At 37.4% G+C, this 72,089-nt stretch overlaps 4 protein-coding genes and 1 long non-coding RNA gene across 5 annotated transcripts; 3 read left to right on the top strand and 2 right to left on the bottom strand.

Moving 5' to 3' along the window:
• The first annotated feature begins 30,741 nt into the window (after positions 1 to 30,741).
• Positions 30,742 to 35,814, top strand: LOC104094674 (protein ecdysoneless homolog). Its single transcript, XM_070175356.1, has 5 exons — positions 30,742 to 31,961; positions 32,853 to 33,173; positions 33,703 to 33,836; positions 34,536 to 34,702; positions 35,025 to 35,814. The coding sequence occupies exons 1-5, from the start codon at positions 30,817 to 30,819 to the stop codon at positions 35,202 to 35,204; spliced, it is 1,947 nt and encodes a 648-aa protein (XP_070031457.1). The 5' UTR covers positions 30,742 to 30,816; the 3' UTR covers positions 35,205 to 35,814.
• Positions 35,815 to 38,098: 2,284 nt separating this feature from the next.
• On the top strand, positions 38,099 to 41,097 carry LOC104085675 (nicotinamidase 1). The gene is made up of 5 exons (XM_009589766.4): positions 38,099 to 38,547; positions 39,610 to 39,793; positions 39,874 to 40,007; positions 40,131 to 40,313; positions 40,707 to 41,097. Exons 1-5 carry the CDS (start codon positions 38,392 to 38,394, stop codon positions 40,800 to 40,802), a joined length of 753 nt encoding a protein of 250 aa, XP_009588061.1. The 5' UTR covers positions 38,099 to 38,391; the 3' UTR covers positions 40,803 to 41,097.
• A 56-nt stretch (positions 41,098 to 41,153) lies between these two features.
• Positions 41,154 to 45,901, bottom strand: LOC104085676 (kinase-interacting protein 1-like). The gene is made up of 2 exons (XM_009589767.4): positions 45,667 to 45,901; positions 41,154 to 44,084 (listed from the first exon to the last, which is right to left on the bottom strand). Exons 1-2 carry the CDS (start codon positions 45,758 to 45,760, stop codon positions 41,404 to 41,406), a joined length of 2,775 nt encoding a protein of 924 aa, XP_009588062.1. The 5' UTR covers positions 45,761 to 45,901; the 3' UTR covers positions 41,154 to 41,403.
• An 18,879-nt stretch (positions 45,902 to 64,780) lies between these two features.
• Positions 64,781 to 67,632, bottom strand: LOC104102194 (uncharacterized). The gene is made up of 2 exons (XM_009609844.4): positions 66,348 to 67,632; positions 64,781 to 65,289 (listed from the first exon to the last, which is right to left on the bottom strand). Exons 1-2 carry the CDS (start codon positions 66,829 to 66,831, stop codon positions 65,240 to 65,242), a joined length of 534 nt encoding a protein of 177 aa, XP_009608139.1. The 5' UTR covers positions 66,832 to 67,632; the 3' UTR covers positions 64,781 to 65,239.
• Positions 67,314 to 67,768, top strand: LOC138891666 (uncharacterized). Its single transcript, XR_011408026.1, has 2 exons — positions 67,314 to 67,425; positions 67,631 to 67,768. It is a non-coding gene; the product is annotated as an uncharacterized lncRNA (long non-coding RNA).
• The last annotated feature ends 4,321 nt before the right edge of the window (positions 67,769 to 72,089 follow it).

Genomic DNA, 72,089 nt, shown 5'->3' with positions numbered 1-72,089 from the left:
AAGTCAAAATGATCGGTTGGGTCATTACAGCAACAGACTTATTTAAAGTTTATATTGAGGGAACGGGTTGCACGCCGCAATGGAAACAAGTTGAGGGATTGTGACTATTGAATTGATTTCAGTTATTAATATTATTTACTGGTTTTACTACTATTCTCATTATTATTATTATTATTATTATTGATTATTGCTATTATTGCGTATAGGTTAATGTAAGCGACCTTCCTTAGCCTTGTCACTACTTCGTCGAGGTTAGGCTCAGCACTTACCAGTACATGGGGTCGGTTGTACTAATACTACACTCTGCACTTCTTGTGCAGATTTCGGAGTTGGTCCCAGCGGCGTACCATAGATTTGCTCGGATTTCAGCTACTTAGAGGAGACTGGAGGTATAACTGCACAGCGTCCGCAGTTCTACCCCCATCTACTTTACTTTAGCTGTGTGTTTGCTTTCAGACAGCTTTATTTTATTCAGACCCTTATTTGTATCATTCTAAAAGCTCATGCACTTGTGACTCCATTTCTAGGATGGTATTTAGACATCGCCATTATTATGGATTATTCACTACATTTCAGACTTTACTACCGTATTTGATTCTTTGTTATTAATTAATTTACAATTGTTTTAAAATGGCTAATATTATCCTAACGTTGGCTTGCCTAGCAAGTGAAATGTCAGGCGCCATCACGGTCCCGAAGGTGGGAATTTCGGGTCGTGACAGTTGGTATCAGAGCACTAGGTTACATAGGTCTCACGAGTCACGAACAAGTTTAGTAGAATCTGAAGGATCGAAACGGAGATGTCTGTACTTATCTCTCAAAGGCTATGAAGTTTAGGAACAATATCACTTCTTTCATTCCTTATCGTGCGACATTAATTTAGCTTGAAACATATATCTCGTATTCCTTTGTATCCACTCGTATATGACATTGCGCACTCGGTATCATTTGTGCGTCGTCGGATCGTGATGCCGCAGATGGACTACGAGGGAGCCAGATATGCTCAAACATTAACTCAATAGGTGGTTCCGACTGAAGATATGGATGCATTGAGAGACCACCCAGTGAATCGTGTGGGGGTGCAACGGACCTTGGCATCTGGTTGATTTATACGAGCTATGAAGGTTAATATTATGGATCATCGGACGTGGTGAACTATGACTTCGCGTCGAATGGGGGGGAGTCCACTATCAATGGATGGATTGCGGGGTCATGTGTTATATCAGTTTTGGCCTGAAATGTATATATGTGGTACTGAAAGGTTCCCCAAAAAAATATTTACACATGTTTAAGGCTTGAGATTTTGTAGAGGATAAGGTTGCGATTTGTGGTATGTCCGCCTATTTAATAATCCTATACTTCAGTACCAAAGGAGTTAGAGAAACAACTTTAAATTTACAATAGGTCTACTCAGCGTGGACGTCATGGTTGCGGATTTTGGGGTACTTCGGAGGAAGTACAGTGGTTAACGAGATTCTGGACTATGTGGTTCGTTCTAAGAATTGTCTGTATGGAGCTCTACTTTTGTGATCGTTGTATATAAATAGGGGTAAAGGTTACCCCAAAGAAGAATCGAAGAGTATATTAAGAAATGGGTCAGCTCAGCAGTGTTGAGTCAGCATAACAAAAAAAGAAACTGGCCTTGGGAGAGATAATTCTCCACCGGTGTTCGTGGCAAGCCTATGGAGAGGGCAGACCAGCCAATGCAACACCGCCCACTTAGCTCAGTTCTCAAAAACACTTTTGAAAGAGTATGTTTCTCAAACTCTCCGTAATGCGTGGCGCATAGGGTTTGAACGGTTGCGTCAGGTCACCATGACGGTGTCATAATATGTCATCAGGTTCAATAAGTAAGCCTGTCATATTCCTACTTGGCTTCCTACAGCCAGAGAGCGAGTCTACAGACTCATTAAAGGACTCAATTATGATCGTAAAATTTTGTACGACTCGAGAGGTACATACTGATACTTCATTTCCAATAGTGGTAGAAATTGCCAAGATATTAGAACGTGTTCGGGGTGAGGAAAAAGGAAACTAAGGAGACCAAGATGTCTCGAGGTTCTGGGGGATTCAGTGGATTCTACTCTGCGAGTATAAATCATTATGGCGGGGGCTCGGGCAGTCGGCCAGCCCAGTCCGCACATCGGATTACTCGGGGTGCTCCAGTAAGTTCTTTTAATACACTACTAACATGAGTTTCCTACAATGGTTATTTCAGTTATCTGGCACGGACTCAGCATGAGCAGCCAAACCCACAAAGGGGTTGTTATGAATGCGGTGATACTAGGAACATCATGAGAAAATTGTCCCAGACTTGGGAGAGGCATATTTTATCAAAGCACTCAGGCTACGTGCCCCATTGCAGTTACTACACCACCCACATGACCAGTTAGGTGTGGAGGTCAGACCGGTAGAAGGCGTCCTAGAGGTGGAGGCCCAGCCGTTGATATATTTGTTTTATGGTATGGCAGAGGTCGCTACATCAGATGGTGTCGTTATAGGTACGACCTCGATTTAATATAAAGGAAAAATTTCCTTAACTTGATCCGACTTTGAGTATCGAGAAGAGTCCTCCTATTGTGCTCCACTTATGAGTGAGCTTCGTAATTCTATAATCTACTTATGTGTTTACTCCTGTTGGGAGGTTCTATGGAGATAACTATGCCTATCATTCCATGTTGGACTCTAATAAGAGCTGTGAGGCTAAATGTGGCTTTCTGTTACTCATTTCGGTAAGTTTTGATGTAATTTCCGGATAATTGATTACAAATTGTAAATTATATGCCCTACCGGTGTGGGGTTCATTATGTGTTGTGATTTTGTTTAACGGAAATTATTTAAAAGGAGAAAAATGAAAAGTTTCAATTGGCACGATGTGCATATTACTTGTGATTCAGAACTGAGGACGAGATCCTTGCATTTTAATATAAATTGATATGTTTAAATCGGGCTACGAGCTGTGGTGGAAGTTATATAAAGACGATATCCTTATGATAAAAATTCTTGTGTTTAAGTTCTCCCTTGTGGAATTAAATTTGTACTATAGTACTAATAGGGAGTCATACATGTTAGACTTATTTGGAAATTCTTGTATGAAATTCTTTGTGCATAGCCAAATTCGTGTTTTAATCATTGAGTTTTAAACTACAAGGTGGGTGCCCGCCCAGGTGGCGTTAAATGTGACTCGGTAATTCGGATAAATAATTATGAGGTCTGGTTACCATCAGTTGAAGATTAGGACATCTAATGTCCTTAAGACAGCATTTCGGACTCAGTATGGCATTACGAATTCCTAGTGATGTCATTTGGGTTGACAAATGCCCCAGCAGCATTTATGGATTTGATTAATCGAGTGTTCAAGCCCTATTTGGATTCTTTTATGGTTGTATTCATTGATGATATCTTGATTTACTCCAGCAGCCGAGAGGAGCATGAGCAACATCTTCGAAGTGTGCTTCAGACTTTGAAGAATAATTAGTTATATGCTAAATTTTCAAAATGCGAGTTTTGGTTCAACTCAGTTGCCTTTTTAGGGCATGTTGTATCGGCAGAAGGCATAAAGGTAGATCCTAAGAAGATTGAGGTTGTTCAGAATTGGCCTAGACCTACTTCAGTTACAGAGATCCAGAGTTTTCTGGGTTTGGCAGGTTATTATCGTCGGTTCGTGGAAGGGTTTTCATCTATAACAAGCCCATTGACCAGACTGACCCAGAAAGGTGTCCCATTCAGATGGTCAGACGAGTGTGAGTTAAGCTTTCAGAAGCTCAAGACTTCTTTGACTACGGCGCAAGTGTTGGTGTTACCCATACGTTCAGGATCTTATACGGTATATTGTGATGCATCTCACTTTAGTCTTGGTGTAGTATTAATGCAAGATGGCAGGATGATTGCATACGCGTCGCGACAATTGAAATTTCACGAGAATAATTATCATGTTCATGACTTAGAATTGGCAGCCATTGTTCATGCGCTGAAGATTTGGAGGCATTACCTCTACGGTGTCTCGTGTGAGGTATTTACTGATCATCGTAGCCTTCAGTATCTGTTCAAACAAAAAGATCTTAATTTGAGGCAGAGAAGATGGTTGGAGTTATTGAAAGACTATGATATCACCATTTTGTATCACCCCAGAAAGGCTAATGTGGTGGCAGAAGCTTTGAGTAGAAAGGCTGTAAGTATGGGCAGCCTTGCTTATATTACGGTTGGTGAGAGACCGTTAGCTGCAGATGTACAAACTTTGGCTAATCAGTTCGTGAGGTTAGATGTTTCAGATCCCAGTCGGGTTCTAGCTTGCACAGTCACTCGGTCTTCTTTATATGAGTGCATCAGAGAGCGGCAATATGATGATCCTCATTTACTTGTCCTTAAGGACACGGTGCGACACGGTGATGCCAAACAAGTTGTTGTGGGGGAAGATGGAGTTCTGCGAATGGAGGGTCGTATTTGTATTCCTAATGTGGATGGGCTTCGTGAATTAATTCTGGAAGAGGCCCACAGTTCCAGGTATTCTATTCATCTAGGTGCCGCCAAAATATATCAAGATTTGCGGCAACATTATTGGTGGAGGAGAATGAAGTGCATATGTAGCTCGGTGTCTAAATTGTCAACAAGTCAAGTACGAGCATCAGAGACCTGGTGGTTTGCTTCAGAAGTTAGAGATTCCTAAGTGGAAGTGGGAACGTATCACTATGGATTTTGTTGTTGGGCTCCCACGGACTTAGAGAAAATTTGACGCAGTTTGGGTCATTGTGGACAGGTTGACCAAGTCAGCACGTTTCATTCTGGTGGCAGTTACCTATTCTTCAGAGCGGTTAGCTGAAATTTACATTCGTGAGATTGTCCTCCTACACTGTGGGCCCGTGTCTATTATTTCAGATCGAGGTACGTAGTTTACCTCACACTTCTGTAGGGCTGTACAGCATGAGTTAGGCACGTGGGTTTAGTTGAGTATAATATTTCATCCACAGACTGACGGACAGTCAGAGCGCACTATTCAGATATTAGAAGATATGCTACGCGCCTGTGTTATAGACTTTGGAGGTTCTTGGGATCAATTCTTGACACTTGCAGAGTTTGCTTATAATAATAGCTACCAGTGGAGCATTCAGATGGCTCCATATGAGGCATTATATGGAAGGCGATGCCGATCGCCAGTTAGCTAGTTTGAACCGGGAGAGGCTCGGTTGTTGGGTACCGATTTGGTACAGGATGCCTTGGATAAGGTCAAGGTTATTCAAGATCGACTTCGCACAGTTCAGTCTAGGCAAAAGAGTTATGCCGATCGTAAAGTTCGTGATATTGCATTCATGGTTGGAGAAAGAATATTACTCCGGGTTTCACCTATGAAAGGTGTAATGAGGTTCGGAAAGAAGGGCAAGTTGAGCCCTAGGTATATTAGACCCTTTGAAATTCTTGAAAGGGTGGGTGAAGTAGCCTACAGGCTTGCATTACCACCTAGTTTATCAGCGGTCCATCCGGTGTTCCATGTGTCTATGCTCTGGAAATATCATGGTGATCCGTCCCATGTGTTAGATTTCAGCTTAGTCCAATTGGAAAAGGATTTGACTTATGAGGAGGAGCCAGTAGCTATTCTAGCCCGGGAGGTCCGACAGTTGAGGTCTAAGAGTTATCCTTCAGTTCGGGTGCAATGGAGAGGTCAACCGATAGAGGAATCTACCTGGGAGTCAGAGTCGGACATGCGGAGTAAATATCATCACCTTTTCACCAGCTCGGGTACTTTTTCTAACTCCGTTCGAGGACGAACGTTTGTTTTAGAGGTGGAGAATGTGATGACCCAAAATGTCATGTTTAAATTTAATAATTATTTCTGTGTTCTAAGACCTAGGAAAACACTATTTATTATTAGTCCGTATAATTTTTCGGAAACTTTTTATGTGAAAAATTGATTAAAATGTGAAATAGAGCTTTAAAATTCAACTGAGTTGACTTTGGTCAATATTTTGAGAAAACGGGCTCGGATCAGTATTTTGACAGTTCCGGTAGGCCCATATCATGATTTGGGACTTGGGCGTATGCTCGAAATTTAATTTGGAGGTCTCTAACTTGAATTATCGTCAGTTGGTGAAAACTAGAAGCCTAAAGGCATAAAGATTTCAAAGTTTGACCACAAATTGACTTTTATTGATATCAGGGTCGGATTCAAGTTCTAAAAATTTTCATAGGTCTGTTATATCATTTATGACTTGTTTGTGAATTTGGTGAGAAACGGAGCTGATTTGACATGATTCGGACGTTCGGTTGTGAAAATAGAAGTTTTAAAGTTTTCTTAAAAAATTCATTTGATTTGGTGCCTGATTCATAATTCTAGGTGTTAAATTGGTGTTTTGATCGCGTGAGCGAGTTTGTATGAGGTTGTTGGACTTGTGTGCATATTTGGTTTGGAGTCCCAAGAGCCCGTGTGAAATTCGGATGGTTAACGGATCAAAAATGTGGACTTGAACAACTGCTGGAATTTTCTGATATCTAATTTTGTTTTCCTTCTACGCAATCGCGTCAATGTGTCTGCGATAGTGTGATATCTGATGCTGCTGAGTTTTGTTCTATGCGATCGCGTAGCTCTGGGAGTTCGCGAACGCGTGGTGAGGGCTGCGATCTCGTAGAGTTGGAATCGTGTGCTTCACGATCGCGTAGGATAGTCCGCGATCGCGTAGGTCTGTGAAGTTGTGCATCGCGATCGCGTGAATGTGTCTGCAATCGCGTAGAGTTAATTTGGGCAATGGAAAAAAGAATTCTTCGCGATCGCGTGTGAATGTTCGCGATCGCGACGAGTAAAAATCTAGGCAAACATAACTTAAGTTCTGGAAATGGGATTTCGGCCCATTTTCCACCATTTTCGATTTTGAGTTCGGGTAAGACGATTTTTGGGCGATTTTTACGGGAAAATATTGGGGTAAGTGTTCCTTATCCTATATTGATTATATTTCATGATTCCATACTCATTTACATCATGAATCCGTGAATTTATGGAAGAAAAATCGGATTTTTATAAAATCTTTCAAAAATGTAAAATGAAGATTTGAAAGCCAATCCGATGTCGGAATTCGATCATTTTTGTATGGTTGAACTCGTATCGGAACGGGTGTTCGGATTTCGTGAGTTTTTTCAGGATTCGAGACATGGTTCCCACTGTTGATTTTTAAAATGAATTTCGGATTTTTATCCGAAAAATTTGTAAATTCATATGGAATTAATTCCTACGATTCGTATTGAGTATATTGAATTGTTTATGACTAGATTTGAGGATTTCGGACATGAATTCACGAGTCAGAGGTTTATTGGATTCTTAAAATTTGGTTGCAAAGCGAGGTAAGTATCGTGGTTAACCTTGACTTGAGGGAATAGAACTCTTAAATTATTTGTTATGTGAGATGCATGTGAATGACGTATAGGCAAGGTGACGAGTGTCTATACGTCGCCAAATTAATTGTTTGCATTATTACTTGAAAAATCATAAATCATTTTAAATCATGAATTAATTATTATATTAATTGTTTCACTTATATTCCTTGTCAAATATTAATTCTTGAATTCCTGCAATAATTGTTACATGCTTATTTGACTTATGTGTCTTAATTGCTATTTGATATTTAGCATATTAAATATTAAACTATCTATTTTCTCTCCGGTTTCCACAATTAATTGCTACTTGTCATTGTTTGTTTCATAAATAAATTATAATTATTGTATGCCTTGATGCTTAATAGTTTCTTATTGAACGTGGTATTTATTGGAGTATTTCTATTATATTTAATAGTTGTATGTATATATATATATATATATATGGGGGATCGGGTTGCACGTCGCAACAGATTTATTTAAAGTTTATATGGGGGAACGGGTTGCACATCGCAACAGACTTATTTAAAGTTTATATTGGGGGAACGGGTTGCACGCCGCAATGGAAACAAGTTGAGGGATTGTGACTTCTGAATTGATTTCAATTATTAAAATTATTTACTGGTTTTACTACTATTCCCGTTATTATTGTTGTTGTTATTACTATTATTGCGTACAGGTTAATGTACTTAGTAATTATTGGCATATAAAACTTCCTCACTTTGATCATCATAAGAATCGTCTTGATTGTAGCCACTACCACTCTGCTCAAATTTCTCTTGATTGCTTTACACTTGTTGACCATGTTGTCTTCTCTTGTTGACCATTACGTTCACTCCTTCCATGGCGTTTACTTGCTTTGGCCCCTGAACCTGCTGAAGTTAAGCCTTTGCTAATTGGTTCATAGTAGTTGTCAATTCTGCTATGGCTTGTCCGTAATCATGAAGTTCCTTGTGAAGTTGGATGACATTAGGGTCACCCTGTGGAACGTTTGACCGACTTTGCCAAGCTGAGGAGGTGTCCTCCATCTCATCTAGAATTTCACATGCTTCTGAATATGGCGTGTTCATAAAGTTACCCCATGCCTGCTGATTCACCACACACTGGTTGGTTGTGTTGATACCCCTATAAAACGGTTGCTGGATCATTGCTTCAGTCATATCATTGTTGGGGCATTCTTTTACCATTGTCCGGTACCGCTCCCAGATTTCATGTAAGGGTTCATTTGGCTCTTGTTTAAAGGCTAAGATCTCATCCCTCAATGTTGCCATATGACCCGGAGAGAAACTTTTCTATGAACTTCTCATCCAACTCATCCCACGTGGTGATGGAATGGTTGGGAAGCCTCTCAAGCCAATCCAAAGCCTTCCCTCTAAGTGAAAATGGGAAAATCCTCAATCTCAAAGCGTCCTCAGATACATTCATCTTCTTGCTCCCCCAGCATGTGTCTACAAAACCTTTGAGATGCTTATATGCATTCTGATGTGGAGCTTCGACGAAAAAACCCCTTTGATCCAATAGAGTCAGCATGACATTGGTTATTTGAAAATTTCCCGCCTGAATCTGGGGCGGGACAATTGCACTTGCGTAGCTTTCATTGGGTAGCACCCGGTGTGCTGCCCTTGGAGGAGGTGGGGAAGGGTTTGGCACATTGTCATGAGGCGGGCGGCCTCTTCTTTGTACTTGAGGTTCTAGGTTGACCTCATCTACATCATTTTGATCTACCTCCTCCCCCTGAGGAATATGTCCGAGAACTTCATTATAAGCCATTTGGTACCTAAAGCAATTGACACACAAAAATTAGAAAACGGAAGGAAAGAAAAACAAAACACACAAATAGTTAGATAGATAGCTAAAACCGTCTAACTCCCTGGCAACGGTGCCAAAAATTGATCGGTGCCAAACTTACACCACTATTGAGTAGCGAGGATGGTCGATGCAGTTTTACCCAACAAGGTCGGGATCGATTTCCACAGGGAGTTAATTGATTTGGAATTAGGTATTTATCTAAATCTAGATGTGTGTGTTGTTCCTAATTGTACTTCTAAACATGTTGGTATTGATTCAACTTCTATTTCTATTTCTATTGTATGCTAAGATTAAAGCTAATTACAATATTTTTTATGACGCTTTCAAGTGTTTAAAAGGACTAGGGTAGTGACTTCCGCCTAGGTGGATATCTAATGGGTATCAAGAATCTAGGGCGAGTTTGATTTGATTAGAGTCGTGCTATAGCTATCACACCCCCAAGTACTTACTCTATACCTCTCAGTAGTTTGAGTGATTTTGCCCAATTTGGCTTTCTCAAGTCCAAATGGGTATTCATGCAATACAAGTGATATTAGCTCAAGTCGGGTATTACTATCTCTAGGTTTAACTCTTTTATTGGGGCTATCAATTTCTTGAGTTCACCCCAATTCCTTGTTAGCCTAGTTTTCCTAGACTTAGCCCCTCTTTCTCAAAAAGAGCCTGTCACAAAAGCATGAATCAGTGTTTGCAACCACTAATTCTACAATTCTAGCATGAACTAGGCTAAATATCACTAACCCATAAACAATCAAGCCCTAAAATTCAAGACCCATTAAATACCCACACTAGGGTAGGTTCATAACCCTAGATATGGGTCTAGCTACTCATAATAATAGCAGAAATCAAAGATAAAGAGAAGATATAATCCATAATACTAAATTAAAAGATGAAAATCTAATGTTATAAGGTAAATCTTGTACAAAATTGCCCAAAAGGGAAAACCTAGCTGTCTCACGTACTCAGCAAAAACATCACATATCCTAAAATTGACAAAAAACTCTATTTATACTAAGCTAAAATTTTCGAACAAAAAATACCCCTGCGGAAGTTTCGCGACTGTGTAATTCAGACCGCGGCCGCGTAATTCTGATCGTGGTCCACGTTTCTTCATATTTGGACCTGGGTTGAACCTTGTTTCGCGGACCACATAATTTCCACCGCATCCTCGTGAGAGACTTCCGCGGACGCGTAACTTTGACGCGGACCGCCTTTCTCATTTTTTCTTGAATTATGCACTCTCTGAACCTTAGCAACTGCGGTCGTGCTGGTACTTTCGCGGCCTCATCTTCTTATCGCGGTCCGCGTTCATGTTTGTACCCAAAAATTCATCTCTCTGATTCTTTATATCACGGACCTCAAAATAATGGCCGCATCCACGTTGATATTTTCGCGGCCGCAATTTTTTGTCGCGGTCTGCGTTCCACACCTCTTGGCCCAGTCTTGGTTTTTGTTCCAGTTTTGACTCTTTTATGAGTTGATTATGGCTCATTTTGAACAATCCCTGCAAGCAAGCATATTAAGTTAGTTTTCGGAAATACCTTTACGTATTTTTGGCCCAAAATACAAGTAAAAGAGAGCAATTAATAGGCTAAAATCCCTACTTATCAGGCCCGCACCACAGAACCCGACAAATATCACAAAACCCGAACACCCATTCCGATATGAGTTCAACCATACTAAAATCATCAAATTCTGATACCATTTCGTCCCTCAAATCATGATTTTTCATTTTGAAACTTTTCTTCAAAAACCACCATTTTTCTCAACTCAAAACACAAATTAAATGATAAAAATAAATATAAAATCATAGAATATATTAAATTCTAGGTGAAGACCACTTACCCAATCGATTTGCTTGAAAAACCCTCAAAGAAGCTCCCAAAACCGAGGTCTAAAACTCAAAATATGGTGAAAATGGCCAAACCCTCGATTATAAACCTTCTGCCTAGGCATGACCGCACCTACAACATAATTAGCCGCCTCTGCGCAACCGCATGTGCGCACGTCCAAACTGCACCTACGCTTCCTCTCGCTTATGTGCCCCAAAATCCGTTGTTGCAGAGCGCCTGATGCGCACAAATTCTCTGCATTTGTGGAGGCTGCCAAGTCCAGTTCTTCTCGCACCTGTGCCAAAGTTCCGCAGGTGCGATTACACCACAACTCAGACCTCTTCACAACCACGAAAACCATTCGAAACTCGTCTGAAACACACCTCGGGCCCCCCGAGACCCCATCCAAGCATACAACCAAGTTCCATAACCTAACACGGACTCGCTTGAGGTCTCAAATCACATCAAAAAACGACGAAATTATGAATCGTACCAAGAATCGAACTTATGAACTTTTAAATCTTCCAACTTCTAAAATCCGCGCCAAAACCTATCGAATCAACCCGGAATGATGTCAAATTTACAAGCAAGTCATAATCAATATTACGGATCTACCCCAACTTACATAATTGGAATCCGACCCCAATATCAAAAAATCCACTTCCGGTCAAAATCTTCAAATATTCGACTTTCGCCATTTCAAGCCCAAATCAGTTACAGACTTCAAATTCATAGCCCGGACATGCTCCTAAATCTAAAATCACCCAAAGAAGCTAACGGAAATGATAGAACTCCATTCCAGAACCGTCTTAACATAGTTCCGACTATGGTCAAAACCCTAAGACTAAAGCTTCTATTTTAGGGACTAAGTGTCCCAAATCACTCAGAATCGTCCGGTAATTGAATTCAACCACGCATGCAAGCCAATGCATATAATATGAAACTACTCAGGACCTTATGTCACCGAACGGGACTTAAATTCTTAAAACGATGGCGGGATCGTTACATTAATCCACTAGTTGCCACTCTCTTTTATGGTAAGTTACTAAACCCGTTTTTACACTAGACAGTTGTTAATATTTTTATCATATCTCCTTGTGTTAAATTTTGTTTTAAGTGAGCGAAGCTTTTCTGGAAAGCTATTTCATAGCTCTATAACTTTTGTTCAGGTTCCAAACCCTTATTTTGCATGTATTTATTCGAAAAGGGGTGATAAAATACAAGTCAGGTACTGCCCAGATTTTCTATTTTACAAACCCTCCATGTACTATTATTAGTATTTTGAGCATAATGTTTTGTACGAAACTGATATAGGGGTGATTCAAATTTTCTGAAACCCTAAGACATATATCTACAACTTTCATGAAGATCACACAGTCTAGTTTTTCTGTTTACATCTTGAGAACTAAGTCACAACACAAGATAATGGTGATGTCCAGAATTTCTAATTTGAAAACTTAAGGTGATTTTTACCGATATCATATTTAATTCGACATGTTAAATGTTGGGAATAAATTTCCAACAGAAATAATATTCACGGTATAAAAACAGAATAATAACGCAGCACCGAGAGACGGTAATCAACAAGAACACAGATTTTTATGCGGAAAACCCTTTTGAATAAGGGAAAAAATACGATCCCGAGAGGAGCAACTGATATCACTATAGCAAGAAATTTTACAGGTTGTAGGTCTGAGTAAAATACTCCAAAGACCACTACAACACTAAAAGAAATAATCCTCTTTTGATATTCCCATCTCACTACAATATCGCTCACTCTCTATTTTTCTCACAGACTATTTTCTTATACCCTATCTGTGAAATCTTATTCTTTCTTTCTCTTTGTTGGTGTATATAAATGAGAGCCGAAGCTCTCCTTTTATAGTGTTGAGTGCCTACCATATTTGACAATTTGCAAATCAAATAAGTCATAATGAATCTAACACTTTTCCTTCCTTTTCTTCTTTTTATTTATGAGAACGGACCCCACAAATCTTTTTCTTTCTTTCATTTATAGGGTTGGACCCCACAAATCTCCCCCTCTAGACCCATTCACCTGAAGGAGGTAATACCAAACTTCTAGCTTGAGTGCATGCCGACAAGTTCTTTGCACAATTTGAACTTGTCTCTTGGTACCACCTTGGTCAGCATATCTGTGGGATTCTCACTTGTAAAAATCTTCAAGACATTTAGAGATTCATTCTCTACCATTTCTCGAATCCAGTGATATCGCACGTCGATGTGTTTGGTCCTTGCAAGGTACATGGAGTTCTTGCTAAGGTCTATTGCACTTTGACAGTCACAATAGATGACATACTCATTCTGATTCAATCCAAGCTCTTGAAGGAACAGTTCCAACCATATCATCTCCTTGCCAGCTTCAGTAGCGGAAATATACTCCGCTTCAGTTGTAGAGAGTGCGACACACTTCTGTAACCTTGACTGCCTGATATAGCTCCCCCAGAAAATGTAAACAAATATCCAGTAGTGTATTTTCTGTTATCAATGTCACCTGCCATATCAGCATCTGTATAGCCCTTCAAGATTGGATTAGATCCTCCAAAGCACAAACAATCTCCCGCGGTACCTCTCGGGTACCTGAGTATCCACTTGACTGCTTCCCAATGTTCTCTTCTAGGATTTTTAAGAAACCTACTGACAACACCAACTGCGTGAGCAATATCAGGTCTAGTGCATACCATTGAATACATCAAACTTCCGACGGCAGAGGAATAAGGAACTTTGGTCATGCTTTCATTTTCCTCCATTGTTGCGGGACACATATTCTTGCTTAACTTCAGATGACTAGCAAGAGGTGTGCTGACTGGATTAACATTCTTCATGTTGAAGCGTTCCAGTACACGTTCAATGTACTTCTCCTGAGACAGCCACAACTTTCTGCTTGTTCTCTCTCGAACTATTTTCATCCCCATAATTTATTGTGTTGGGACCAAGTCCTTCATATCAAATGACTTGGACAAATCACTCTTCAACTTTGCAATCAGCTCATTGTCTTGTCCTACAATTAACATGTCATCCACGTACAATAGTAATATAATAAAGTTGTTATCAGAAAATCTTTTGAAGTATACACATGGATCAGAGTAGGTCTTTATGTACATTTGACTTTTCATGAATGAGTCAAACTTCATGTACCACTGCCTTGGTGCGTGCTTCTCTTATTCAATTTGTACATCATGTGTTTCTTTCCAGCTATTTCAAATCCTTCTAGCTGCTTAATATAAATCTCCTCTTCCAAATCTCCATAAAGAAATGCAATTTTCACATTCAACTACTCCGCTTCAAGATCTAGGCTAGCTGCTAAGCTCAAAATTGTTCGAATATAAGTCATTTTGACAGCAGGTGAGAAAATTTCATCAAAATCAATGCATTTCTTCTATTCGAAGCCTTTAACCACCAATCGAGCTTTGTATTTGACCAGCTTTCTTAAAGACCCACTTACATTTGAGTGGTCTTTTACCCTTTGGGAGTTCAACCAACTTTTACGTGTCATTTTTCTGTAGAGATTCCATCTCTTCTTGCATGGCTTTCATCAACTAGTTCTTTTCTGGATGGGACATCACCTCCTTAAGACTTTCTGGCTCTCCTTCATCATTGATGAGGACATACTCTGTGGAAGGGTACCTGCATGACTCTACCCTTGGTCTCTATGATCTCCTCAAAGGTCGAGGTTGTTCTTCTTCTTGAGTGGGGTACTCCACTTGCTCGACATCATCATCAAGTTGCTCCCCCAGCTCAATAAGCTCACCAGGTTGCCCCCTTGCTCGACAACCTCGTCGGTCGTACTTTCTGCATTTGTGGGATAGTTAGAAGAAGAAGGAATGGTAACACGGTTAGAGATTATACCATTCTTTGTCTTCTTTGACAGATCATCTACAACTCCAACTTCATTTTCTCGGAAGATTACTTCTCAGTTTCTGATGACCTTCTTCTTTAAAAGATCCCATAATCTATATTTGAACTCTTCATCTCCGTATCCGATGAATATATAGGGAACAAATTTATCATCCATCTTTGTTCTCTGCTCCTTTGGTACATGTGCAAAAGCTCTGCAACTGAATACCTTCAGATGTGAGTAGGGCACCTCCTTGTTGGTCCAATCCCTCTCTAGGATGTCAAACGCCAACGGAACTGATAGACTCCTATTGATCAGGTAACAGGTTGTCTGAATTGCTTTACCCCATAATGACTTAGGCAGTTTAGCCATTCTGAGCATGTTTCTCACCTTCCCCACAATGGTGCGGTTCATCCTTTCGGCTACGCCATTGTGTTGTGGGGTTCCAGGAACTATCTTTTCATACCTGATCCCATGGCTCAAACAATACTCTTCAAATTCCATTGAAGTGTAATCACATTCATTATCACTTCGGAGGCGTTTTAGCTTTTGGCCTGTCTCCCTTTCCACTAGAGCATGAAACTTCTGAAAAACTTGAAACACCTGATCTTTGGTTTTCAAAATATAAACCCATAATTTTCGTGAAGCATCATCAATAAAGGTAACAAAATATTTGTTACCGCCCATCGATTCAATTTCCATTGGACCACAAACATTAGAATATACCAAATCAAGTATATTCAAATTTTTTTCAGACACTGTCTGAAATAAGACTCTATGCTGCTTACCAAATAAACAGTAGTCACAATGTTTTACCGTTGTACCTTTGGCATAAGAAATGAGTGATTTCTTGGAAAGAATCTGCAATCCCTTCTCGCTCATATGACCCATTCTTTTGTGCCACAAACCTGCAGAAATCTCATCTTGTGCCGCGTTCAATTCACCTTGGCATATTTCTGCATTTGTCCTATACAACGTGCCACGAGCAACTCCCTTTCCAATCTCACCAATGATCCCTTGGTGAGTCTTCACTTTTGATTTGCAAAATAGTTCTCGTATCCATCTCGGTCTAAAGCAATTCCCGAGATTAAGTTCATCCGCAAATCAGGTACATGTCGCACGTCCTTTAGAACCAATATGCATCCGACATTTGTCTTGATACAAATGTCACCGATCCCCGCAATCTTTGAGTAACTCGTGTTACCCATTCTCACAGTTCCAAAATCACCTATTAAATATCTACAAAAAACTTCTATTACCAGTGTGGCATGGTAAGATGTTGTTGTATCAACCACCCATTCTGACTCTGGACCTGAAAGGTGCATGCATTCCACTTCCTCATTTATAAAGAGGACAACATTATCATTGTTTTGTACCATGGAGGTTGTGTTGTCGTCATTCTTCTGGCCACTGCTTTCACCTTTGCCCTTCCTTGGATTTGGGCAATCTCTTTTGAAGTAACCTGGTTGATCACAATTGTAGTTATTTCTGGCTCTTGATTTAGATCGGTTCATAGACTTCCCACGAGCTCCGGATCTACCATAGTTGCTTGAACTCTTTTTATAACTCCTGCCTCTACCTTTTGTGATGAGAGTCTATCCTTGATTTTCTGGCTTCTTTCTCATCTTCTCAAACACACCCTAAAACTACGTGACCGACACCTGGTACTCTACCATACCCGAGTGAACCATCTCATAGATTAATACACATCTATATGCCTAATAGGAGGATGCGAAAGCCTCTTCAATTACAATCATTTTAAGATACACGACAAACATGATTAATGTCTTTAAGTAAATATTTTTCCTTTGAAGGCAAAGCTTCATAAAGATAAAAGAAAGTTTCATTCATGTACGCCATGTGAGTAACCATAGGATTACAACCCAAAATGAATATTACTCTTGTCTATGGAATCTCTATGACGCAGAATAGAATAGTCAACCAAGGCATAACCTAGTAGCTCAAAAGGATAGTAATATAATAAAGTCCTCCATGAATACTAGCGTGGAGTCTCACCAAATAATGTCAATGGGAAATATAGAGATGCCCTATCCACGCGGCCCAAGCTGCTCAGGTCCAATCCCTGAAAATAGAAATGAAAATGTGGCCGAAAGGCCTAAGCTCCACATGCCTAGTACAAATCATGAACCATTCCCCAAAAGAAAATAGGACAAGATTTAAGAAGATATAAGATATGCAATAACAATTGATATAGAGAAAGAAGCCTTCATATCAATTAACAATTTAGAAAGTAAAATAAAATAATATGGTAAAACATATTTCAAAATCTTCCTTTAGCATTGATCTTTGCAAAATCATGTTAGATTTTTCATTTACCAGGAGCACTATATATCACCGACACGAAAGAATATCAACTAGGTTATGTACCTAGCAGCAAGTATCATACACCCTACTTGCTCAGGTCATCTCATCGTTGTGCCGCACGAATCGACTCAGCCATGCTAATAAAGTAGCACAATAGTACCCCTAATGGGAAGTACTCTACCGTAGTTCCCAACCGTAAGGTAGGTTCTACGCCTATACCGGCACGTGTAGTTTCATGACCAAATGAGGAAAAGTATCCAAGGTCAATCTCGGTGAATTTAAGTAACTCCCAAAATCTTTACATTTATCAATGATGATATTTATAGCCAAATCAACTATTAGAGAATAGTTAAATCCAAGATATTTCACAACTCATGTATTTCTATTTTTTTTTTTAAATACTACAAGTGTTATTCCTTATTTATTTACTTTTTTAAAAAATTAAGATAAAATATTTCAAGAAAATAATATTCATAGCACTTAAATCTTTTATGATGCAAGAATGGTACAATCCCAATTCGCTCGTCCCCACAAGCTAGGACTCATATTTAGAAACTCAATTTAATCGTGTTTCGATATGAGTATGGAGAAAAGTTCCGGGGGTAGTAAGTTTCAACGTACCTCAAATTGCTTCCAGCCTTACCCGCAAATGATCCAATAATGCCAATGAGTCCCAATCTACATATACGAACTCAGATAATTCAAGAACGCATCACAACGATACCAACTAAACCAACTAAGTGTTTAACACTTAAGTCAAATTTCATAAGTTTAACAAAAATCCTCATTTCATCATTTGAAGGTCAATCCTTGAATTTTAACTCCAACTCATTCATTAAACTTGTTATGGGATCTAGTCGTTCCACTAAAAACTCAAAATAACATCGTTCAAACAAGACCCAACACTATTCATCATATTTACCAACCAACTCTTCAATTTGGTTACATACCATTGAATTCTCAAAATTTGGGCACTTATGACATAGAAACTTGAATTACTCCAAATGCATCTGATGACCATGTAACCTCCACTAATTCAATAATTAACTATCGACATTATCCGTTAAGCATTCCAATAAATTTGTTCCACTCGAATAATCATGTAGCTCAGATTTAATTACATTGCACTCTCAAGCTCAAAATTAGTAGGAATTAACTAAAAGAATTTACGGGGCTTTACATTCTCATTGAGTAGAAGAGCTGATGTGACATCTTTCAACTCAATGGTAGTCTTACCGTGCAGGATGGTTGTTGCTAAATTATCGTACGAAGATGGAAATGAGTTCAATAGCAAGATGGCTTTATCTTCTTCCTCGATTTCACTCTGAGGTTGGCGAGCTGTGTGATTAGTCTGTAAAACACATTTAAATGTGATAAAAATTTTGTACCTTCACCCATGTGTAGGGCGTATAGCTGCTTCTTCAAGTACAATTTATTTGTCAGCATTTTGGACATGTATAGATTTTCCAACTTTGTCCAAATGCCACATGCGGTGTCTTCATCAATGATGTTATTTACCACACCATCTGATAAGTACAACCTAATTACACTAGCAGCCCTTTCATCCAAGCCAGCCCAATCCTCAACTTTCATGGTATCAGGCTTTTTGGCATCAACATCTAGTACCTTGTGTAATCCTTGTTGGATGAGCAGATCCATCATCCTTCGTTGCCATGTTGAGAAATCGCTATCTCCGTTAAATTTTGCTACCTCATACTTTACTCTGAATATTTTTATTTTTCACCGAGTATAGTATTACCGACAATTAATAGTATTTCTATGAATGAGCAGAACTTGTGCTCTGATACCAGTTGTTGGGAATAAACCCCCTACAGAAATAATATTCAAGGTAATAAAATCGGAATAATAATGTAGCACCGAGATACGGTAATCAACAAGAATAAAAAGAACAACAAGAACACAAAGATTTTTACGTGGAAAACCCTTTTGAATAAGGGGAAAAACCACGGCCCCGAGAGGAGAAACTAATATCACTATAGCAAGGAATTTTACAGTTTGTAGGTCTGAGTAAAATACTCCAAATACCACTACAACACTCAAAAAAAATAATCTATTTTTTATATTCCCACCCCACTACAATATCGCTCACTCTCTATTTTTCTCACAGACTATTTTCTTATACCTTGTTTGTGAAACCTCACTCTTTCTTTCTCTTTGTTGGTGTATAGAAATGAGAGTCGAAACTCTCCTTTTATAGTATTGAGTGCCTACCATATTTGACGATTTGCATATTTGAAAATCAAATAAGTCATAATGAATCTCACATTTTTCCTTCCTTTTCTTCTTTTCATTTATGGGGACGGACCCCATAAATCTTTTTATTTATTTCATTTATGGGGATGGAACCCATATTAAAATCACTGAACTTATATAGATATTTGATTATGTATTTAAGGTTTATATATCTTTATAAAATCTAAGGGGAATTGTTTGAGGAAGTAAACGAATTTGGTTGGTCTATGGCGTAGACGATTCGAACGTCCACAAATTATGGTGGAACTGTTTTGTGGTAAAACACAAAGGTTTGTGTATAAACTTGATCTTGAAATTTCTGTACTTGCTGGATATTTGGAGATAACTTGAACTTTGCTTCCTTTCTCTTCACTTTATATCGTTGTATTGGTATTATCTCAATATTGCAAAATGTTCGCTTACTCACCCACTTGTACGGATTGCTTGATTATTTTGTATTCTTGTTGGGGCTTTGTCCTTCTTGTGGCAGTGACCTTGTCACTTATCTCGGCATATCTCTTGATTCGGATCTTTTATCATCTTGACTTTGGATTCGTAGTTCGTCTTAAATTATAGAATTTGTCCGTATTAAATACGAACTAGGAAGTTATTTTTAATATGGTTCTTGATTCTCTTAACTATTGGGTTTCGGCCCTACTTAATTTGGGGTTTTGGTCCATCTTGGTATTTGATTATGCATGGGTGATGGCATGACGTACATATTGGGAAAAAATAGATATTTGGCAAACTCTCTTGGACTAATGCTATACGCTTTCTTAACACTTGAATCTTGAACATTGATATTGATATTTGAAAACACCTCAAGGTTTGATATTCGATACCTTTGATATATTTGCTTACTTGCTTTAAATTTATGTTTCATTTGAGCTACCTATGACTGAAAAGTGGAATTGGAGAATCTAATGGCTCCAAGACTAAAGTTAATACGCCACTAAGATTTATGTTTAGCGATAGTTGTTTTCTATCGTAGGTAATGTGCGAGAAGAGTTTTGAAGAGGGCCATTTGGAGTATTCTTTTTAGGAGCTTTTGTGGAGATCTCATCTGCATATGCACCTAGGTTTTGTATACTTTTGGGACTTGTACATGATCTATATGTCATACTTATGCAGGAAATTCTGGAGGCTTGTTGGATCTCAAGACCATAAGCTTGTAACTTGAATTTGGTGACTTATTTTGCTATTTTAGGGGTGTGTTAATAACCCAAGTCTTGTAATATGCTAAATTTACACTTTATCTTGTAAATATGTACAAAGGAAAAGACTAGTTATCCATTAATACTCACCAATTTGAAATTCATGTACAATACAAACATGTAGTGATATCGAGCGAAAAATACAATTTCATTAGGAAGTTGCTTTAACGTGTTGATAGAAGGGTTGTATCACATTATCTTGATACTTTAATATTGTATTTTATTTAAGATTTTTTACGAAGTGTGTTTTAAAAAAAACAAATATATTGCATTTAAAACCTTTACGCATGAGCCTATTTCCGCTACAAATTTTTTGTGAATGTCTTTTGGATTAATATATTCTGAACGTTGTAAGTAGTAAATTAGCTTTGTTTCGTAATTAGCGCCCTTCCAAATGGGATTGCTATATGTAACGACCCGACTTGTCATTTTAAGAATTTATGCCCCGTTCAATGACTTAAGGTCTCGAGCAGCTTCTCAATATGTATGATGATCTGCGGGTGTGGTCGAGTTTGATTTACTAAAGATTCAGAATTTAATTAAACGAACAATCCTTAATTTGAAGCTTAAATTGAAAGAGTTGACCGGAGAATTGACTTTTGTGAAAACGACTCCGGAATAAAATTTTGATGATGTCAAAAGCTCCGTATGGTGATTTTGGACTTAGGAGCGTGTCGGAAAACTTATTTTGAGGTCTGTAGTGGAATTAAGCTTAAAATGCCGAAAGTTAAATTTTTGAAAAGTTTGACCGGGGGGTTGACTTTTTGATATCGGGGTCGAAATATTATTCTGAAAATTTGAATAGCTTCGTTATATTATTTATGACTTGTGTGCAAAATTTGAAGTCATTCCGGATTGATTTGATATGTTTCGGCACAAGATATAGAATTTAAAAGTTCAAAGTTCATAGATTTTGATTTGAGGTGCGATTCATCGTTTTGATGTTGTTTGATATGATTTGAAGTCTCGAGTAGGTCCGTGTTATGTTATGTAATTTGTTGGTATGTTCGGACGGGGTCCCGAGGGCCTCGGGTGAGTTTCGGATGCTTAAAGGATCGAATTTGGATTTGGAGGAGGAGCTGAAGCAGCTGGGTTGCTGGTGTGATCTCACCTGCGCGAAAAAGGGTTGCAGGTGAGAGCTCGCGGATGAGAGAAATGAGTCGCAGAAGCGAAAAATTCATGGGCTGGCCAGGCACCGTGGGTGCGAAAATTTTGCTGCGGGTGCAAAAAATTGGCCGCGGATGCGAAGACAGCGGGTGCAAAAAATTGGCCGCGGGTGCAAAAAATTCATCGCGGATGCGAAGGCCACGGGTGCGAAAAATTTACCGCAGGTGCGAAGAAATCACCGCGGATGCGAAAACCTCTGGGCAATACAAAAACAGAGGGGTTCCGAGCATTTGCCATTTTTGGGACTTTCAAGCTCGGGTTGGGCGATTTTAGAGCAAGGTTTTCACAGGAAAACTTGAGGTAAGTCCCTTGTGATCATTTCTACTCCATAATATTGAATTATCATCGAATAATCCGATTAGATTACATGTTTTTGAGGTGTAAATCGGGGGTTTGAACTTAGGGATTTGAAAACAAAAAATTAAGATTTGGAGGTCGAGTTGTTATTGGAATTCGATAAAATTGGTATGGTTGAACTCGTATCGGAATGGGTGTTCGGATATCATGAAAATTTTGTCGGGTTCCGAGGGGCGAGCCCCGCATTGACTTTTGTTGACTTTTTAGAATAAAATTTTATGTCGGCGCATTATTATCCGGAATTATTTTCGATGAATTTTAATGAAATTATACAATTAATTTGGATAGATTTGAGCTGTCCTGAGGTCAATTCAAGCAAGAAGGCTATTTTGGAATATTGGCCTAACTTCAAAAAGGTAAGTGTCTTGCTTAACCTTGAGTGGGGGAATTACCCCTTAGGCATTAAGTCTTATATTCCATTTGTGAAATGTAAAAAGACGTGTACGCGAGGTGACGAGTACGTACTCGGGATTATACGTGCAAAAATTTATTGAATTAAAGTCTTAGGCATTTTTCTGCCGTAAATTGGGAAATTATGAAAAATTATTAAATCATCTGTTTGCCATGCCTAAATTCTTATTGTTGAATTTGTTTTTATATAATAATTTGATGTGATTATTACTTGAAATATTTATGAAATTTTGTGAGTATTCTTGGTTTAATATTTCTTGGAAATTAATTCCAATATGAATTTTCCTCTGCAAATAATTAATTAAATGAGCTTAAGAAGAGATGTTTATATAATTATTGAAAATTTGAATTTAATGAAGACTTTACTTTATGTTGAGTAATTTCTATCTCCATTGATTATTTTTGGGTGTTATATACATTGTGTGGAGCCTTGGGCTATTTGTTGTGAAATTAATTGATTTTGTCATATCTTTGAAATTTGGTTGTGGCCATTGGACAAATTGTGATATGAATTGATTTTATTATGTTGCTGTGATAATTTACCGTGTAAATTATTGTGTTGTGTGAATTGTTATTTTGGAGAGATAAGGGTGGAATTTTACCGTTGATATTATGTGGTTATAAGGGTGGCATTTCACTGTTGTGTTTGTTGGAATATTGTCTGGGCGGAGCGATAAGGGTGGCTATAGGAGCGATAAAGGTGGCTATTGATATTGTCTGGGCAGAATGATAAGGGTGGCTATTATCAGGGACGATATGTGATGATGTGGGGTTGTGGTGTTGATAATTTTCATGTGATGTTGTCATTTTATTGTGTTTATTTTTATACCTTGTACAACTTGTCTTGTTGTTAGTAAATTGATAATAATCTTATTTATGTTCAAATTGGGAGCCTATGGCTATTGCCAGGCAGTTTATAAAATGAAATGTGGGCACAAGGTGCCGTGAATTGTGATATCAATTGGGGATATTGGCACGTGAATTGTCCGTGCAGTTGTGATTTAAAATGTGGGCACGAGTTGTTGTGATGAAATAATAATGATATTTGGCACGTGAATTGTCCGTGCAGTTGTGATATGAAATGAGGGCACGAGGTGCCGGGCAATTATGATGAATTAATTATGGGCACGAGGTACCGGACAATTATGATAAATTAATTATGGGCACGAGGTGCCGTGAAAATATGAAAATGGGCTTAGACTCGTATTTTGATGATTTTGAAATGAGGTGTCACATGGTGACCTTTTAATTGAAAGAATTATATTCAAAACATTTATTTGGAAGGATTTTTAATTAGAAAGTATTATATAAAAGAATTGTATTTTGAAAGATATTTATTTGAGGAAATTGTATTTGGAAAGATTTATTGAAAGAACTATATTTGAAAAATAATTATTTGAAAAAATTATATTTGAAAGAGAGTTATCTTGAAGAACTATGTGAAATACATTTATTTGAAGGGCTTGATTTAATTGGGTGTAATTGTGTTTATTAATTGTTGAGTGATATTAATGGTATTCTTGTTGTCTGTTGTGCATATCACTGGTTGTTTTATCCTGCTCTTATTATTATTTTCTATTATTTTGTATATTATATTACACAGGTTATTAGACTAGTGAGTGTCTTGACTGTACCTCGTCTCTACTCCATTAAGGTTAGTCTTAATATTTACTGGGCACCGCTGTGGTGTGCTCACTCTACACTTCTGCACATTTTTGTGCAGAGCCAGGTATTGAAGATAACGGACTTGAGCAGAGTTAAAGCGCGATCATAAGGATTCAAGGTAGAGTTGTTTGGCCGTCGCAGTCCCTTGGAGTCTTTTCATTTCATTGTACTGTTAATTTGTAATCAAATAGTATTGTATATTCGGTCCTCGTGATCATTTCATGTATTCAGTTAGAGTTCGTGACTCAGTACTACCAGTCTTGGGAGGTTGTGTATTGTAATTATTTTCGCTGTTAGATTTTTTTTTAAAAAATGGCTTCAAAATGTAATAGAAACCGGCTTACTTAGTCTTAGAGACTAGGTGCCATCACGACGCCTGTGGTGGGATTTTGGGTCGTGACACTATATCGGCACTAGCATTTTTGTCTCTTCTTGTTCAGGATCCTCTGGGACTGGAAAATGGTTTGCGCTGAATATGTCTAGTTAGATCATTCCGATCGCACAAGTGTCCGACTCCCCCTTTCAAAACTCTTTTTCAATCTTCTCTACCCTATTCTCCATGCCCACCAACCCACCCTCACTCCCTCACCCCGACCACACCCCACCCACCCCAACCTCGCCCACCAACCACCCTAAATAGAACTATTATAAAGAGTAATTTTTTTTCATGTTGTAGATAGAGTACTTTTTTTATTTCAATGAAATGAGTATATTCTTTTCATGATGTAGTAAAAGTATTTTCTTTCATTTCAACAAAATGAGTACTTTTTTTATGATGTAGAAAAAAATATTTTCTTTCATTTGAACAAAACGCGTACTTTATTTTCATGATGTAGAAAAAATATTTTCTTTCATTTCAACAAACAAAGTATTTTCTTTTTCCTGGAATAGAAAAAGAATTTTTTTTCAAAAAATGAGTACTTTCTTTTCATGATGTAGAAAAAATATTTTCTTTCACTTGAACAAAACGAGTACTTTCTTTTTGTGATGTAGTAAAAATATTTTCTTTCATTTCAACAAAGTAAATATTTTCTTTTCCTGGAATAGAAAAGGTATATTTTTCAAAAAATGAGTACTTTCTTTTCATGATGTAGAAAGAGTAATTTCTTCCATTTCAACAAAACGAGTACTTTTTTTTCATGATGTAGAAAAAAATATTTTCTTTCATTTAACAAAATGAGTAATTTCCTTTTATGTTGTTGAAAAGATACCTTTTTCCCCTAAAAAATATAGTATTTTCTTTTTAGTTATCAAGCTCAAATTTTAACATTGTTCTTGTGTGAAAAAGTAAAGTAGCACATTAGTTCCTTTGGGTTTGTGTGAATTTTGAAAAGAATAATTAAATTCTTGAAGAAAATAGAATTCGGGGGGGAGGGGGGTGTACAAGAAACATGGGGATTTTGAGGAAGTTGGGTTGAGGAGAGTAGCATAAAAAATTATTTTTCTAAAAATATTTTATACTCTCTAACCAAACACTAAAAAATATTTTTCAGAAAATGTTTTTCACTCGCCAACCAAACAAGGAAAAATAAGTGATAAAACCACTCATTTTTCAGGAAAATATTTTCTAGTGAAACATTTTCCTTCATACCAAACACACCCTAAGTCTACTCAAATGACTGGCTACATTATGCTATCCGGACAAAAATGTACATTTGTGACTCAAACTTGATGCCACGGAAGTGACTATTGGTGATGATGCTGTTCTGCAGCCTCAGGGTCGCTTATGTATTCCTAATGTTGATTGCTTGAGAGAGTTGATTCCAGAAGAGAATCATATTTCACGTTATTCTATTCAGATGTCATGAAGATGTTCGTGACATGAGGCAACATTACTGGTGGCGGCGAATAAAAAAAGGACATAGTTGGGTATGTATCGAGGTATCTGAATTGCCCGCAGGTTAAGTATGAGCACCAGAAGCTGGATGTTTTACTTCAGCAGATGGTTATACCAAAGTAGAAATGGGAGCGCATCACTATGATTTTGTGGTTGGTTTGCCGCGTATGTTGAGGAAATTTGATGTCATTGTCGATAGACTTACCAAGTCTGTGCACTTTATTCCGGTGATGACTATATATACTTCGGAGGTTAGCTCTAATTTACATGCAAGAGATCATTAGGTTGCATGGCGTGCCTATTTCCATTATTTCCGGTCGAGGCACTTAGTTCACTTTATATTTCTGGAGAACGGTACAGGGTGAGTTGGGTACCCGGATAGAGCTCAGCAGTGCCTTTCATCCACAAACTGACGGGCGGTCGGAGCGGATAGTTCAAATTATAGAGGATATGCTTGGGGCATGTGTGATTGACTTCGAAGGGTAGTGGAATCGATTCTTGCCATTGGTCGAGTTTGCATATAAGAATAGTTATCAGTCTAGTATTGAGATGGCTCCATTTAAGGCTTTGTATGGCTGAAGATGTCATTCCCCTATCGGTTGTTTTGAGCCCGGCGAGGCATCGGGAAAATAGTATGGAAACTTGATAAAATCTGATATTTATATTTACTGATAATGGAAACTTGATAAAATATGGTCTCACTATTTACCGATGACTCCTTCAATTTTTTTAAAATTATAATATGAGTATTTTAAAGTATTTTGTACGATAATATAATTTTACAATTCCTCTGTTTTCAACTAACTTGCATTTTATTTTGAGACATTTTACAATAATACATATATTCAAATATCAATACTCTGTTATTTATACAATTTCATATGCTTTCCAAATAATTCTGTAATCACCCGATAAGTCGTTTTGAGTATTTACACTTCGCTCATTTATTTGAGGGCATAAGTAGCTCCGTATGATGTAATATGACTTATGTGAATTGTCGGTTTTGGTTTTCAGGTTATTCGGAATTGATTTGAAAGAATGATTCTTACCTATAAACTTTAAATTTGAAAGAGTCGACCAAGTTTGACTTTTTGTGAATTTGAACCCCGGAACGGAGTTTTGATTATTTCATTAGCTCCGTTGGGTGATTTCGGACTTAGGAGCGCGCCCGGATTGTGATTCGGAAGTCCGTAGTTGAATTTGGCTCCAAATGGCGAAAGTTGAAATTTTAAAAAGTTTGACAGGAGTGGACTTTTTGATATCGGATTCGAATTGTGATTCCAGGAATTGGAATAGCTTCGTTATGTTATTTGGGACTTGTGAGCAAAATTTGAAGTCATTCCGGATTCATTTGCTATGTTTCAGCACGAGTTATTGAATTTCAATGTTAAAGGTTCATAGATTTCGATTTGAGGTGAGATTCGTCGTTTTGATATTGTTATGTGTATTTTGAGGCCTCGAGTAGGTCTGTATTGTGTTATGGAACTTATTGGTATATTTGGACGGGGTCCCGAGAGGCTCGGGTGAGTTTCGGACGAGGTTCGGATCATTTCATTGCATTTTGGATTTTTGCTAAGATTTCTGGTTCTGGTGTTTCCACATTTGCGGAAGAATGGGCGCAGATCCGAGTTCGCAGATGCAGACAATTGGCCGCAGAAGCGTAGCAAGCTTGGCTGGAGGTCATCGCAGATGCGGAGGAGGAGTCGCACCTGCGAGTGCGCAGAAGTGGAAATTATTCTGCAGGTGCGGGGTTTGCTGGGCAAGGCTATTTTCGCAGAAGCAAAGTTTTTACCGCAAAAGCGGTGGTTGCAGATGCGACGAATTGTCCGCAAATGCGGAATCGCTGGGGCAGAAGCTATATTATCGAGGACTTTGGTTCTTTCTTCATTTTTGGAGTTATGGAGCTCGAATTGAGGCGATTCTTGAGGCAATTTTTACCATATGAATTGGGGTAAGTATTCTCTACTCATTTTGGGGTATATTTCATGAATCTACCTTCATTTTTGGTAATTGGATTGTTAATTTTATAGAGAAAATTTGGGGTTTTGGCCTAAAGTTTCATAATATAAATTTTTTGAGATTTGAACATGGAATTGGGGTCGGAATTGAGTGAAACTAGTATGGTTGGACTCATAATTGAATGGGTTGTTGAATTTTGTAAATTTGTTGGGTTCCGAGGTGCGGGCCCGGGTTGGGCTTTTGGCCGATTTTGGATTTTTTATTCAAGATTTGATCTTTTCGATCGGGATTGGTTCCTTTAGCATTGTTTGATGTATTTGAGTTGTTTTTTGTTAGTTTTTTAGCCGTTCAGAGGTCAGAACGCGCAGGGTAGTATTTTGGAGCATCTCTTGGCTTGCTCGGTGTTGGAATTGGTTTGTTCGAGGTAAGTAACTCTTCTAATCTTAGTGTTGAGGGTATGAAACCCCGAAATACGTGTTATGTGATTGATATTGAAGTGACGCACATGCTAGGTGATGGGCGCGTGGGCGTGCACCATGTGAATTGAGACTCTGTTGTTCCCATGGCACTGTATAGTGGTCCTACTTTGTTGATATCCGTATTTTCACCATGTGATAAAGTAGTTAAGTTGTCAATCATGCTAGATATCATGTTTAGGCATTATGCCAATACTGTTTGGACCCATAGTGGTCATTTCTTAATGTCATCTCACTGATTTCATTGATATTTCATACTCAGTCATATCCATGCATTCATACCTTATCTCAGTCTCAGGTATTATTTATTGATACATCATATCATTATTATCGGGCTAGTTTCATGACATTGTGAGCCAGTGAGTGAGACTAGAGAGATTGATGACTGAGTTAGGCCGAGGTCCTGAGTGAGAGTGACATTTTGGGATCGGGCTGCATGCCGCAGCATATTATATTGATTATATTTTATATGGATCGGGTTGCACGCCGCAACGAGCCTTCGAGATATATATATATTGGATCGGGTTGCACGCCGCAACAATATTGGATCGGGCTGCACGCCGCAGCAATATAGCGCTTGGGCTGAAGGAGCCCCTCCGGAGTCTGCACACCCCAGTGAGCGCAGGTGGATCGGGTTGCACGCCGTAACGGACCTTATGGTCATATATGGATTGGGCTACACGCCGCAACAGCTATGGTACAACAGTGAGTGATTGAGTGTGTTGAGCATTGAGCATAGTGAGAGAGAATGCGAGACAGTGAGATTGAGTACTCTGAGAGTGTGAGTACATGAGCTCATCATTGAGATGCATTGCATTTGACATGCGTATTTGAGATACATGCATAGAGATGCATTTCCTTCTGCTACCCGATTTTGGGGACATTTATGATTTTACCTGTATCTTGACATGTAGGCATAGAGAAGTACTTTCCTCATGCTATCTGAAAATGAAACATCTTACTATTTGTTGAAAGGAGTTTTGGAAAACAAAAATCACAGTTTTCAAACTTACTCGTACTTTGACTTTTTTCGGTAAAAGATTTGGATTTTCACTGAGATGCTTGAAAAGAAATGCCTATTATTTTTTGGAATTGTGAACGAACTGAGCATTTTATTTTTGAGATACTTTTTTGTTATTGTACTATACTGTTATGAAATGTGGTAGAATATTGGTGTTGTACCTGACCTTTTTGTTAGCTCGTCACTACTTTCAACCTAAGGTTAGGTTTTGTTACTTATTGAGTACATCGGGTCGGTTGTACTTAAACTATACTTCTGCACCTTGCGTGCAGATGTTGGCTGCTGATGTTGTTGTGTTCGATGAGAGCTGGATTGAAGATGTACATGTATCCCGGTTGTAGCTGCCTCTTGTTGGTGGTAGCTTTAGATCTGTAAAACTCTGTTTATGTACTATTCAAACAGACTATGTATTTATTTCATTTCCGTTTTGTAAACTATATTCTTAGAAACTCATGATTTGTACTACCAGTTTTTGATGAATGTATCAGATTCAGATTCAGATAGTTTCTTTACTTAATTACTTTATTAATTGTTATTGGAATTGATTAGTGGTTAACTGGCTTACCTAGCAGGTTGAGTTAGATGCCATCACGACTAGTTAGATTTTGGGTTGTGACAAATTCACGTGAAGGTAAAAAATAATTAAAAAACAACTCAATATAGTGTTCATCGAGCAGAAAAATGTATTTTTGATGCATAAAGTGTATTAATCTTCTTAAACATCGTGTCTTATTGTATCAGATATAGAAAGAACTTTTGCTTTGGGCAAACAAGGACCTTGGTTGATTGTCCAAATCAAGAAATTGCGCTGGATTGACCTTTTCAGAACCATTATTTATATTTTAACCCTATTAAGGAAAAATTTAAAAAAATAGTCTCGCGCCGGAATTTTGAAACACCAGGAATTCAGACAGTATGTTGTGAAATTCTGGGAGCATCCTTTAAAATTCTAGCAGTGTGCTTCAAATTTTAGCGGCATACTTTAAAATTCTGAGAGCGTATTTCAAAAGTCGGGCATTGTGCTTTAAAATTCTGGTGTGGGGACTATTTTTGTAATACTTTTTTTTTATATCAGGGTTAAAATTTAAACGGTGGCATTAAAGGATCCTATTTGTGCAAATCGCCCGTAGCGTATTGGTCCTAAAGTGCTCGAACCAGCCCATTTCCTCCCCGACCCGAACAGATGAAACCCAAACCCATAAAAGGCGGGATGTAAAACCGCCTTTCTCGAGCTGTCACTCTCAGTAGTTCTTCTAAGTTCCAGAACCTCACCGGCGAACCATGGCGGAGCACCACCCTTCCACCGCCACTTCCTCTAACATCTTCTCCCAGAAAAATTCCGGTCCGCCGGACGACACCGTGTACTTCTCCATATACCCAGATTTCTCCTTAAACCCAACTTCTCCACCCACCACCATCACTTCTCAGCTCCAATCCCTTCACCTCCAAATACTCCAAACCCTATCCCGTTACACTTCCAGCTACATATGGCAGCACGAACCCTTAAAACTCTCACTTTCCGCCACCGCCACCCCTCCCCATCTTTCCGGCAAGCTCCGTTACGGCGACAACCTCGAAGATGAATGGTTCGTCGTATTCCTGCTATTCGAAACCTCAAAACACTTTCCTGATGTCTCTATTCGTGTTTGGGACAGTGACGGCGAGTTTTTGTTAATTGAAACCGCATTTCATCTCCCCCGTTGGGTTAACCCGGACACAGCGACGAATCGGATTTTCATTCGAGGTGGGTTTCTCCATATTATCTCTAATTCTCTAATACCCTCTACCCCGGAACTTCGTGAGGCGCTAGTTTTATTAAGCAATAATATCAGTTCTCTTCAAACTAGAGCACCCGAGGGAGTGCAGCGTCAGTTAGAGAATAGGTTAAAGGAGTATCCTAATAGAGCGGAGAAGAATGTGCATCGGGTTAGGGTTACGGTTCCGGTGTCAGTGGCAAAGGTGTTAAAGCACGAGCCTTGTTTGATTTCGATTGCTGTTGAAGGGTTTTACGATAGGGATATAGATACTATGAAGTTTGCAGCGAAGACGGAGAAGTTTTTGGAGAAAGGGAGTGGAGAAGAGCTGGTGCAGGTGATGGTTAGGATGTCCAGGGCAATGTATGCACAGTTGGTGCAGCAGACGTTTCAGGCGCCAAAACGCTATCCACCATTGCCACCTAAGAGTGATTTAGGTGCTTATTTGGAAGCTGAGCTAGGGATGAAGATTGCTTGTGGATTTGAGATGATTTATCAGTTGAGAAAGACACAGGGCATGGAGGGAAAAGGGAGTACTTGGGATGCATTTAGACAGAGTCTCGAAAGGAGTGGGTATTTTGAAGGGTTGTTGCCGGGATCAAAGGAGTATAAAAGATTGATGCAGAATGCTGAGGAGTATTACAAGAATAGTTTACTGCATGCACGAGAAAGGTAACTGTTGTTTGTCAGTTTGTGTAAAAGCTTGATTTTTTTAATGAAATTATAGAATATGCATGTTTAAAGACCTACTAGAGTTTGTTTCATAAGCTTTGGTACAATTGGTTTCTTGGGTAGGACAAGTTCGAGTTATATTTGGCATTTGGTGTATATATGTCTAGTTTACTTCCCTGCCAACTGCCAAGGGGGGATGATGTATGCAATGGTTTCTTGAATGATATTATTGTGAAATAACAAACAAAAATGTGGGTTGCACCACTAAGAATATCTGCAAATTTGGGTAAAATTAAATTATGCCATCGTGTTTATATTATCATGATAAAATTTCTGCATACTGGGTAATGAAATGGGCATTGCCTGATCAGGGTCTGTCTGGTACCATTTGCAACTTCACGAATCCTAGGCTAAATATCTCCTGGGTGCGTCTGTTTAGCTTTGTTTCTTGTTTATAGGCCTATCAATTGTTATGGATTTTCAGTAATGAGTTCAAATTGTTGTATACTTTCCTACGTGTCCTAGATGTCAAAAGGAAAATTTGAAGCAGAATTTGTGTATACAGAAATGATACTGGATTTTGAAACCTTTTGCCTTATTTATTTAATAAAGAAAACTTGGAACTGGATTTTGAATCTCCGAGAGAAGTTGTTAGTCTTTGAATACTTACGTCCTGCCTTACTGAAAGGAAAGCTTGAAAATGGTAATGTAAGTGACACGGTCATATTGTTTACTGTAATGGTACTTTTTTCTCTTGGCTTGATTCACCATTTTCTCCACTTATTGCTTGATATGCTGATAATACTGTTTATACTAATCTTGTCTGAGATGCACTTGTGGGTCATTTACGTATTCCTTAGCCTATTACTAACCAACTTCTGGAAAAAGCAGTGATATGCTAAGTGCTCCAGTGCGAAGAATAGATGAGATCCTTGCGCTTCCCGAGTCTGCTGATGACTTTAAGGATCAGGAGCTGCCACCCTCTGATGATGATTCATGGCTTTATGATGGGGAGGATGAGCTAAATGCCTCTCTTCAAGAGAGGCAAAAGGAGATGGAACTGTACAATTCAAAAAGGAAACAGAAATCAAAAGAGCAGGATGGGCCCAGCAATGGCTCTGATAATTTTGATCTTAAAGATATATCAAAGTCTATGCAAGCATTTGTCACGAAAGTGGCCAGCTATGAAGGTGCAGAGGTTCCAGAAGACAGGTTTTTGTCCTTCACTCTTCTCATTTCAACACGTGGATTGGCATATACTTGGTTTCTTTTGTGTTATTTTACTGACGAGAGGTTAGATTGTAACAACTTATATTTATCGGGTTTGTGCTATTTGGATTAACTGACTTGCTGATTATCGTGATTGTCTTTGTACGTATTCTGGGGTGCAAGGGTAAAATAGATCAGATAGTTATGAAGCAAGAGATTGCGTCATAAATTTGGATTAACTGACTTGCTGATTATCGTGATTGTCTTTGTACGTATTCTGGGGTGCAAGGGTAAAATAGATCAGATAGTTATGAAGCAAGAGATTGCGTCATAAATTTGGTCATAAAATTAAGTTCCTTGCAATATATATAAAGTCAAAGGAGGGCTAGTTTGGTTAAACATATCATATCTATATTCTTTTGGAGCAGCATCTCCTTGAAAATAAGGGTGTAGTGAGTCAAACTGGTAAATAAAGAAGGGCACGCGCCCATCCTCCTGTAACTTATTTTGGCTTGTTCTCTATCTCCTATAGGAACGTAAAGGAAGTGGACTTTGATGTGGATCGCTTTATGAAAGACATGGAATCATTTGTGAGGCGTCAGGGCTCTGGAGACACTGGCAGTGATGCTGATATAGAAGAAGAATCATCATCAGATATGGAGTTTGGTGAGTCACATTTTTTATTTCTTTAAGTCGATCTTTTTAGTAACAATAGCCAAATGTTATTTATTAATTATATATGCAGATTGGAATTTTTCACTTATTTATAATATTGGTAGGTCTGTACCAACGAAAATTGCCTAGTTTTAGATGGGATATCTCTCAGCTTTTTCTTTCAATTTTTCCTACCATTGTTTTTTTTGTGAGGGGAGGTGGGAGAGGGCAGAGGGATGTGAGACTTGGTCCCCCTTAGGCTGGGTATGGTTGAGGTAAGGTGGTAGGGCGCCGGATCATTTTTCTGTTTCGGTATGAGGTGAAGTGATAGTGGAGCTGACCCTCCATGACAACTTTTACCCGTCCAATTCTAATATGTCCGAATGTGGACAAAAAATCACGTTTATATAGGGAAGTCAACCAGGTAGTTTCTCTCCCTTATCCTCCCTCCCTCTTCCTGGGGAGGAACTTAACATAGTATTGGTGTAAGTTCATCTTTTGAACTTCATTTTTCACCAAGTTTACAATCCCAAACTCCTTCCAGAAATACTAGAGAATTGGGGGTGAGGGATATGCTCAAAATGAAAACATCTTCTACATGTTCTCTCCACCCCCCCTCCCCCCCCCCCCCCAAAAAAAAACCCCCACCCCTACCCCAAGCAGAAAAAAATGCAATAGAAGAAGAAAAAATGACATTTCTTGGACATGCAGATGAATCTGAAGATGAGAATGATATGGCCGAGCCATCTGATGATGATGATGAGGAAGGTGCCGCTTTCATGCATTCATATTCTGATGCTCTGAATGAGGAACTTAAAGGCAGCACACTGAGTAATACATTTGTCCGTGCACATGAACAATCCGTTAAGAAAGATGAGGTTAGTCCACACTTCCAATTAAATCTATATTTATTTTCTGATCTTGCCTGGAGATCAAGTTTCAGCTGGTAGCAATTTTCCTGCTATGTTAAATTTACAGTTCATTTCTGTGCCCCAAAATCGTTTTAGCATTGACAAAAGTGTTTTATTTGGTAGATAATGGGTTCTCGTAAAGTCATTTAGCTTGTTGCTCAGGACATATACCCCCTATTCTGTAAATCAGAGACAGAAGACAGAAAAAGTGAAAATTGTCATTGTACATTGCATTTCTAGTTACAAATAATATTGTTAAGATTACTCATTGGACAAATATATGAAGCAGGGAACATCTAATGCTACAGAAAGCATGGAAGAGGAGTTCACTCCAGTAGATGTGGATTTCAATCTTGTAAAGAATTTCCTCGATTCATTTTCTTCTCAAGAAGGACTTCCTGGACCTGCTTCTAACTTGCTTGGACTCATGGGTTTACAGCTACCACCGGATGCTAGCAAAGGGAAATAAGCATATTTTGTGTCTGCAGCTTATTTCTCTACTTCCTTTCTATAATCTGTTTTTCTTTATGATTGCCATGGATTACTCCTGCAGGCTAAGCTGAAGTTAGAGATCGACCACATTCTAGTGTACTCGGGCATATTCTCATAAATGACGAGCGAAAGCAACACAACTCCAGGAGCCACCTTCTTGAAACGGAAGATTATCTATTGTGTCAATTGTTCTCTGCATCAGTATATGTTCCAATATGAATCGAGAACTTTTGTGGCAAGGGACGATATTTATGGCAAACATATTAGAATTATTAGATACACATGAGAGAGAGATGGATATTAGAATTATTAGATGCCAGGGTCCTTTTGAGGCCAATAGGCATATGATGAGATTATGATGCAATTGTATGAGTTTGGAGTTGTGAGAGGTCTCCCCTTAAGGGGGAGTATGGTGTGTTCATTCTATCTATTTCATTTTCCCCTAGTTATTTTTAAGTCAGACTTGGGATTTTTGAAAAGAAGTAGATAATTGATTTGAGAACGAGAGCAGAGTTATTATGAAGCTATGCACTAGTTTATCTACTGTTATAGTTGGTATAATATTCAATCTGCAAATTGTTCATCTAGTGTATCATTTTGCGCATGACAACTTTATTTAGTTTAAAATAACTCTGTTTCAGATCATCGTTAATCAACTTCTGAGCTATGTTAAAAGTGCAGCTTTGCATGTGAACTCTTTTTGGTTTAATAACAAGTAGCACCTCTGATTTTCTTTGAGCATTCTTTAAACCTTTCTCATCTTTAATGACAAATGTTTACAAACACTACGTTCGTTCAAAGTCAATAGAAAAAAAAAAAAAAAAAGAATTTGACTCCATTTTAGTTTTTTCTCTAGTGTAATGCTTTTATTTTATCAGCAATTTTTCATCCAATAGAGTAAAGATTTATAACCTCTAACTATATTGATCAAATTGTACACGCTGTTCGATCTCGTTTGGTTTTGTATTTTCTTAGAAATAGTTAAATAATAGTATGCTACTAAAAAGAGCAGGAAACAAATACTAATAGCCTATATGATCATCAAGAGTGGGTTTGTTGAGAATCCTCCACTTTCAATCATGAGGTGTGAGTTCGAGTTACCTCAAAAGCAAAGTGGAGAGTTTTTGGAGGAGGGAGCCGAGTTTCTTTCGGATACAATCTCTCTACCTCAGGGTAGGGGTAAGGTCTTTGTTGTTGTTGTTGATCAATTTTATTTTATTTTTATTTACCAAAAGTATTTTTTTTCCCGAAGTTAAGGTGTGGTCAAGCTTTTAGAAGAAGAAAAAAATATTTTTGAGTAGAATTAGAAGGAAGCAGTTTTTGAGAAGTAAAACAAGTTGGAGGAAAAGCCCAAAACCATATATGATCTTTGGCTTTAGATTCAAAGTCATACATTTTAGTCATAACACTGAAAAAAGCCCAAAAACATACATTATCTTTGGCTTTAGACTCAAAGTCATACATATTCTTCCACATGGAGCACTAATAGGCCATTTACTTTAACAAAGTGGTGCACTTTTAGTCATAACACTAAACACATTTTAATTTTTAACAGAAATCTAAGATCTGACAAAATATATGTTCCCTTTATTTTCTTGTTTACCGAAAGAAATAAAGATGACAGCTTTATCTAGATAGCAAATAGCAAATATACATAGAATTTATTTACTATTTATCTATTTACTATACGTAAAATATACATTTTACTAAGAAATGTTACACACCGTTAATTTTTATTTGCAATGATTTTTATTTAGATAACATCAAATGGTATCTAGATTTTTTATTATATACATAATATTTACTATACGTTGACATAAAATAAATATACGTAAAATCATTGCTGAGAGTAAAATAAATTTTATTACTAAAATAATATACGTAATATATATTTATTAGATTTTTTTATTTTATAGGAGTCAGCGTATAGTAAACATAATATTTATTTTTATTTTATGTATATTTACTATACGCTGACTCCCATAAAATAAAAAAATCTAATAAATATATATTACGTATATTTATTTTAGTAATAAAATTTATTTTATTCTCAGCAATGATTTTACGTATATTTATTTTATGTCAACGTATAATAAATATTATGTATATAACAAAAAATCTAGATACCATTTGAGGTTATCTAGATAAAAATCATTGCAAATAAAAATTAACGGTGTTTAATATTTTTTAGTAAAATGTATATTTTACGTATAGTAAATAGATAAATAGTAAATAAATTCTATGTATATTTACTATTTGCTATCTAGATAAATCTGTCATCTTTATTTCTTTCGGTAAAAAAGAAAATAAAGGGAATAAATATTTTGTCAGATCTTAGATTTCTGTTAAAAAATAAAATGTGTTTAGTGTTATAACTAAAAATGCACCACTTTGTTAAAGTAAATGGACTATTAGTGCTCCATGTGGAAGAATATGTATGACTTTGAGTCTAAAGCCAAAGATAATGTATGTTTTTGAGCTTTTTTCAGTGTTATGACTAAAAGTGCACCACTTTGTTGAAGTAAATGTACTATTAATGCTCCATGTGAAAGAATATGTATGACTTTGATTCTAAAGCCAAAGAAGATGTATTGTTTTGGTCTTTTCCTCAAACAAGTTGTTTCTTCCCAAAAGAACTTTTTTGAAAAATATATTTAAAATATTTTTTAAAAGTTTGGGCATATATTAATTGCTATTCAAATGTGTTTTTCAAATTAATCAACCAAATACAAATTATTTCTCATCAAATTTATTTTTTTAAAAAGCACATTTTAAAATAAGCTAATTTTAAAAACTTGACCAAACATACAAGTGTCTACTTCAAATCCCAACAGAAAACAATTATGTTGGATGATTTTCTTTCTCATTTGTTTAAATTTTGTTGTAGATAATTGATGAAATTCTTCAAGCACAAATAATTGAGATAAGCAATGAAGACCGATAATAATTAAAAAATAAGCAAATTTTAGAAAGAATACTAGTATATCTATATTGTTTAGATATATCAATAAAAATCAATTGCTTTTATTGTTTAGAAAGTTTATTATGACTTTGACTGAGCACATCCACCAATCAATACTACTAGCAAAGGAGCAAAAGCAACTCACAAGACTTTGAAGACTGATCATACAAAAATAAGCAATTTTTTATTATTATTTACAGTGATGGGAACGGTGGCGAAAGAGGCGGCGATTGATTTACTGAAAAATGAGATTCCGGTGGAGGAAGACGAGCCTCTGTTTATCTCCGGCGACGTCAACACCGGTCTCGTACTCGTGGACATCGTTAATGGCTTCTGCACTGTCGGCGCTGGCAATTTGGTAATTTTTGTATACATGCATATACTTTTTTGTCTTTATGAGGAAATGGACAGCAAAAAAAACAAGTGAAATTGAGAAGGATCTGTATATTCCATCTGTCCTGTTCTATTTGGATCAATTTTCATTGTATATGTAGAGTAGTTTTTTTAAAAAAAAATAAAAAAAGTGCACATTTTACGGTAGTACAGAACTACTTTAAAAATCATAGCAAGAAAAATGCATGATTTTGATTTACAATTTATGATACACACAATCACTATAAATAGCAAAAACTGGTTCGGACAAATGAGGGTGTTAGAGATAGGTTTGACAAAGCAGGGAATGGAATTTTAAATTGGACTATGGGAGAACTATACTTAGAGTATGCATAGCCGTTGTTTGATAATTTGTTCCTGGAAGTTGAGAGACTTTTTTCTTTTTAGGGAAAGTAACGGGTTGTTGCTTCTGGATATTAGACATACAACATCTACAAGTAGATTCTTTTTAATGCATAAGTTTTGTTTGCACCTATTTAAATGCGTGTTAGGCATGGCTCATGTAAAGCTAGGAACTTTTTAGCTCAAAGACTGGACAGGTTTACATGTCGTGATGAAATTGGTTAGAGATGAACCTATTACGAGATTTCTGGATTAATTGAGCTGGAAATTAATCTGGTCTACTGTCATTTCTATATAGGATTATCTCTTACTCAGTGATAGACGGTGCTTGGAAAATCATCTTATTTTTTTTCCTTAAATCACTATACTTTCTTGGGGTGCGGAATACGCAGATAAGAGAATCTTGGGTGATAATCGAACATTATCGCTTAAAGGTTTATATAGGAGCTCTACTAGGGAGCTCCCACTCAATCTTTTTCATCTTCTTTGATTTGTTTCGTTCTCTATATCTTTCTCTCTCTTGCTATTCATATGTGGTTCCAACGTTTGTTTTTTGATCATTTTGGTGATTGTAGTTGGTAAATCGCAATTTGGACTAAGAACTGAGAAATTGATGTGATCCTTATTCCTCCGATTATTCTTTTTAGTTATTGATTATGATTTTGTGCCATTTGCTCTGTTATAGGCTCCAGTGGCACCCGATAAACAAATTTCAGCAATGGTTGATGAGTCGGTTAAACTTGCAAAAATGTTTTGTGAGAAGAAATGGCCTATTTATGCTCTTCTTGATTCTCATCATCCTGATGTGCCTGAGCCACCTCATCCTCCTCATTGTATCGCTGGAACAGATGAATCTAAGTTGGTTCCTGGTTAGTCTTCCCTTCATGTTTTCTCCTTTCAGTCTAAAAGTGATGTGTTTTCAATAAGGTCCATTTATTGTCATATGCAGCTCTGCAATGGTTGGAAAGTGAACCAAATGTGACACTGCGATGCAAGGATTGCATTGATGGGTTTCTTGGTTCGATTGAGAAGGATGGATCTAATGTCTTCGTAGATTGGGTGAAAGCTAATGAGATTAAAGCTGTAAGTATCACCATATCTCATGAATTAATCAAATTCTGTTTCAATTCCATTTTACCGTAAATTTGGTGTTGCAACAAACACTGATTGGCCACTAATGTTGGGAGTATGAATTTGTTGGTTTAGATATTGGTTGTAGGGATATGCACGGACATGTGCGTGCTTGATTTTGTGTGTTCTGCCTTATCTGCAAGGAACCGTGGATTTCTCTCCCCCCTGGAAGATGTGATTGTATATTCCCGTGGCTGTGCTACTTTTGATCTTCCACTGCAGATTGCTAACATAAAAGGAGCCTTACCTCATCCACAAGTAAGCTAACTATACTCCTTTGTTGATTTTTAGTGTATCCTACGATATTCCTAAGAAATTAGTGAACAATGACGCAAAGGAGATAAATGTGATATTTGACGGATGATGGGCATTCTCCGCATTAGAAATTGAGAATACACAGATTTTGTTTGGTGTTTGTCGCTGTGTCTTTTGCAGAAATGCTCTGCACAAGTTATCTATAAGATTTACACTTTCCCAATATAAGGTTATTTTAAGACTTTTTTTTAACATTATTTTTTTTTTTTTCCTAAGAGGAACTGCAATAAGTTGTTTCCCTTTCATGCATTTTAGCCCCCAAAGATTTACATATATATTTTTTCATGGAGCAATTTCTATTGACAGATTCACTTTTCTCATCATTTGCTGTGATAGGAATTGATGCATCATATAGGCCTTTACATGGCCAAAGGAAGAGGAGCAAAAGTAGTTTCAGAGATCTCCATTGATACAACTGCAAGAGAGACATAATTCTAAACATGAAACTTGGATCCAGATTTTCGGAGTTCAGAAGGAAACTGCTACAGCTGTTGCGACTTTACAAAAGACTTCTTAGCTTCCTTAATCTATAGAAAGATAAATTTGTCAATAGGCAACTTTATGTTGTTCAGTGAGATGTGCAGCCAAACTTTCTTGTTCCGAAGCTACTATATTCACCATATTGTATTAGTTCTCCCTAGATTAACTGTCAATGCCAATTTGACTAGAATATTTTCAGCTTATTATATCAACTACTAGCTGAATAAGAGTACACCTTGTTAAATAAGCGCTTACAGATTGACTAGATTTGGTGTTGTTATGAAGGGCTACTGAAAAGTAGTATCAGCAAATGAAGAATGGTACTGTTATATAAATTCTCTGTTTACACTAACTTACACATCCAGGCAATACATACAATCCCCAAAATCTTCTCACTTGGAGCAAAAAAAGAAAAGAAAAGAAAAAAAAATGTATAACCAACATTCCTTGTCTGTCCAGATAAATGTAAAAATACCTGGAAAAGAATGAGAACAAGGGGAAAAAACCAAAAAAAGAGAAAAGGGAGAAGAAAACAAGATCGAGATAAATACATCTATAAAGGTACTCCACCTTTCAGGACCTGGTATTTCCTATTATGATGAAAAAACGAACGCTTGCTCTTCTTTGCTTTGGTTCCAAAGATGAACGCTCGCAAAGGAATCCTTGACCTACTTGCTGAGTTTGTCAATTGTGGTTGACTTCCACCAACATCAAACTCTTGATCCAGTTTTCTCAATGTCTTCTCAACATCTACTTGAAGTGTAGTTACATGCTCTACACCAGCTTCCAGTTCCTCTCTTACCTTGTTGTTTTCTTGTTTCATGTTCAAAACTTCACCTTGGAATTTTGCAGCTTGATGGCTACTGAATCTGATTTCTTCTTCTTCAACTCCCTCCTTTAATGCTTTTGTAATTTCCTCCTGAATGCTGCATAAAGACGAGAACCTACGTTTCAGTTCATCTTTTAGTGACAAGCTTTGTTCTAACCACACTGTTAGCTCATTCTGAATCTCCCTTAGGTGTTTATATATGGGCCTGATTTCTGATTTCATGTCTGTTTTAGAGCTGCCCTCTTTCGCCTCCTTGTCTCTGAGTGTTGATATTTCGCCCTGCAAATCTTGGACTGTGGTCTTGAACTTTTGAATCTGATGAAATGCTGAGCTAAATCTTAGCCAGAAATCCAAGTTTTCGTCTAGTAATGCATCAATGCCCATCCGGAGTTTTTCTTCTACTGGTGAGAGGGATGAACGTTGATCAATTAAAATGATCTTGACATCATGTTCATCCTTGTCTTCCCTCGAGTCCTCAGGTTTCAAGCTTCGATCATCAGAAGGATTGGAATCTTGCTGTCTTTCTTCCTTCGTCTTTGGACTTTCAGAAGCATTTCCTTGCACAAGGCTCAACTTCAGACGCAGACTTTCTATCTCTTCATCCTTCTTTGCAATAGCAGTTTTAAGCTCTCTTATTTGCAATGTGACTTCAAATTCAGTGTCCCTTTCTTTCTTCTCCATGTCAATCAGCTTCCTCTTTAATTCCTTATAATTCCTGAGAATTGTTGTATATTCTGTTAAGAGGATCTTCTCTTTATCCTCCAAACCACTCAACAGCATTTGCTGCCATGTAAGATCATCGTCTTTCTCCTCGTCTTCATGTGGTTTAGTCTCATCATTAACCCGACTTCCAGACTGAGCTGAGACTTCCTCTTTACCTTTTTCTGCTGGCGTTGGCTCCAGAAGTTTGTCATGTTTAGTAGTGGTTTTAGTATCTTCCTGTACTTCTTTATCGCTAACTACTGTACTAGGACCTTGTTCTTTCTCAACTTCACTTGCACTAACATGATCTTTTTTCTTTTCTGGCTCTTTTTGTGACCTGATATCAGCAACAGCCTCCTCTTCATCTTGAGATGAGTCGCTCTCATCAACCTCTTCATCTGGTTTCACACTAGTCAATTTAAAAGATAAGTGGCCAAGACTAGAACGTGCTTCAGCAAAGTGAGTCTGAAGGCTATTGTTTTGATTTTCGACATCTTTGTTTAGATCCTGAATTCCCTTCAACTTTTCCTCTATTGCAGTTACTCTAACATTCAGATTGTGTGTATCCTCTGTTAAAGCTGCTGCCTTATCATCTTCCAAAATCTGCACTTGTGTGTGGAGTCCACCAGCTTCTGTTCTTAATCTTTCAATTAGAACAGTTTGAGCTGAAACTGCTGTTTCTAGGCTGACCACCTTATTCACAAGCTCATCAATTTTCTCTGCCAATTGTGTCACTGTTAGAGATGACATAGAGCTCGCGTCAAATTGCTCGTTGATCTTGCCATGCAATGACTCTATTTGCTCGCCAACTGCTTCTTGGCTTGAGCTTTGTGATTCATCTGCAGCTAAAGCAGCTGATTCATCGTTTTCATCAGGTTTTGCTTCATCGACTGGATCACCCAAATACTTTTGCCTGAAAGATTTCAGTTTCTTACGAGCTTCTTCAATCTTCTTGAACTCCTCTCTTGCTTCTTTGGTCGATTGTTCTTGTTTCTCCTGGAGCTGAGCCAATGTTTCTTGACAAGATTTCAGTGCAGCTTCAGCCATTAAAGTCCGAGCCTCATCATCCTCAATAACCCGAGCCTCACCAAATTCATCCTCCAAACTGCAAATCTTGTGATGCTTTTCCACAATCTGGTTTTCGATTTCCATAGTCTTAGCAATCCCACTTTGGTAAGAGCTTTTAACAAACTCTTTCATAGTTTGCAAAGACAGTATATCTCTCTGAAGCTTATCGATCTCTTCAAGCGCTTCATCTTTTGTCAAACCAGATTTTGGAGCATCTTTATTTGAATCTTTTGCTTTATTAGATGGTTTCTTGCCTTGAAATTGCTTTGTACCTGTTTTCAGCAGACCTTTCAAATCTTTAACAGGTGCCTTTGGAGGAACTTTTGGAATATTTGCACCACTTGTTGGAGTTTGAGGGAAATTCTTTGGCATTCTTGGGGTACCATATTCATCTTCTTCATCCATTGCTAGTTGAATTTGTTCTGGAAAAAGAGTAGCAATGGTGTTGTTAGCACTCTGCAACTCTTTTGACAACTTGTCATATCGTTCAGCCAATGCTCGATAGGCACGATAAGATTCTTCGACAAAGTTTATTAGCTCTGGCCTTTTCTTGTAATACATTTCTGCTCTTTTTGCAAATGAATCTCCATCTTCTTCAATGAGCTTAATCACATCTTCCACCTTCTCTTCCATATCTGCAATACCATAAGTATTACAATTAGAATTTTTGATTTCCACACTAAACAACTTTGAGAATTACACTAGAAGAGTGCATAGAAAGAAAGTGGCATATTCTTGATTAAAAAGGGCACCCCGGTGCACAAAGCATCCCGCGTTCACGCAATGTCCGGGGAAGGACTGTTATTCCCGTCAATATTGCTGTATTTGTAAATAATAATTCTGCAAAATATAAGTTAGCGTAATGAAACAGTAATTAATTCGAGCCCACTGAATTTACAGTGTTTCCTTAAGGAATTTAATCCCCTCCTAGTATCCAAGGTAATGGATTATTTCCTCCCAGGATAGAACGAATCACACACTGGTGTAGCGGTACTTCAAACCCCAGTGTTTCAGCGAACACAAAGTTCGGTAGCAAATCACACTTACAGTTGCTTTGTTTGAAGTTAAAACAATGCAGAACAAAGGAGTAGAAACTCAGAAAATCGTATGGAAATGCTGAGAAGGAAGGAGAGCCGAGCGACGACGACGACGGCGCGAGGCTTGCTTTCTTCTTAACTCTTTAAGAGCTACAAGAAGAGCAATTATATATATACCCACCAAAAATCTCTTCTTCTTCCAATATGGGACAATGTCTCATTGTCAAGAGAGGGAAACTTAAAATTTTACTCAAAAATTTCATTTTCACTCCATTTCCCATTCACCCTCATTTTAAGACTATTTCATCTTAAAAAATAAAACCTCAACAAGGACCGCACCCCAAAGGGGTTTGATGTAGGCAGTCTACCCTGATGCAAGCATCAGTGATTGATTTCACCGCTCTAACCCGTGATCTATGGATCACACGGAAACAACTCGACCCGTTGCTCCAAGGCTTCCCTTTTGGCATATTCTTGATTACATCCTCTGTATTTCTATCTTGTTCTGAATAAGATTGTGCAGTACATATATTTCAAGAAAATCTTTGATAATATTTTGTAATTACTTTGAAACTGAATAAAGATTGAGAGAAATGCAATACAATGTAAAACAATAAGAAAATGAAAGAACTTGAAGCTTTTGACAAAAAAGAATGCAGATTTGCCAGCAAAATTTTAGGATCAAAATTTCCATTACAGATGCATGCATTATACCACACCCTTTTGTTCATCTAACATGTAACAACAACAGATCTCATTCACATTTGAATATATTATCATTCTTTCCCTATTCTTTCCTTTTTTTCCTCCTCCTCAACAACCCAAAATCTACATTTTCATCAAGAATCCAAACCCCATCTGTAAAGTAGAGAGGTGAACCCATTATCCACTAAGTATCAAAGTTGTAATTAACTGATTTCTCGGTTATCAAAAAAAGAAAAAGAGATATCATAATCCCGAAAGGGAGTCTTAGAGCAACAGTAAAGTTGTCTCCGTGTGACCCATAGGTCACGGGTTTGAGTCGTGTAATAAGTCACTATACTTGCATTAGGGTACCCTACATCACACTCCTTGGGGTGCGGTCCTTTCCCGTAACTTGCAAAAATACAGAATGCTTTGTACACCGCCTGCCCTTTAGAAATCATAACCCCATTTGACTTTTGATGTTAAAAAAACATACCTTGAAGGCTTTGTTCAAGCCATTTAGATTGCTTAGTCCTAATATGGCTAGCAGCCCACCATGAATAAGCATTAGTTGCTGCTCTCTGTAACATCTTGAACCAATTCTTGATCTTTCTTCTACTTCTTCAAAACAATCAAAAAACACAAATCAAATATGAAACTCTTCCTCTTCTTTTCCTCACAAGAACAAAGAATATATGTTTTAGGAAAGAGAAAGAGTTTCAAAACAGGAGAAGTTTTCTCGTTTTAAGAAAAGTTATTGAATAATCATAGGAAATGGAATCATAGTTGAAAGGGACAACAAACTATGATGTCTTTTTTTTCTTCTCTTGTTTGCCTTTAATGTCTAATTATGGTGTTTATTGGTTGAGAGCTCCTTACGCACCAAAATAAATGTTGCACCCTTCTCTATCCTTAATAATTTAGCTTTTTTCACAAATTTTCTCTTTTTTGGGACATAGCATTTTTAGTCCCTACATTATTGCTAAATTTAGATTTTGGTCCTTGTGAGATCTGACTTGGCATATTTAACCTTCAATTAACAAAAATGTGTATATTTGGTCCATTTGTGTAGAAAATATGTTATATTTAGACTATTTTTAGAACTACATTACCCTCAAATATTGAGTAACAGTACAAACTTAATATTACACACGGGCAATTAAATAGTGTAACGGCTGATAATTCATTAATCTTGTGATTACTCGCAAGCATAAGGATTAAAAGTGTAACACTTCAATCAATTGAAGATTCAATGTGCTTAGCCAGATATTACAAGGATTATATCATAATTTACCAATAATCGAGGGACCAAAGTTGCTATTAATTTTTTTGTTTGGCAAAACCAAAGCCAAAGCTATTGACAGCCAATTAACAAATTAGACTATTGTGAACGTGGCATCCACTGGCCTCTTCAACAGCTTGTCACATTCTCATACAGAAGAAAGAATTAGAAAACCAATAAACAAAAGAAGAAAGAAAATATCTTTCTTCTTGCCCTAAAGTTTCTTTTTTCTTTGTGTACATTGGAAAAGACTAAAGTTTTCTTCTTTAACTAACTTTTGAATATTTCTGCGTTTTCATGTAGTACAAATAGCAGCTTTCGGCCTGTCATTAACTAACTTTCGGTCTAGATATTTAAAAAGATTTTGCACTAATGTCCTGAAATATATCTTTTGTGATAGATTACCAGGCGAATCAGGATTTCAAGTTTATGGGTTCGGATATCTAATCATTTTAAGTTACTGAGTTTTAAATTAGTAATTTATAAATATTCAATAGGTTTTTTTAAGACAAATATAATATTCGAATCAGAGCTACTGATTCAGCCAAACCCGCTTCCGACACTCTAACTTTGCCCTTCCCCTTGTAGGGGCAATTTTACGGATGGTCACTCGGATTTTACTTTATTGCATTAGAGTTGCAAAAACTATATTCTAATGAAACTTAATTTTGTTAGATTATAATGTCTGAACCAGTTTACGCGCACCTTAATTAATTTCAAGACTTTCTTCTTCTTCTTTTGTGTGTGAGAAAAAAATAATAAGTGGAATTGGTCTTCTTGCTTATCAAAATAATCATTAAAAACGAGGGCCATGATTTCATGATGACAATTACATCGAATAAATTATTCGTATGAACAAATAATTTAGGTACAACTCATCATGATATTAGATATTTAATTGTTGGACAAAAGATTTCCAAGAATATTCAAAAAATCCTCAAAATAAATTAGTAGTAATATTTACAATTAAGCGTGTAAAGTATCTAGTGTTTAGACATAAACGCATAGTACGCTTTACTTTCGAACATTGAAAAAGAAAGAAGTTTCATAGAAGGAAAAGGAATATACCAAAGGAACTTATGTACTCTAGCTTTGCTGTTTTGTTTTCTTTTTCCTCTTTCTTTCTTTAATCATACACCCACCCTCCTACCCACCCTACCCTTATATAACATGATTACCTGTATTAACATAGATTCTTTTCTGTTACCCGTATATGATAAATGAGATCTCGAATAAGTGTTTACATAATTTTTTTTGGTCCGAAATAATAATTGATAATGTTTACCCGAAAAATTGGATAACGTTAAATTTATATATGGTTCTAAGGGTATATAAATTCCTTTGATACAAAATGACAATACAGGTATTTCTACTATAAAATGGGAATGATGGACGGGAAGACCGAAATGAATTAGAAAAACAAGCACAATGAAATCTTAATGTATCTTGGAGGACTTGCCTCTATTGCAGTCTATCCCCCTTTTTATAGTAGAGGGTCACTGCTTTATCTATAACAATATAATAAAATAATACATATAGTGGAAGACCCATGATGGTTTGTCTCTTCCTTGATTCTCGCCAAGATTCTCTCCCTCGGTGCGGTTGTAACGGCTCTTGTCTGCAAGCTTGGCACTGGCTCGAGCTCGATGTTAGATCGAACCCCCAGTCTTGGTTCGAGCTCGGTTCTGCCTTGGATCATCGATATTCGGGGGCTGTGTCGATCGGTGTTGCCCCGTAGTTCGATTCGGACACGGGCCCGATAATGATATCGAGTTTTGCCGTTGATTGGTCTTATAGCTCGAAGCTCGACGTCCCTACTTCGGAATTCGTCCGAGCTTGTCATGTGGATACCCTTCGATCGAAACGTCATTGTCTCGGCCGATCTTTATGACTGAGAATCGGTTTTGACCGTAAACAGATAGTCCCATCGTTTCTCGAAAAGGATGTGGCGAGGAACAATATGATTTCCTTGCGGCTCGATCAAATTTATGCTGACGTTTCTATCGAACCCGATCTTGACGTATGTGATAGCTGTCACATCGGCTCGGTTTTACCGAAGTATTTAATATGTGTCAGACGGTGGTCGGCCACCGCTGATACCGAACCGTCATGCCTTAGTCTATAAATAGTCTTTCCATACAACCTTTACCACTTTTGCGCCTTCTCTTCTTCCAAACTTTCTTATTTATCCTCTCTATTTCGCTGCTACGGGGCCGGCCATACCAGAATTTTGGTGTTGTCTATTTCTTTACCTTCCTTTGCACTCTTCCCTTTCATATCAATGGCGAAAACTTCCAAAACCGTACCTAAGAAGGAGAAAGCTTCTTCCTCACGGCCGTATGATGATAAGGCGCCGGTGGAGCCGTCAGTTCATGACTATGTTCCTGGACCGTGCACTTTGAAGACCGATTTTAAGGTGGAGAATCCTTCCTCCGTTCCGGCTCGATGTGAACATGTATCGATGTATACGTGCTATATAACGGAGGATCACCTCGAGGCCGTTAAAAAAGACTGCAACTGGGGTTCCGAGGTCGTGTTGCAAATTCCATCTTCCGATGAGAGTGTTACCACTCACGTGGAGGGGGTTTTAAGTGTTTATACTTATCCCTTTACACTGGGACCCGTCAACCCGGTGATTATTCATTTCTGCAAAAGGTATCAAGTCACCCTTGGCCAAATTCATCCCTCTTTATGGCGTATAGTGATCTTATTGCGCTTCTTCTCTATCAAAGCCGGGGGTTGGATTTTTCTCTGAACCACCTCATACGACTGTATCGGCCTCAGATCTTTCGAGGACTAATCAGACTTCATCGTCGGGCATCGAAGGCTTTGATGTCGAGCATCGATGAAGACAAGGATCGAGGTTGGATGGGTCGTTATATTCGAGTGAGGACCCGTGATCTCATTCCAGAGGAGAAGATGTCGTTCCTTGAAGAATGGAATTTTGTCCGTAAGTGATTTTTGTTCACTTTTCATGTCCTTTTTCGATTTTTTCTGATGTCTTTCCCTAATGTTCAGCTGCCCCTTGGATGCCACAAGCGGTGCCTGACCTCGAGGACTAGGTTCGGAAGTTAGCCTCGACCTCCTCTTACGCCGAGCGCGCTTGGCGTGATTTGGCAAAAGGCAGATGGGAGGCCAAGAACCATGGTGAGGTTTGCTTCTTGTTTTCTTCGAAGTATTCTTTGCGTTCTATTAGTTACCGATTTTCTTTTGTGCAGGCGTAACCAGGGATGCCATTTTGAGGCCTTCGAGCGGTGAAGAAGGAAACGAGTCCCTAGTCCCTAAACAGGGGGAAGATAAGAAGCGAAGAGCTTCCTCTCGGTCAGAGGACCCCAAGCCCAAAACTCGAAGGGTGAGGAGAAAATCAATTGCCCTTTCGATTGACTCGGTCCAACGACTGAGAGAAGAAGAAGAAAATAGCTCCTCGACTTTGGTAGTCCGATCTACAGAGGCCATCGAGGTTGCCAGAGCTCCCGAGCCGATGGCGGTTGTTCCTGTCGGGGTTGTTTCTGAAGACCTGAGTCTCGATCGGAGTACTCCGAGTGATTTGCTCGGGGCTATGACAATGGGTCATTCGCCTTCTCTTCCATCTTTTTCTGAGGAGGCGTTGAAGGAAGCTCGAGAGTTGAAGACTCCCGATATCGGCGCAGGCTCTGGTGCAGGGGATCCTTTTAGGGATTGTTTTACTGGAGTCGACGATGGTTCCGATATTGGTGATGCTTTTCTTTTATTAGAGGAGGCTCAGCATTTCATTACTCGGGTAATGATTCTTCCATACTTGGTTTCTTTGTTCTTTTTCATACTTGACTCGTGTTTCTTACTGTGCAGGCCATTAGTAGGTTTCGAGTCGATCTTAGCCAGTGTGAGGCCGAGCTCCGGAAGGTCTCAGGTGAGAGAGATGCCCTGCGGCTTCTTTGCAGCCAAAAGGGCGAGGCTATAAAGGACCTCCAAGCGGATTTGGCTAAGGTCCGTGAAGAAGGGGTCGAGCTCAATAAGCAGGTGAGCCTCGTTCTGTTAAAGTATGGGTCTGAATCAACCGTGGAAGTTAACCCTTCGTTGTCTCAGTTGCAGCAAAAGATCAAAAAGATCGGGTTACTTCGAGAAGAAGTCGACCAAATCTGAGCTGAATGCAATCGGTGGAAGGAGACCCTCGACCGCCTGACAGAGGAAAAAGAAACCATCTTAACAAAATTATTATCGGCCGATGTTCAACTTCGAAGTGTCAAGAAAAAGGGGTCGGTTCAAGCTAAGAGGATCGAGGATCTTGAAACATGACTTGCTGAGGCTAAGGCGGAGGTTGAGTCATCGAAAGTCTTGGCGGATAAGTCCATTGCTGTATATCGGGCTGATGCTGAGGCTGCTCAGATGGAGGCCCGGGAAGCGGCGAAAACCGCCGATACTCGAGCTCATTGGGTTGCCAAACTTGCCAAGTGTAGGTCTCGGAGGGAGACCCTCGAGGAGATACACGCTCGAGGTTTCGACCTTACCGAAGAGGTAAAAAAGGCAAAAGAGCTCGAAGCGGAAGCTGAAGCCTTGGCTTCTGATAATGATGATGATGATGATGGTAGCAAAAGCGGATCCGAGGATGGGGAAGAGCTCGACCAGGAAGCTTAGTTTCTAATTCTTCGTGTTTGTAAATTAATCACGTGGGCAATTTTTGTATATATATGTATGACGAGGTCGACTTGTTTTTGTTTTGTGAAGACTTTTAATCGAATGTTGACCTTGTAGTCTCTCTGATCGATCGGATTTGTAGCCCTTGGGTTTGCTTGTTGAGTCGATGATTCAAACTTTGAAGGAACATAATCCGTAGGTGTAATGTAATGGTTGAGTTAATGTAAACTCAGAGTAAAAGTAGCTTATTAGCCGTTGAGTGAATGTTTTGAACTTGAAATATTGTAGCCCGTAGGCGTAATGGTCGAGTGAGTGCTTGCTCCAACTCGGAATAACAGTAGCCCCTAGGCTTAATAGTCGAGTGAATGTTTCGAACTCGAGATAATGTGGCCCATAGGCGCAATGGTCGAGTGAGTGTTTCGAACTCGAGATAAAGGTAGCCCGTAAGCTTAATAGTCAAATGATTGTTCCAAACTTGAAATATCGTATCCCGGGGGCGTAATGGTCGAGTGAGTGCTTGCTCGAACTCGGAATAACAGTAGCTCGTAAGCTTAATAGTCGAGTAAATATTTCAAACTCGAAATATCGTAGCCCGTAGGCGTAATGGTCGAGTGAGTGCTTGCTCGAACTCAGAATAATAGTAGCCCGTAGGCTTAACAGTCAAGTGAATGTTTCGAACTCGAGATAATGTGGCCCGTAGGCTTAATAGTCGAGTGAAGAACTCGACATAATGTGGCCCGTAGGCTTAATGGTCGAGTGAGTGTTTGCTCGAACTCGAGATAAAGGTAGCCCGTAGGCTTAATAGTCGAATGATTCGAAATGGTCGAGTGAGTGTTTGCTCGAACTCAAAATAAAAATAGCCCGTAGGCTTAGTCAGGTGAATAATTCGAACTCGAAGTAATGTAAGTAGCCTGTAGGCTTAATGGTCGAGTGAGTGCTTGCTCGAACTCGGTATAACAGTAGCCCGTAGGCTTAATATTCGAGTGATCATTTTGAACTCGGAATGAAAGTAGCCCGTAGGCTGAATCTTAATTCTGGTTGCACAATAAATCTCAAGTCATTGCACATGTGTTTATGTTTGGGCCAATCAATATGAGCATGGTTCATTTTAACCATTTGGCTCTTATAATTTTTTCTGCTGGAACCCTATTGTTGTGAGATGACTTTCTTGCATCTGAACTCGATGTATTTGAGGGCCCTGATGCCCCCCCGGTATTCGAGGTCAGTTGGAAAGAGGACTCGAATATTGTTAAAAATGCAGCACGATCGATGGTTGCCTCATTAAAAACCTTGCCGAAAAACCCATTTGGGAGAAAACCGGTCTAAGGAAAAAAGAGTGCAACGCGTACTTTTAAGCGAAAGATCTTCTTCAGCTCTTGTTCGGACTTCTACATGGGTCAGTTAGATGAATATGGAAAGGTCGTACCTTAGCAGTAGTACCGTTTTAGATATGATACATTTCAACTGCTTGATAGCTATTTGCCGTTTATGATGTCGAGCTTGTATGATCCTTTTCCAATGTTCTCGAGCACCTGGTATGGTCCTTCCCAATTTGGTCCTAATTTTTCTTCGTTTGGATTCCGAGTATTTATGGTGACTTTTCTTAACACTAAGTCCCTGGGCTTGAAATGGTGAAGTTTAGTTCTTCGATTATAATACCTTTCGATTCGTTGCTTTTGGGCGGCCAATCAGATGAGGGCAGCTTCTCGTCCTTGGTCCGATAATTCAAGGCTGGTGTTCATAGCCTCGTTATTTGATTCTTCCGTCATGAATCGAAATCTGGGACTAGGTTCACCGACTTCGACTGGCATCAATGCTTCGGAACCATATACTAAGGAGAATGGGGTCGCCCCCGTACTGGATTTTGACGTTGTTCGGTATGCCCAAAGGACTTCGGGCAGGATTTCTCTCCATTTTCCCTTCACGTCGTTCAATCTCTTCTTCAAGTTTTGAAGAATAGTCTTGTTCGTTGATTCGTCCTGACCGTTCCCCATTGGGGTGGTATGGTGTTGATAATATCCTTCTTATTTTGTGATCTTCGAAGAATTTTGTGATTTTGTTGCCAACGAATTGCTTCCCATTGTCGCATACTGTTTCGGCGGGTATCCCGAATCGGCATACGATATGATACCAAATAAAGTCTATAACTTCTTTCTCTCTTATTTTCTCGAACGCCTGCGCTTCAACCCATTTAGAAAAATAGTCAGTCATAAATAAAATAAATTTGGCTTTACCTGGGGTTGATGCAGAGGGCCGACGATGTCCATTCCCCATTTCATGAATGGCCATGGGGATAGGACCGAGTGAAGTTTCTCTCCGGGTTGATGGATCATTGGCGCAAACCTTTGACATTTATCATATTTACGAACAAATTCTTTCGCATCTTTGCCCATATCGATCCAATAATACCCCGCTCTGATCACTTTTCGAACTAATGTGTCGGCACCGGAGTGATTGCCACAAGTGCCCTCGTGTACTTCCCGGAGGATGTAATTGGTATCTCCCGGACCTACGCATACCGCCATCGGTCCATCAAATGTTCTTCAATATAGTGTTACGTCCGCAACTAACGTAAATCGAGAAGCTTTAGTCCGTATGGCCCTGGAATCTTTTGGGTCTGAAGGAAGCTTTCCGTTTTTTAAGTATTCAATATACTTATTTCTCCAATTCCATATTAAGTTAGTAGAATTTATTTCGGCGTGCCCATCTTCGATTACCGATCTTGAAAGTTGAACGACAGTCCCCGAGCTCAAATCATCTACCTCGACCGACGATCCCAAATTTGCAAGAGCATCGGCCTCATTATTTCGTTCTCGTGGAATATGCCGTAAGGTCCATTGTTTGAAATAGTGTAAAGTGATAAGCAGTTTGTCCAAATACCTTTGCATCCTACCTTCTCGGACTTCGAAGGTTTTGTTTACTTGACTCACCACCAGCAAAGAGTCACAATGCGCCTCAATGACTTCTGCTCCCAAGTTTCTAGCTAGTTCGAGACCTGCAATCATGGCTTCATACTTGGCCTCGTTGTTAGTTAACCTGATAGTTTTAATAGCTTGCCTAATAATGTTACCCGTGGGGGGTTTCAAAACTATGCCTAACCCAAACCCCTTTACATTCAAAGCACCGTCCGTAAAAAGGATCCATACCCCGGACGATATACCTGATTTCAAAAAGAGTTCCTTTTCGACTTCGGGTATGAGGGTTGGCGTGAAGTCGGCCAAGAAGTCTGCTAAAATTTGAGACTTGATGGCCGTACGGGGTTGATATTCGATATCGTACCCACTGAGTTCGATGGCCCATTTGGCCAATCGGCCTAATAGTTCGGGCCTATGTAAAATATTACAGAGTGGGCAGGTGGTTAATACGCTTATGGGGTAACACTGAAAGTACGACCTTAGCTTTCTAGATGCGCTTACCAGCGCAAGTGCTAATTTTTCTAAGTGCGGATACCTAGTTTCCACTTCCCCTAAGGTCCGACTTACGTAATAAATGGGAAATTGCGTACCTTGCTCTTCCCAAACTAGGACACTGCTTACGGCGACTTCCGATACCGCCAAGTACAAGTATAGTTTTTCTTCGGTTTTTGGAGTGTGAAGCAGTGGTGGGCTTGATAGATATCGTTTCAATTCTTGTAACGCTTGTTGGTATTCCGGTGTCCATGCGAAGTCATTCTTCTTTTTGAGTAGGGAGAAAAATTTGTGACTTCGATCTGATGATCTTGAAATGAACCGGCCTAAGGCTGCAATTCTTCCCGTTAACCTTTGTACAGCTTTCACGGTATCTACGATGGTGATGTCTTCGATGGCCTTGATTTTGTCGGGGTTGATCTCAATTCCCCGATTTGACACCAAGAAGCCGAGGAACTTGCCCGAACCGACCCCGAAAGCACATTTTTCGGGGTTGAGCTTCATGTCCGGCGGGATCCCTGTTATATCTAGATGGGACCAGGCAAAACAGTCGATGTTATTGATAAGAAATTGAATGAGTTTCTTCCTGAGTTCGGGGCTCAAACCCGTTCCCAGGTATACCTTTCGTTCGGACCAGTGTTCGAACAGTATGATTTGCTCCAGTTCCTCAATTATTGATTTGGTGGCATCGAAATCATCGGGGGTTACGAAGGATCGAGGGATCCATCGATCATAAACATCTTCTTCAATGTTCTGCTTACCTGGCTGGGTCGAAGCCGATGTCTGTGATTGCTATTTGGCGCTCTGCTCTCCGATTGTGTCTCCTTCTGAACCTGATCCTTTTATCGGCGAAGACGAGGATATTGATTTTGCTTCTACGATGGAGAAAATTTCCTTTGCGGCCGGCTGTTCTCCGTACACTATTTTGACACCTCCCGATGTTGGGAATTTGAGGACCTGGTGTAGGGTCGAGGGTACAGCTCTCATGATGTGGATCCACGGCCTTCCGAAAAGGGCATTATATCTCATATCACCTTCAATCACGTGAAACTTTATTTCCTGGATGGTTCCGACCACGTTTATCAGTAGGGTAATCTCGCCTTTGGTGGTTTCACATGCCATATTGAATCCGTTTAGAACCAGAGTTGCGGGTACGACCTGATCTTGCAGGCCGAGCTGTTCTACGACCCTCGATCTGATGATATTGGCCGAGCTACCTGGATCAATTAGCACACGCTTAATCTTAGTTTTATTCATGAGTACGGATATTACCAGTGCATCGTTATGGGGTTGGATGATTCCCTCTGTATCTTCGTCACTGAAGGACAAAGATTATATGGGTGTATAATCTTGAGTTCGAGATCGCTTTTCCCTCACAATCGATGCTTTGGTGCGTTTAAGCATCGGTCCCTGAGGGGCATCGCCGCCGCCGATGATCATGTGAATGACGTGTTGCGGTTCTTCCGGCTCATTTTGCTTGTCGAATTCCTTGTTCCTGAAATGGTTCTTCGCCCTATCACTCAGAAATTCCCAAAGGTGTCCTTTGTTAAATAAGTGGGCCACTTCCTCTCTTAGTTGCCTGCAATCTTCCGTTCTGTGGCCATGGGTGCCATGATATTTGCACATTTGATTGGGATTCCTTTGGGCAGGATCGGTCTGCATGGGTCGAGGCCATTTGGTGTCTTTGATGCATCCGATGGCCGATACGATGGCGGATGTATCAATGTTGAAGTTATACTTCGATAATTGAGGGACTTCTATAGGATCGGCATATTTATCAAAGCCGCTCTTGCTCATAAGTCCCCGTGAATTTTGCCCTCGATCAGTCCTTCGGTTGTTCCGAACCGTATCACGTGCTGAACCGTTGTTCATCTGATCTGTGTCGTACGGTTGGTATCGGTCTCTGTTCGACCTTTGTTCTCTGTTGATTTCCCTCTGATTTTTAGTGGTTGTGTGGTTCTGACGTACGAGCCCATACAGAGCTCCCAATTGATCATTTTCGACCCTCATTTTTGATTGGTACCGGTTGCGTACATCTGCCCAAGTTATTGCTGGGTACTCGATCAAATTTTATTTCAGCCGACGTGATGCTGTCGAACTTAGCCCGTTCAGTCCTTGGGTGAAAGCTTGTACGGCCCAATCGTCTGTGACCGGTGGCAAGTCCATACGTTCCATTTGAAATCGGGATACGAATTCCCTCAGCATTTCGTTACCCCTTTGTTTTACTTTGAAGAGGTCTGATTTCCTTGTTGCAACCTTTATGGCACCAGCATGTGCTTTTACGAACGAATCTGCTAACATGGCAAAAGAATCAATGGAATTTGGTGGTAAGTTATGATACCAGATCATTGCTCCCTTTGCGAGGGTCTCTCCGAACTTTTTCAACAACACGGATTCGATCTCATCATCCTCCAAATCGTTGCCTTTGATGGCACATGTGTAGGAGGTGACGTGTTTATTAGGATCGGTCGTACCATTATATTTGGGAATTTCGGGCATACGGAATTTTTTTGGGATTGGTTTTGAGACCGCGCTCGAGGAAAAAGGCTTTTGTGTGAATTTTTTCGAATCAAGCCCCTTTATCATTGGTGGAGCTCCCGGGATTTGATCGACCCTGGCATTGTACGTTTTCACCCTCTTGTCATTGGCTTTGACTCGTTTTGTGAGTTCCTCGAGCAATTTAGTAATTCCGGGAGTAGTCCCCGATTCTTGCTCGTTAGATTTCACTATGGCGGGCTCTGTTCTGGGGGTGACTTCTCGAAGTGGATTGGAATCCGGCCTGCTCTGTGCACGAGTTTGGCTCTATAGCTGAGCTATCACTACTTGTTGGGCTTGCAGCATCTCGAAGATCATACATAAGCTGGCCCTGATTTCCCCCACGTTTTGGGTGTCTCGGGCTACGGATCGAGTACCGCCCTGAATGCTTCTTTCCGGTTCAGAATGCTGGTTCGACTCCAAAGCTATTTGTGAATTGATATCCAATGGTATTTCGGCTCGAATTTCGGGTACTTCGATTCGAGCCTCGGGTGCCAAGTTGTTGGTTTCATCTTGAAGGCCGTCTTCGAGGTCGATAGGTAGAGCCATTGCTGATTTGAAGTTGTAAGCTGGAGTGTACTGTAGATTTATATCAAACAATTACTGTTACCCTTAGCCCCACGATGGGCGCCAAACTGTTTACCCGAAAAATCGGATAACGTTAAATTTAGATATTGTTCTAAGGGTATACAAATTCCTTTGATACAAAATGACAATACGAGTATTTTTGCTATAAAATGGGAATGATGGACGGGAAGACCGAAATGAATTAGAAAAACAAGCACAATGAAATCTTAATGTATCTTGGAGGACTTGCCTCTATTGCAGTCTATCCCCCTTTTTATAGTAGAGGGTCACTGCTTTATCTATAACAACATAATAAAATAATACATATAGTGGAAGACCCATGATGGTTTGTCTCTTCCTTGATTCTCGCCAAGATTCTCTCCCTCGGTGCGGTTGTAACGGTTCTTGTCTGCGAGCTTGGCACTGGCTCGAGCTCGATGTTAGATCGAACCCCCAGTCTTGGTTCGAGCTCGGTTCTGCCTTGGGTCATCGATATTCGGGGCATGTGTCGATCGGTATTGCCCCGTAGTCCGATTCGGACACGGGCCCGATAATGATATCGAGTTTTGCCGTTGATTGGTCTTATAGCTCGAAGCTCGACATCCCTACTTCGGGATTCGTCCGAGCTTGTCATATGGATACCCTTCGATCGAAACGTCATTGTCTCGACCGGTCTTTATGACTGAGAATCGGTTTTGACCGTACACAAATACATTTGAGATCTTCAATTGATAGGGAGTTCCTCTGTTCAATCCTTTTCCATCTTATAGTCGCTGGATATCTTGTTCTTATTGAATCAGTTTACACACTTCAACTATTTCACTACTAGCAGAGGCGGATCTGGAAATTAAAATTTTATGGGTTCAACATTAATTAAGGTTCTTAGTATTGAACGCGTAATATTTCTAAAGTCGTGGGGTCATATCTATTTTTTTTTACAATTTTCATGACTTTTTACACATTTTTTATGCACCGCCTTACAAGTTATGAGTTCAATTGAATCAATATCTATAATGCTACATCCATCACTGCTATCTTACTATCATATTATAACAAATCTTTGTTACAAGTAATGAATGTTTTGAACATACTATATAATATCATGTTATAAAGAGAATATAACAGAAGATTTGAAACAAAATATTGGACTTCCAAATAAGATATAATTCTTCCTCTAGTTTGTATCATCAAGATTGGGTCAAAACCACAAAACCCTAAGTTTTCTTTGCATCAAATCTTGTCATTATACAAAATTAGCATAAGCAAGATAACATGATAAGTACTAACTTCAGAACCACGAAAAAAAAAGAAAGGTCTAAATGACTTTATTGCTTTATCTCATATTTGTATTGACTTTAACTGAGCTCCAATACGAACTTAGTGGATCTACGCATAAAATACTCAAGATAAATATTCATAGTTACGTTTCAACTTTGGCTGTGGTTTAACATTGTCCTTCATTATACTTCACGTTAAGTTATTAGGGCTAAGGGCAAATAAGACATAATTTGCGCTAGGTAAGAATACGAATTGACTCCAAAGTATAACACATGATAGAATTGATATATTTCATTTAGAAAATGGATATTATTTACTTTTTTTCCTTGATTGACAGTTGATAGTTGAGACTTGCTAATACAGCACATTATCAAACATCCTTTTTTAAGCTAGTTTTGGAAAACATTTGGGACTTTTACCTATTTAAACAACATTGCAAACTTATTTATCTCCCCTGATCAAGTTTTAACTTTATTACATGGTCATATACGATTTACCAATTATATACAAATTAGTTTTAAATGAGTATTCCTTTATATTAGGAATTGAATAAGGAATATCAGTAATTTTCCCTTTATACATGCTCTCTCTCTCTCTCCATCTCTCTCTCTCTCTCTTTCTCTCTCCATCTATCTCTCCATCTCTGTCTCTCTATCTCTCCTTCTCTGTTCTTTCCCCAATTGTTCTCTGCTTTTTATCCTTTCATGTTGTATATAGTTTTAATGTAATTCATCAATTGATTTCAATCGTTTTACTATAGAATTTTAACTTAGCAATTTATTTTCGTGTTGCACAATTGGTGTTCGAATTGAAATTGTCAATCAATAAATTTTGAAGGCATTTGACTCTCCACCGTTGAGAACCATTAAAAAGCTTCGAATCTTTGAATTCGAATTTGGGTTTTTAAAAATTATTATTTGTTTGGATTGGGTGTTGTTGCAAATAATTGGGAATATTTTTTGGAGTTTATAATTCAATTTTGAAGGTGTTTGGTGAAGTTTAAACTTGATTTTGATTGAAATTTCAGATTGAAACTCGAAGAAGAAGAAGAACACATGACATACAATATACTTACGAAATTATATTAAAGTTGTAGTATAGTTGTATGTAAATTGTATTTAAGTTGTATTCTGTTGTAGTTATATTTTTTTAAATTTGAATGTTGTATGAAAGTTAAAAAATAGTTGTATAATGTATGAATCATGGTATGAAATTTATATTTAAATTTCAAATACGATCTTTCTACATAAAGTTGTTGTGATATGTATCAAAATTGTATTAAGAGATGAAGTTTTGATTGAAATTCAAAAGAGGAAGAAGAACACACCACATACAAAATAACTTTTTTTATTTGAATATTGTATGAAAGTTAAGAAATAGTTGCATAATGCATGAATTATTGTATGAAATTTGTATTTAAGTTATAAATACTTTCTTTTTACATAAAGTTATTGATATGTATCAAAATTGTATTAAGAGAGGAAGTTACAAATCATACACAAAATACATACAAAAGACATATTGTATAAAATTTGTATGAAAATTATATTTAAGTTGTATGATGTTGTTGTATTTAACTGAGTAAAAATAATGTATGAAAGTTATAAATATATTTTATACTATATAATTAGTTATATAAAATTTATTTTTGGTTTATATGTTGTTGTAGATATTTTAAATTTGTATGAAATTTATTAATTTGTATGTTGTTGTATCATACAAATTTGTATGTTGGTGCTGTCACTTATAACATTATTTATCGCGTGAAATTTTTTTATTTCATCAGTAAGTGGTAGAATAAAATGAAAATAACATTCTATTTTTACTAAATAAATGTCAAAAAACAAAACAATAGCAAAACTAAACCAAACAGTATATGACGGTGAATTAAGATGAAATCTTTTTATTTTATAGAAGTGCATGACGAAACGGAAGAGAAGTAAATACATTTCTTTAATTTATCCATCAGATTCGAACTTCATTTTTCTTACATAAGTTTGTAATTTACATGAAAGAATTACGGTTATGTTATGAAATAATATGAAACAAAATAAAATAAGAACAACTTTGAGAGAGATAATTAATAAACTTTTCTTGATCTCATATAAATGGTAAGGGAACCTCCTATTTATATGAAGAAATGAACTTGGTCCCAAGTAATAGTTTGATCCTAAGTAGATAATCTCATAGCAACTGGGTTAGTTCCTATAATTACATTGGTCTCTAATTATTTAGCTTGCTCTCCGAGTAATTCTATAATGAATGGACATACATAACTAATGATATTTATAACACGTTATTATTTCTTAGGTTGTGGATATTCGATAACATGATGACTGACTAGAGAATCAAAAGGAAGTTTCAATTCGATAACACGATACTTAATTTTACAAGCAATTAAGGCGGCAGAAAAACAAGAAAAAAGGAGCTCAAGTCTCCACTGGTAGCTGTATTCGAGCAAATCTACAGTACGCCACTGGACCAACTCCGAAATCTGTACAAAAAGTACAGAGTGTAGTATCAGTACAACCGACCCCATGTACTAGTAAGTGCCGAGCCTAACCTCGACGAAGTAGTGACGAGGCTAAGGCAGGTCACATACAATAACCTGTACGCAATAATAATAACAACAACAACAATAGAAATGAAACAGGTATCTCTTTTCAGCAGTTGAAGCCAACTCGACAGTCATAACCAATTATTATTTCAATCAGTTTCCGTTGCGGGGTGTAACCCGATCCTACAATATATTAATTTCAATCAATTATGTTGCGGCGTGCAACCCGCTCCCCCAATATAAGCTTTAATAAATCTGTTGCGGCATGCAACCCAATCCCCCATATAAACTCTAAATAAATCGAGAAAAAAAAAAGGAAAATGGTGTAACTGAATCCCCTAATTTAAAGCACTAATAATGGATTGTATATAAATTGTAAGAAAACCTTATTTAGGACTGGTAATCTATAAAATTAGGACAATTTTCATAAATAAGTTTCAAATATTGTATAGGAAGGAAAAACCCCAATGTATATTGCCTAATGGGCTTTTATCAAATATCTCCTTCCTCAACTAGCTAACTAATGGGCTTTTAGACTATACCATTCTGCAGTTGGCCCAAAAGGGTAGCGTTTAGGATGTGGCTTTTAGCATGGTGTGACAATATGCCCCATAATTAGCAGAAAAAAGCCCTAATTATAGATATTGATATCAGATAGCCAATAAATATATATAATAACAATAATGTATATATCAACATGTATATCATAACTTTCTTTCCTTTCTTTGTATATATTAACATGTATATCACAACTTTAATTTCTTTCTTCGTATATATTGAAATGTATATCATAACTTTTTTTTTCTTCTTGGTATATCTAAAATATAAAATTATAAATATAATTGTCTATAATTTATTTTTGTCTCTATATCCAAGTGTATAACACAACAATAATTGTATATTGAGCCCAATCAAAGCCCAACCTACAGAGAGAATGAAGTGCAAAAATAGCCCTCAAATTGGATAGTGTTGAACTTTTGTCACCGCTTGCCCTATGGACGGAACTTCATGTTTAACAAGTGTTGCCCCTCATTTGTCCGTGGGCGACACTTATAACTTTTGATCGGGGTCAAAAATTAAAGACCACCCTAAAAATCTAATGCTATAATTAAAGGAGTTTGAAAAATAATCAAGAAATTACATAACCATGTGAAGAAAAGGATGTAAAAACTATAAATCTTTTTCGAGAGAAATAAATTCGGGAGCTTAAATTTCATAAACTTAATCTAATAGATTCGATCCTTACATAACCTTGCCTCAAAGAGATTGCTCCAACTTTTAACTATTAGGTAATTCAAGCTTTCCCTTTTCTTTTTATTTTCGTTTTTTTATAGATGAGGAAATTCTTGAGAAAACTATTGCATATAGAGATTTCTAGGAGTTCATCGTTGCGAATTTAATACAATCATACATCTTTATAACAATATCCTTATATAACAGTCATTCATTATAAAGTCAAGTTTTTCTTGGAACTGATTTTTTTTATGTTATGTTATTATATACGTCCTCTTTAGAGATTTCCAGGAGTTCATCGTTTCAAATTTAATACATTCAGACATCTTTATAACAGTATCCCTATATAACAGTCATTCATTATAAAGTTAAGTTTTTCTCGAAACTGATTTTTTATGTTATGTTATTATATACGTCCTCTATAATAGTACTTTACTATAACATCTAAAAAATATAAAAATAAACGTTACTGTTACAAAGAGGTTTGATTGTCCTGATAATTTAGGTTCACTTTATCATCAAGAATATAGGGAGAATCCCACGAATCACTCATTTTTTTCTTGGCATGTGATTATCATCAAAAGGAATAACCCAACTTTGGTTTACGTGACAAACTGATCCAAGTACGCAACAGATTGTGAAAAGACAAATTGATTATATCTTAGAATCATCAAAATGTCATTTTTTATTATCAATAATTGCTTGTCAAATCTCTCTGTGAACCTTGCTTATCAACAATTTTATTAGGATTAGAAGGAACATCAATGAAAGTGACATGAAATTGAAATTTGTAAGGGCAACCCCACCAACTCTTTTTGAAATTTTATCCCTAAAGAATCTAACTAGACTTCTCAATAACATTTTTTTTTAATTATCTTTCGTCAACGAATAATTATGTTCGTCAAAACTTAAGTAAATAATTTTTTCTTGTGAAATTTAGCCGATTTTAAAGATGTAAAATACACTTTTTTGACCATTAGACCGCGTAACTAAGGCTTACAACTTTACATAGTGCAAATAGGAAACAACACCAAAGTATTAAAAGTAATTTATAAATATCCAACTATTCTAAGCACTAGTGTGTGGTGTACAAGTGCTAATTACATAGAAAATAATAGCCACAAACTATATTTTCTTTTCATTTCTTTTTCCCCTATCATAAGTGTTAAGGGGCACAAAAATTGTCAATGACCATTTATTTTATATCTCAAATATGTTCCATTGGCAACCTCAAATACCAAAAGTGGGGTCTGTTTTTATAAAGGTAGAGAAAAGTAGGCTAAGAAGGAATACTCAAAGCAAAACTTTTGTCAATCATTTTTCACCCTTTAGTGGCAATGGTCACATGCCATTCCTGCAAACATCAATGCTTGAATCAATGTGCATTCTAAAAGGGGTTTTGAAATCAATACAACAACAAAAAATGGTCCAACTGACATCAAGAGAAAACAAACCACCTTAATCAAAGTTCTTGGTTATTAAATAACTAGCTTGACAAGTTAAAGTAGGCCTTTGAACATAAAAATTGTAATTTTTGAAAAAAAAAATAGTATTTGGAGTTAAGTTGAAAAATGGTATTTGAAATTTGAAATTTGGATATTTATTTCACTTGAAAAAATGTTACAGTTTTGTGAGCGGGGAAAAACAAATTCTGAAAATTTTGAAAACGTGATTTTTGAAAACTCATTTTCGAAAAAATTCTAAAAACTTGCAAAATTTCATGAACAGACACATTTTTGAAAAAAAAACATTTGAAAAAAGAAAATTACTTTTATGAACAAACGGGGCCTAAGAAAGTCTCGTTGAAAGCAGGAAGGAACTCATACTCAGACTGTGACGACTACTTTCACTAGCTTCCGCAATAGTGTCCTAATGAAGCAAACAATGTACTTCAACCATGGTCCAGAAACATAGAGATTCTTGATTTTCAGGCATTAAAATGAACATAAAGAATGAGGAAGGGAACTACCACAGAATAGATTCATGACAATGAGATGTGGAACCACAGTAGCATATAGGATAGCTCCATCCATTTAGGGAACTAATAAGAGAAACTCTCACTAAGTAATCATCTTATGTCCAGTGCAACATATGCAGGAAAAAAAAATGAACCAAGAGATATGATGCAAATTAGACGGAGTGAGAAGATAATATTTAACATTAATGTATAATCAAGATATAAACAATGATGTTTCACTTGTCCAGATTTTGGAAGACAGATGCTTTATTTACAACAGCAGCAGCCAAAAGTATAATACTTCTCCCATATTCACATTAGCTATATTTACACTAAAAATCAGCTTCATATGTCAAATTCCCAATCCTCCTCCCCCTCCCCCCCCCCCCCCCCCCAAAGCCAGAACAGAAGTTGATAAATTCCAAAGTTTGAAGATGACAATGGTTTGTATTTTTAAGCCTGTAACCACAGATCACTGCCACAATAAACTTGATTATTTGGCTCTCGCAAATGAAAATGCTGACCTGCTGCCACTAATATTCAATATTAATTTAGAACTTCCATATCTCCTCGTATACTAAAAGATAGCTACTGCTTCAGAAATTTACTAATGCAGAACAACGACCGGATGCAATAGATTCAAAAATTCTGAAGAGAAGATAGCCATTGCTTCATGTACTTCTTACCCTCTGCAAGTATAACAAGAATTTCAGACAAGAAGAAGGAAACTAAGATCATATTTGATCATAAGCTTGATAGACACTACACAGACAATCATAAAGAAAATAGTAATCTATCTAAAAGAACTCATAACAAGGTTTGCAGGCTTTGAATTGGTTAAGGAAAATACAACTCTAAGCTTGGAAACAAAAACATCGTTCATTCAATTTCTTTTTCCACTTTCCTTTTCCATTTCTAAGAGTTAAACCAAATAAAGAAAGGAAAAAATGGTTTTTAAGTTCAGTTCCTTGTCCACTGCTCTCTCTGTAGGTTTCTGTATGAACCAAAAAGGCTGGGGTGAAAAGTATTATCACCAAGAGGGAATTTGTAGAACTCGCTGCATTATGTTATTACGAAAGTTTGTTGCGGGTTTTCATTGTCAAACACAACAAAAGAGATGATATATAATGCTCATTAAGTGTAGTCCAATAACAGTAAATAAGCCCACCAGTTCCACTCCAATAATATTACCTATCCCCCTATTCAAGTATTGCTCATTAATATCTAAATCCAATGATTGTACTCTATCCATCTGTGCCCTAACTGGAGACGGGCTTCTACTTTTTAGAAGCTATTATGTGATGCTTGTAACCCCACACTTGGTATCATTAAGGATAACAGTACTGCAACCTCACATGTATAGTTTTCTCAGTCCACACATTACTACAACTACAACAAACCAGGGTAATCCCACAAGTGCGGTCTGGTACGCAGACCTTACCCCTACCTTGTAAAGGTAGATAAGTTGTTTCCAATAGAAACTTTGCTCAAGGAACAATGAAAATAAAACAACAAACAATAGCAACAACTAACAACTAATTTAACAAATTCAGCTCCAAAGTTGTCACTATGTCAAAGCAGGGGCAGTTGTAAACAAGCACAATGAAACTCAAATCATAGTCATCAAAGACCAATAATCCAACACTGCAGATTTAACTACAAATGCCACATCTACTAACAGAAAGATGTTATTCTACAGAATTAGTGCAGCAAAAAGTAAAAACAAGAACATATCTATAGCTCTTACCAGCAGAATACTCATTTGAAAGGTTCTCAATGGCGCTTAAAAACTGATTGTTTGGCTCTTCTATTTCTCTAATACAATCATGCCTGTAGCAAGGAACCAACACAGCAAAACTGTCATCAGCCTCATCATCATTCTGGAAATCAGGGGCATGTGGTTCCAGCCACCCAATAGACCAGTCCGAGTCATCGGATTCAGAACCTGATAAACAAACACCATCCGATGGCACCAACACTACATCATACTTCTTATCAACCCTCTTAATCCTCTCCTCTCTACTCTTCCATTTCCTCTTCACTTTCCTAGTAGTTGAGGAGGCCACATTATTAGCTCCCCTCACTGACTTAAACTTCAAGCTATCACCTTGTTCCTTCAACCCAAATCCAAAATCTTGCAATGGATTCATTGAAGAAGAACCATTAGACACTGGTTCTTTCTCTTTCCCACCCCACCACCACCATGATAAACGAGTCAAAGAAACTGCCATTCCCTCCAAAAGGGGTTCTAGAAATGATCAAATATGAGCAAATTTCACAAAAAAAGGATTCAAACTTTAAGCTCTGAAATTGAAGGAAACTGAGAGTGGATTGAAGGAAATAAATCAAGAAACAGCCATTTCATCCAAAAGGGGTTCTAGAAATGATCAAATATGAGCAAGCTTCACAAAAAAGATTCAAACGTTAAGCTCTGAAATTGAAGGAAATAAATCAAGAAACAGTCATTTCATCCGAAAGGAGTTCCAGAAATGATAAAAGTTGAACAAACTTCACCAAAAAGATACAAACTTTAAGCTCTACAACTAAGAGTAGACTGAGGGAAATAAATCAAGAATTCAAATTCAAGCCCCAGAATAAAAATTCAACAAATGTTTAATCCATTAGTACCAACAAAAATATCATATGGAAGAGAAAGTTTAACCTTTTTAAAATCAAAGAGCAAAAAAGCAAACAGCTTTGCATAATTCAATCATCAAAACACAACCCCTTTACATGAAAAAGCTTCAAAATTCAAACCCAATTTCAGAAAACATCAAACACTTCAAAGGGTCTAATAATATGAGAAATCACTAACTTTAAATCAAGTTTTTTTATCAACTCATGATTGATGAGGGCAAAATTGAGATATTTAGAAGACTAAAGACCATTTTGCAATAGGTTCAGACCCGAATTAGAAAATAGCACTAAAATTCAACTACAAATTCCAAATTTCTTAAAAACTCACTCAGAAAGCATCAAACACTTTAAAGGGTCTAATAATATGAGAAATTCTTTAAATTAAAATCAAAGCTTTTTAATCAACTCATGATTGATGAGGGCAAAATTGGGAGTTTAAAGACTAAAGGACCATTTTTTGCAATCGGGTCAGACCCGAACTTGTTTATCACTTGGGAAATGATAAGTTTTGGCCGGAAAGTAAGATCAAAACGGTAATATCACCGGAAAAACAGGAAATTTCTCGCCGGCACTTCCATTTTCTATCACCGCCGGTGAATCCCTTTTTTACTCTCACTACAATTTCCTCTTTTGTCACCCACCCCCCCGAAGTCACACCCACGCGCACACACACACACAGTGGAAAACTCAACTGATTACTTTGTGGCGGGGCCTATATATAAGCGATGGATAATTATTTTGTCGTGTTATATTTGATATGGTTATTTTGTACAAATTAGATTTTGACCCCACAATTTTCCTAATTTGTTTTTTTAATGCACAACTTTTTTTTTTCATTTAACCATTTGGCACTGGTCCAATCGACCAATTCGGATCCTGTATATAATGCCTATTTAAGAGGAAAGTGCTCCGTACTAAAATTTTTATCTTTTTAAAAATTTGATCTCAAGATTTTTAATTGAGAGTGAGGGATCTCATCCATCCCGTCATATTCCATTGTGTGCGCACAACTCGCCGTGTTCTTGTGTCACCTTTTGTTAAACTTATTTTCTATTTAGTATGCGATTGAGGATATGTGAATTTCGATTAAGAAGATAGGATAAAGAAAAAATTCTTAGGAGGAAGAATAATGTTTTAATTTTTATGAGTGAGCTTTATTAATGAGATAAATATGTTTTGAAGAATATATACATGATGTTTGTATTTTGCAATTAATCTTTTAGAGTCATAATTTTTATAGCTGTCGAATTGATAAGCGTAGGTTTTGGGCATTTCTATGTGTTTCTTATTATTATTAGTTTACAAGTTCAATTATGATACTTAAATTTTAAGATTTTAACTTATACTTGCATGAGAATTGAAAATGTGTAAATTTTGGTAAATATGTATGCGCTGTTCTATATTTGTTAAATGTGTAAATGTTGGTAAATGTGAGTCTGATGTTTTGTTTTAGGGGAGGAGAAATTATTAGGGGGGAATCTACAATTCAGGTTTCTTCTGGTCCTTCAGATATTAGAATTTAATCCAACTTAAGATTCAAAAGGGTGGCATCCAATGGTTAAGATTTTATGATACGGTTTTGATCGTTGGATCATGTTTTGTCTGTCCAATGAATCTGTACTACACTAACCTGAGCAGTGTCGGGAAAAATACATTCTGTAGGTAGCTAAAAAAAAAATTATATGTATATTATATTATATATTGACTCCCCTTCATTTTTTGGTATGTTTACTTTTATATATTTTGACACCTCTTAATAAAAATTCTGGCTCCGCCACTTATTTGACCAAAAAGTGTAACTTCCGATTAAACTATTAAATTTATGTAATAATGGGCTAAATCTACTTAAGAATAATAACTCTAGATGCTAATCTCGAAAACGTGCAGGAGATGGGGGCAGATCCCGTAAATGATTGATGACAATATATAAGTGCAAAATACTCTTTAAGCATGAACATTAATTGAGATATAACTAACAGTAAATGACAATAAATGACATTTAAGTAAATAAGGAGAATGATTCACCCGATAATTAATGGATTAGACGAATATTTCTCCTGACAATAATGAGTGACAGAAAGGTCCAAGATTCGTATGAACAATCATCGGATATGGTGGAAAGGTTAGGAATAATATGAGCAAGAATCTTTATCAAAGGGTAATCTTTGTATTTTTACGAGAGAGAGAATCTTCTTCTCAAAAGTGCTCTTATCAAATATATTACATGTCTTTCTTTCTTTTTCTTTTCCTTTATATACTCAACACATATCCCTAGTAAATCTTAATAGCACAAATATAGATATTCTCTCTAATATCCTATTTTGAAAACTAGTTGTTATTGTCTTTTATGTAGTACTTGACCTCGACCATGAGTGACACCTCGATCACGAATTTTGTTGTCGTCTGGCCGACCTCGATCGACTCTTTCCTTAATGTCATATTAGACCAAATACCCTTAGGGACCACTGAACCTGAGAAGTGAGGAATGAAAATTGAGGACAATAGGTCGCATAAAAAGGCATGAGAGTAGCTTCCTAATTCCAATTAAAGGTAATAAAACACTCCTTTAAAAAAATAATTTCATTTCTAGAATTTGAACCTAAAATTTCTAGTTAATGATGAAGAGTATTTTTATTTTATTTTTGAGAAGACAACTTTTTTGGTTCTTTCCTTCCTCTATTGTGAACAAAAAGAGATCTAATTTTTGTTAGTTTTCAGAAGTAAAATTTACGTTTCGAGAGTTTATATTCATAAAATATATCAAACGGTAACCTGAATATCTTATATTGCTCTCCAGATTTAAATTTAATTCTTTTAATATTTTTAAAGTACCGAAACCGGATTAGTAAATCAAAAAAGAGTTAAATTTAAACGTACAGTCAGACCTTTCTATAACAAATCTCTATATAACAATACTTCATTATAAAACAAGCTTTTTCGGAACTAATTTTCATGTTATGTTATAATATATATTTTTTATAACATCACTTTATTATAACAGTCAAAAATTTTCAAAACAAACGAAATTATTATAAAGAGGTTTGACTGTATTTTGATTTCTCATATAATTTGTCTGATGTCAAGGTGTTTCACAAGAGACACAATGTTCATATTTTCCTCATCGTAATCATTTGTTGAATTGGGGTGAAAACATAAGACATGACCCCATTAATTATTGGATTATATATCAGTCAACCTTCGAAAAGACATAAAAACGAAACGAGAAAATGTTCTAGAAATCAAAGGAAGTTCCTTGTTGAAAATTGTTAGTACATATCAATTTTAATGGCAGTCTTTTTCTTAAACTATCAAGTGAAAAAAATAACAACACTTTAATTCTATCTGTTAATTTACATGTATATATATTTCATCTACGTAACAAAGAAGCTACCTCCTTTAGGATTAATTTCATTTAACTTTTAAACAAAAGAAAACATCAAAAATTAGAAAAGCAAATTCAAAAAAGACAATGACTACTTCAGAGTAACATAATGAATCTGCGTACATACTACCCTCCCAGACCCCATTAGTGGAATTCTACTGGGTTATTGTTGTTGTTGTTGTTGTTGAGTGTACAATCTCTATGAATACTCTGATTCTTCTTTCCAATAGTAAATAAATCCAAGGGCCTTTGAGCTTGATCTTGAATCTATATTTGTTTTCACGAACGATGATCTTGAATTCAACTAGCATGAATTTTGATTTGAACTCGTACTCCTTGAATCTTGACTTGTTCTTCGTTCTTGAGCTTGAAGTTCTTCGTTCTTGAGCTTGAACTTGATTGCTTGAAGTTTGAAACTTATGGAGGAATTTGCAGCATTTGATCCATGAGCTCTTTCTTGCTTCTTGATATAACTTCTAGTGTCTTTTTTGAGTTATGAAGACCCCTATTTATAGTTGTGGGAGAGAAGAGTTATGATAAGAACAAACTCTTTCCGACCAATCAGATTGAAGTGTGACAAGGCCGCATTTGATTGTCCAGAACATGTCACTTGCACACGTGGCGCAATTTCAATGGCCTTGTGACTTGACATGCCTTGTCATTTTGATACGTGGCATGATCATATTGGCTCTTGCGCTTGACTTGGCGTGCCATGTCATATGATACGTGGCACCGAACTGAGCCTCTAGGAATATGACATCTTGGGCTTAATGAAGTGGGCTCATCACTTTAGCCCAATTAAATGGGCTAGCCCAATGGATTAAGACTTACTTATTTAATTTATATATATTGGACTTATATAATTAATTCAATTATATTAGCTCATAATATTTATTTGGACTAATATATCTTGAATTTTAAAATATAATCTAAATTATTTTATAGATTTAATTTTAATAAAATTTATATGCCTACAAGCAAGTTACACCAATACATCAAACTATCGGAGTATGAAAGTGTAATTAATGTCTGAGGTTGAGAAAATAACTTATTAGTTATGCAAGAAATAAACCTCCACATACAAACAAACAAAAAGAGAGAAATTCTCTATACAAGGAATAGACAAGTTTTTATTTTCGGTACGAATTCAGATTTAGTCGAACTTCAAAACAGATATTAAATATTAAATAAATAATTTTAAAAAGTAAACAAGTATTTGGAAAATTCTTGGAATTTTTTTCAAAAGTAGGTGCTTTGAGGTTTGAAGCCGTGCATGAGGGTATACGTGTAAAAAGATTTGTGGAGAGAAGTTGTTGAGAAATGATATCATTAATGTCCAAATCATTTAGTAACTCTTAAGCAATAGATTCTATCTGAATTTTGATATTTTAAACGTAAAATATATACAGATTTTTATTAAATTTTTAATAAATAATACTTTTAAATTTATAATTTTAAAAATACAATAAA

The sequence above is a fragment of the Nicotiana tomentosiformis genome, chromosome 5, assembly GCF_000390325.3.
Source record: "Nicotiana tomentosiformis chromosome 5, ASM39032v3, whole genome shotgun sequence".
In the NCBI taxonomy this organism is placed as follows: Eukaryota; Viridiplantae; Streptophyta; class Magnoliopsida; order Solanales; family Solanaceae; genus Nicotiana; species Nicotiana tomentosiformis.
Note: the sequence above shows the minus strand (reverse complement) of the source record. Positions and strands in the feature narration are given on the sequence as shown.

Excerpts from the sequence above, each read along its gene's own strand:
- LOC104094674 (XM_070175356.1), top strand. The coding sequence starts at position 30,817 with ATGGCGGAGCACCACCCTTCCACCGCCACTTCCTCTAACATCTTCTCC. Across the intron at positions 33,174-33,702 it reads GCAGAGGTTCCAGAAGACAG|GAACGTAAAGGAAGTGGACT; the intron begins GTTTTTGTCCTT and ends TATCTCCTATAG. Across the intron at positions 33,837-34,535 it reads ATCATCAGATATGGAGTTTG|ATGAATCTGAAGATGAGAAT; the intron begins GTGAGTCACATT and ends TTGGACATGCAG.
- LOC104085675 (XM_009589766.4), top strand. The coding sequence starts at position 38,392 with ATGGGAACGGTGGCGAAAGAGGCGGCGATTGATTTACTGAAAAATGAG. Across the intron at positions 39,794-39,873 it reads TGAATCTAAGTTGGTTCCTG|CTCTGCAATGGTTGGAAAGT; the intron begins GTTAGTCTTCCC and ends TGTCATATGCAG. Across the intron at positions 40,314-40,706 it reads GAGCCTTACCTCATCCACAA|GAATTGATGCATCATATAGG; the intron begins GTAAGCTAACTA and ends TTGCTGTGATAG.
- LOC104085676 (XM_009589767.4), bottom strand. The coding sequence starts at position 45,760 with ATGTTACAGAGAGCAGCAACTAATGCTTATTCATGGTGGGCTGCTAGC. Across the intron at positions 44,085-45,666 it reads GCTTGAACAAAGCCTTCAAG|ATATGGAAGAGAAGGTGGAA; the intron begins GTATGTTTTTTT and ends ATGGTATTGCAG.
- LOC104102194 (XM_009609844.4), bottom strand. The coding sequence starts at position 66,831 with ATGGCAGTTTCTTTGACTCGTTTATCATGGTGGTGGTGGGGTGGGAAA. Across the intron at positions 65,290-66,347 it reads TTCAAATGAGTATTCTGCTG|AGGGTAAGAAGTACATGAAG; the intron begins GTAAGAGCTATA and ends TTATACTTGCAG.